This window comes from Quercus robur, chromosome 2, assembly GCF_932294415.1.
Source record: "Quercus robur chromosome 2, dhQueRobu3.1, whole genome shotgun sequence".
Taxonomy (NCBI): Eukaryota; Viridiplantae; Streptophyta; class Magnoliopsida; order Fagales; family Fagaceae; genus Quercus; species Quercus robur.
This window is the reverse complement of record NC_065535.1, coordinates 11,247,696-11,319,784: the sequence shown is the minus strand read 5'-3', so window position 1 is coordinate 11,319,784 and position 72,089 is coordinate 11,247,696. Positions and strand designations below refer to the sequence as shown.

Here is a 72,089-nt window from a genome sequence, read left to right as displayed (position 1 = left end):
TAACCCGACCACGCTATTAAGGAGGTGTTTGGTATATATACTTAAAAATTGTAAATATGTATTTGAAAACATGTATGGAAATATCTGTGGCTGTAGGTGAAAAAGTGTATAAAAATACGTATAATGTTATTTAAAAATTGTAAACATGCATTTGAGTGGGTGTACCAAATAAGGCCTAAATGTTTAAAAGAAAAAATAGATCAAGAATCGATAAAAAGTGGGAATCGGGTGTTTTTTCGGTTCTTTGACCATACCAGTTTTTTAAAACCATGCAATTGAGTAAATAATGATAATTTATATTGAATAATGACTTTAAATGGTTGAATGAAAACTTAATTAATTTTTTTATTAGGATTGATTAAATAAGCACAACCTGACTACCCAACCAAACCCAATACCCCTACAAGCTAGCTAAGTCGAGTTGGTTTGGAGATTTCTCCTCACAAAGATCTTGTTAGTTTGGAATTACCTCAACTCTGATTTAACTTGATCCATGCACACTTCTAAATATGATTGTTTTATATAAATGGATAAGATGCTATTAAAAAGACTTATTTATTTATTTATTTAAATATACCATAATCAGTTGACTACCAAAAATATTTTTTTTAAAATCTACTCTCTCATCCCATGAAACACAGGTAACATGTTATATTAAATTTAAATTATTTAGAATTGTAATATATTTTTTATTTCCAAATAATAGTATAATGTCTATATTATTGAAACTGGAATTTTAATAAGGTATTCTTTTGAATATTTATCATTTTTATTACTTTTTTAAGGTTCATATCTCTAAATTATAATGCCTATTTTGTTTGTATTTTTAAGCCTAAAACTAAAGATTTTGGCCCAAATAGAATAAAATTTCATACCTTTCAACCCAAAAATTTGAGTTCAAAAAAATAAAATTTTGAACTCAAAATTGAAAAGAAAACCTACAAAAAGAATAAATTAATTTAAGGCCCAATTAGTCTGAAATAGACCAAATGGACCAAATTGTATTGAATGGACCGAATGGACTTAAGTAGACCAAACAGATAGAATTGAGATGCATTGGACTGAACAGACTGAACTGGACCAAATGAGCCTAAGTGGACTGTATGGACCGAACGGACCAAATTGGACAGAAGTGGACCAAATGGAACATATTGAACCGAATTATATTTAATGGACCGAAATACTATGCTGATCTGGCTCAAAAGGAGTGTAATAACAATAAATGTTACTTTTTAGTTTTTAGATATTATATCACTACAAAATAATTAGGAATTTGTTTATTATGTTGTTGATGTGTAACTAACTAATCATGTCTGTGGGGCCGGGGAATTTATGATCCGGCCCACGCTTTATTAGGGCCCGGGGCCCGTGCCGAGGAGGGTATTTGCCGAGGACGAATGGGGAAAGGCCGAATTGTTGAGTGGAATAGCCGAGGGTGACCCTGTCCTCGGCACTCCAGGACTTCAAGGGGAAGAGCAACGTCTCAATGATGGCTGCCCCCAAAAAGCCCCCTGAAGGAGATGCGAGTAGAATGGGACCCACGTGGGGGTACGGTGCGAAACTGGTTCAGGGTAAATACGTCCCCTCCGCATTAAATGCACCCGCCAGCATCTTGACCATGTTAATGAGAAAAGACGTCTGGACAGGGTGACTTCGATCATCGCAACTAACAGAAAGTAAGGAGTGACAGCTGATGGGACGGGCACAGAAGTAGGCACCTGCCTGATCAACAAGTGGAGGGCTAAGATCAACCAGGAAGGGCTATATAATGTGAAGGTTAATGCACCAAAAAAGAGGCTGGGAAAAATGGCCAAAAACCAGAGCCTCTCAGCCCGTCTCCAAGAGAAAGACTCCTAGAGCGAACACGATTTAATTATGTATGAACACCACGACAAACCACCGTCTAGTGACCAAGACCTAGCCTTTCAAACCCACGCTCTATAAATGATATTGTTTGGGCCTTTTTACGTGCGAACCCAACATTATTATGGGTCGTTACAAATCGAGTCCTTACAATTGGTGCCGTTTGTGGGAAGGGCTTGTGTCTTGGCTCAGGTGGTGGGTTGAGACAATCACTCACATCATTTCCAACAACCGGGTGTAGTGTTTTAGCATAAAGTCCCACTAGGGGCTACGTTTCTTCACTAGGGGCTGCGCTTCGTAGCGTCAGCAGCACGGATGGTTCTAGGTGCTTGGCCGAGGAGCTAATCCCCTTAAACCAAGGTCCCACGCCACAGTTGAGGGGTTAATTCCCCCCAACTACTTAAATATCAAGTTTTGGACAGAACCAAGGTATTGCATGGTCTTCGGACTCAAACCTATGGGGAAACCAACTACTTAAATATCAAGTTTTGGACAGAACTAAGATATTGCATGGTCCTCGGACTCAAACTTATGGGGAAACCAACTACTTAGAAATCAAGTTTTGGACAGAACCAAGGTATTGCATAGTCCTCGGACTCAAACCTATGGGGAAACCAACTACTTAAAAATCAAGTTTTGGACAGAACCAAGGTATTGCATGGTCCTCGGACTCCAACCTATGGGGAAACCAACTACTTAAAAATCAAGTTTTGGACAGAACCAAGGTATTGCATGGTCCTTGGACTCAAACCTATGGGGAAACCAACTACTTAAAAATCAAGTTTTGGACAGAACCAAGATATTGCATGGTCCTCGGACTCAAACCTATAGGGAAATCAATTACTTAAATATCAAGTTTTTGACAGAACCAAGGTATTGCATGGTCCTCGGACTCAAACCTATGGGGAAACCAACCACTTAAATATCAAGTTTTGGACAGAATCAAGGTATTGCATGGTCCTCGGACTCAAACCTATGGGGAAACCAACTACTTGAAAACTGAGTTTTGGACAGAACCAAGGCATTGCATGGTCCTCGGACCCAAACCTATGGGGAAGCCAACTACTTTAAAGAAACCTGGATACTAAGCAGGACCTAACACTACACGTGACATCTCAGATGATGCCTATATCTCCATTGAATGAGGGTCTGACATGAGTTCAAGGCTCTACAGGTACAGGTGAACTAACGTTCTGAAACATGATTCTAAATATATCGCATACACAACTATTCATACGTGTTAAGATAATTAGTTCAAAAATCATAAACAACAGTAAGTATCGACAAGGGCAACTAACAAGTAACCAAAAGGAAAGAGGAAGAAAAGAATTTCATATACGCGTTCAACAGGTTCAAACTACCAGCAGATTACAAAGTTTTTGAAATAAAAAAGAAACTAGTTAATCATTAAACTAAAAACAAATTCGAAGCCTGGCCAGGGTTTCTACTTCTTTAATTTTGCATTGGCCACGTCCTGGGAAGGCGGAACGGGATCAGCTTCGACACCCTGGAGGATAGTCCCTTCTGGGGAAGACTGAGCAGGATCAGTGTCGGTACTCTTAGGGATCACAGCAAAGGGAATTGCCTGTAGGGGCTGGGCAAGTATGGTTGGCTCTTCGGCATCTGGCATCTGAGTGCCGACCACAGGCTCAGCAACCTCTTTAGGTACCTCGGGATCCGTACGCTGAGATGCTTCTATCACATCCTGAAGCTCTCCCTCTTTAAGTGGCTGGCCAGGAGAGGCGTCGACCTGTACAGTATCTGACTGAGTGACCCCTCCCTCATGTTGGTCGCTCACGGCCTTGGAGCTGGTGGAGGTGTCCTCACGGATGGCTGTAGGGTAGAATATGTTCTTCGCTTTCCACAAATTGGACGAAGCATCCACCCCAGCTCGCTTCAAGGCCTTTTCCCAAACCTGAGAGCAGTAAAGCCTACATACTCCGGGAATTTGGGCTTTAAGGATGGCTTGGGTTTCAGCTATCCCTGCGTTATAACCCTCATCCTCAGCCGTTTCCTTGGCAGCCTCAACCTCGTATCTGGCAAACTCAGCCTCCTGCTTGGCCCTCATGGCTTCGCCCCGAGCGTACTCCGCCACACCTTTGTCATTCTCTGCCAGGATCAGTCTTTTATTTAAATCACTAATCTGCTCCTTGGCTATTCGCAACTGATCCTCGGCTTCTAGCAGACGTTTTGTTTGGTCCTCGGCTTGTTTTTGGGCGCTAGATAAACCCGCCGAGGCGCTATCCCTATCTCGGATAGCTTCTGTTAAGGCAGCCTTGGCGAGGTCGTCCTCGGAAGCTTTGAGAGTCCGCGTGGCCTCTATGCGCTTGGAGCGTTCATTTTCGGCCGCCTTACTCTGCTTGTTCACTTCCTCCTCCATCCTATAGGTGGCCTGGAGAGCCTGTCAAGGGAGATAAATATATCGTGAATGATGGACTGGGAGTAAGAGTTAATAAAGTTTTAGGGTTCAAGAGCCTTACCATGCCCAAGTGCCTCTTTATGCTGAGGAAAACCTCCTGCATCCTCATTTTCTGCAACCCATCCATGTCGGTGGGAAGCAACATGGTTCTCCTTAGTGCGTCTGCCACATAACCACCCTCGCCATCTCCAAGGTCCCTCATGGACGCGGTTTCCAGCAGTGGACCCCCGTGGAGCATTAGGGCGGGAAGCCAGGCGCTTGGCGAGGATTGGGCCTCGATCCCCTTTCCCTTGCCTTGAGAAGATTAGGCTTCGGTCTCCTTACCCTTGCTTTGGTGCCCAATCTTCAATTGTTTCGCACGCGGGGCTTCCTCCCTCTCCTTAGAAGGTTGGGATTCTCTCCCATCCATGGTTTCCTTGCCCTTGGGACTCCTCTTTCTCTTTGAATCAGTGCTCTCCGGTCGAGGAGGCAGAGCTGGTTGGGGAGGAGTAGGAAGTTTGAGACGGGGGGATTATGGCTGTGACTTTGTGGAGGATGACCTAGTCTGGATAGCCTGGGGCGGAGGTGGTGGGGAAGGAGCATTGGGTTGTGGCGTTCCCTGCGCACCCTTCCCTGGTTGACCATCGAGGAGTTCGAATAAGCTGGTCGGGGGCTTTCTCTTGAGTCCCATCTTGGCTTGAGAAGATGTGCCTACTGATGACAATTTTGCCTCGGACAAGGCTGGATCACCTATATCACCAGAAGGATCCTCGGATTGGTTGGCTATGTCAAATACCCCAAACCCTTCCTCCGGCTGATCTAACTCGCCTTCGTCCTCTGCTACTTGATGAGATGAGGAGAGGTCCACCAGTGGGATGCTCTCTGGGACAGATGATACTTCGGAGATTAAAAATCCTGTCTCGACCATGGTAATTTTTGGAACTCGAGGACGGCTGGTGCTGATCACGTGCCTAGGGTCGGCAAATGATTTCTGAACAGAAGCGTACCCTAATATTTTTTGAGCGGCTCGGACTTGACCATCTTCGTCATTTACGAAAACTGCCGCTTGTAGAACAGTCTCCAAGTCCACCCGGTTAACTAAGTGAAAATGTCGTTGATAAGCGTGTGGATCTACAAAAGAAAAACACATATGCATGGTTAGTTACCGAACCACATCAGATTAGAATGGCGCAAAGTGTCAGCGCCCTTCCATTCCCTATACCCCACCTGGTTCTCCTTCTACTATGGGGCACGGATTGCCATCATGCCATTCACCGGAGACGATAAGGAAATCCTTGTTTAATCCCTTGTTGGAATCAATGAGGCATTGAATTAGTCGAACCCTTTCGTCTCTTGTCTTCATGTAGTAGGATTTCTCCTTCAAATTTTGGAGATTATAGCACCAATTCACGTCATGGTGGGTCAGTCTTAGCCCCATCTTTTCGTTTAAAGCATCCACGCAACCTAGAATCCTAAACATGTTGCCGGTGCACTGGGTGGGGGCTAATCGGAAGTGCCTGAGGTAACCCCTCGTTACCGGCCCCATAGGGATTCTTATACCCCCCTCTACGAAGGCGAGGACGGGAATTACTACCTCGCCCGTTTCCCTCTTATAGTGTCACTCCCCCATCTTACAATGCCTCAGACTTACGTTGGGAGGAATCCTGTAATCGACGATGAACTTTTTCATCGCCTCTTCAATATCGACTAATTTCCTCAGTCTCAATTTAGCCATCTCTATGATTTACTAAACAAACTCAACCAGCGACAGGAGAAGAAAGGGAACCAAAGAAAAATAAACCCAGAAAAGAAAAAGCACGAGTTAATGGAGGCAGGGAACTTACATAAAAGAGGAAAGACGCTTCGGACAGGCTTTTTGTGCTGGAGATAGACTTGAGTTTGGACGAAAGTTTAGATGAACCCAGGGCATACGCGCTAGAACTCTTAAGTGCAAAATTGAAGAGACAGATCCGTTCCAAAAAAATCATTTATACTTCCTAGGGTAACTGCACAAATTTTCCCGCCCATAAAGACCAAGGAATCACCACCGTTTGATCTTCATCATGCCGTAGAACGTGGGAAACACAGAGCCGCCCGTATTTAATGAGGCCACGTTTCACCTTCCAAGGGCTCCAGGAACGTGTCTCGGGCAGACGGAAAGTCTCGGGAACCAATAGGTGACAAGGATTGACATGCATTGACAGGTATCTGATGTCATCAAAACCCTCATATCCGTCCGAGGAGTCGGATAGTAGGATTTTGAAGGGTTATTGTGGGGCTGGGGAATTTATGATCCGGCCCACGCTTTATTAGGGCCCGGGGCCCGTGCCGAGGAGGGTATTTACCGAGGACGAATGGGGAAAGGCCGAAGTGTCGAGTGGAACAGCCGAGGGTGACCCTGTCCTTGGCACTCCAGGACTTCAAGGGGAAGAGCACCGTCTCGATGATGGCTGCCCCCAAAAAGCCCCCTGAAGGAGATGCGAGTAGAATGGGACCCACGTGGGGGTACGGTGCAAAACTGGTTCAGGGTAAATACGTCCCCTCCGCATTAAATACACCCGCCAGCGTCCTGACCATGTTAATGAGAAAAGACATCTGGACAGGGTGACTTCGATCATCGCAACTAACAGAAAGTAAGGAGTGACAGCTAATGGGACGGGCACAGAAGTAGGCACCTGCCTGATCAACAAGTGGAGGGTTAAGATCAACCAGGAAGGGCTATATAATGTGAAGGTTAGTGCACCAAAAAAGAGGCTGGGAAAAATGGCCAAAAACCAGAGTCTCCCAACCCGTCTCCAGGAGAAAGACTCCTAGAGCGAACACGATTTAATTATGTATGAACACCACGACAAACCACCGTTTGGTGACCAAGGCCTAGCCTTTCAAACCCACGCTCTATAAATGATATTGTTTGGGCCTTTTTACGTGCGAACCCAACATTATTATGGGTCGTTACAAATCGAGTCCTTACAATGTCAGTTTGTAAATTTTTTAGTTAGTAAACGTTATCGTTTAAATGTTCTTTTTACTATTTAAAATTTAAAACCAAACATTCATAAGATGCATTATTTAAAAGAACTTACTGTTAGATTAATATTAATTTAAAAAAAAAGCTTTAAGTAACTTCATGTTCTAATAGATTTGGACAAAATAATTAAATTAATTCATTTAATTATTTACTAATAGATTTTACAAATAAAATGCACTAAAGTGGACTGAATGGACCGAAATGTTACACTGATGTGGCTCAACAATAGAATGGTAATAATAAATTCTGCACTTCAACTTTTAGATATTATTATATAGATAAAGATTTGAAATAATGTTATGTTAAGAGAACCCCTGTTGTTAAATGTGTCTTTATTTTTTAATTGAAAAAAGGGTAATAAATGGAAAATAAATTAAAAAATTTACCAAAAACTATTACTCACTCTAGTTATTTTTTTTATTTTTTTTGGGGGGGGGGGGGGGAGTTTAGAAAACCCATGTGGTTTCCATGTAAAACACCTAGGTTTTGAATATAACACTTGACCTTTGTCTCATATTGCTTTTATGTATAAACTGTTAAATATTTGTGAAAATAAACAGTGAGTTGCTTGTGTAATGACATGTCCATATTTAGAGTTGTATATTCACATAAAACAATACATGTGGAGAGGGAGAAATTATAAGGTCCTCATGATGAACAAGTAACGTGGTCTACCATTCCACTAAAAGACTCTCACCTGTTTAAAATTGTCAAGTTAGAAAATTTTTTAAACAGAAACTAATTACTGACTCAGCAATTTTAAACAAGTGAGAATTTTTTAGTAGAATGGTAAACAAGTAACGTAGTCCATCAGAGGACTGTATTACACATTTATTGCTTGCTTATAAAACAATACTATAAATGGATTGAGTGTTACCAAAAAACCTTAAGTAGATTCTTTGTTTTAAGGAAGAGACACAGGAGGTTTTGTATATCTTCCCTTAACTTTTTTTTTTTGCCCAAATTTAATTATTAAAAATGGAACAACAATAACAACTAAATTCTTTTTTTTTTCAAATAAATAATAATAATAATTAATTGATGGCACAAATACACTTTTGGTCCCTACATTTTAGACCATTTCTCGATTTGGTCATTAAATTGATTTTGCTCCTAAGTTAGTCCCTAATTTTTTAAAATCGTTTTTAAAACGGTCCCTACTGTCATCCAAGTAACAGAACCCTATTACGTGGCAGACAGAGTGTCCTGGTTGTTGACATGATTCTGACGTGGCACTGACATGACATTAAAATATTATTAAAAGAAATTATTTGGCATTTTTCAATGCCAGGTTAGCATTTTAAATTTTTACTTTCATATTATTATTATTATTATTATTTTTGGCCTTAAATCTATTATTATTATTATTTTTTTTACTTTCATTATTTTTTCCTATAAGAACATACCAACTTGTTCTTCCCAAAAATTCAAGAAATAAACCCAACAACCAATCCAATCTCTGGCAAACCCAAATCCAAATCCAACAACCAAATCTAATCTCCATCAAATCCAGAAAAACAAGAAATAAAACCCAGAATCAAGAGCAAACCTAGACAAGAGCAAACCCAGAACAAATGCAAACCCAGAACAATACAGGTGAACCCAGAACTTTTCTTCATGTTCTACAGAAAAGAAGATGAAAACTTGCCCAGAAAATTAAAATAATCAATATTTTCTTTTCTTTTATTGATTTTCTTAGCAAATAATCAAACCCATGAACCCAGAAAAATCAAACCCACAAACCCATGAATCAAACTCATGAAAAATCAAACCCATGAACCCATGAATCAAAACCCATGAATCAAAAGAGAGAGGAAGAGGGATTCGGGTTTAGAGAGAGAAAAAAAGTCAGAGATTGACAAAGAAAGAAGCAAAAGAATGATACAAACACAAACAAGCAAAAGTCTGCTCCTCTGCCTCTTCTTCTTCTTTTTTCTCAGGCCGATCTCCACTTCTAATTCTTATGGGCCGATCTTCTTCCCTTTTCTTTTTCTTAGTCGTGGTTTGGGATATTTTTCAGCCAACTCAATCTGAGAGCAAGTCGTCTCATATCAAGAGAGATAGACTAAGAGAGACAAATGCCACACAAACACACAAACTAATTTGTGTTTTTTAGCACGATAAATACGCATCTGGTTGATGTTGTTTGGGATATTTATTAATTTATTTTTGTTTTGATTTTACTTTTTTTGGTTTATCTTAAGAGAAAGAAGAAAATGAAATAGATATAAACACAAACACAAACACAAAAACGCCAACATAGAGCGTGAATAGTGTTAATTGCTCTAAAAAAAATTTCCTCAGTCTTTAAAACTATAAAGTTTTTTTTTTTTGAATTTTTTCAATTTAAATTGAAATTTTTTATCAGAAATTAAAAAAAAATTAAAATGCTGACCTGGCATTGAAAAATGCCAAATAATTTTTTTAATAATATTTTAATGTCATGTCAGTGCCACATCAGCATTATGTCAGCAATCAGGGCACTCTGTCTGCCGCGTAATAGGATTTCGTTACTTGGATGACGATAGGGACCAGTTTAAAAACGATTTTAAAAAATCAGGAATTGACCTAAGAGCAAAATCAATTTAGGGACCTATGCGCACCTGAAATGAGACTGTTGGGCTCAACCTCACTTAGGCTCACAACTTATTTATAAAGTGGGCTTTAGGATTTCCTACTTTGGGTCATTCTTGGCACAAAAACTCAAAGCAATATCCCTCCTCCCTTCCTAAATGACTGTTGTTTCTCCCTTTTTTCTGAACCCTTTCTTCTTCCCCAACTTCTCTTATTTATAGCTTTAAGTTAGTGGGGAGATCATGATTATTGCCATTGTTAGTGCAATTGAAGGTTCAATATTATTTGTTATAAGTGGATGTTTAGGTGAGAGTGGAATGCAGCGATTATGGCTTTGGAACTTGGTTCCAACTCAGGTGAATATGCTCGGTAGTGATGTTCCCCGAACTGCCGAGAATCCTATGGTACGTCCGGACAAGGTTTCATTGATTGTTCGGGAAATTTATGCCAAGCATAGTTTAGGGGCCAAGGTTCAAAACTCGTATTTCTTGAAGGTAGTTTCAAGCAGAGCTTAGAGTGATGGGGCCGTGCCATTGGGCCTGAGCCCAGGGCCCATCTGGGCCTTGGGACCTCGGTGCCGTACAAGACCAAATCAAAAAATGACCCAAAATGTAGGGATCAAAAGTGTATTTACGCCTTAATTAATTGCATGACTGACTTGTACAACGAACAGGGATGGAGCCAAAACTTTGGGTTAGAGGGGTTGACTTTATTGTTAGTTGTGTGCTATAGTTTCAATCTCTTACTTTGCTACTACTTAGCTGTTGAATATATATATTTTTTGTGGATAAGAACAAAATTATTTTTGCTTAGAATTTTTTAAAGGGCAGGGTTGTTTTTGTTGTTGAGCCATTTTTCTTATATATTTTGTTTTAGATTTTAAATCTATATATATATATATATATATATTTTTTTTTTTTTTTTTTTACGGTCACTAAAATGAGGAAAATGCTAGAGACACAAGCTTTTTTATTATTATTATAAATTACTAATATAATAAGTGTTTACTAGTAAATAAAAAAATGATGTGAGTGATAGACCAATTATGCGAACCAATAAAAATTTGTTACCAAAACAGTTTGTAAATTTTTTTTTTAAAGTTTGTGAATATAGCATTACGCTTAAAAAGAATAAATGATATTGTTTAAAAGAAACAAAATGTAATTTTATAGAACAAAAAACAGACAGGGGGTGGATTGCCCCCCTAATCCAATGATAGCTCCATCCTTGACAATGGTCGTCTGCAAAAAAAAAAAGACGATTATAGAGATATCGGTGTGGTGATAGCAGGAGTCATGTAACTCAGTTGCATTATTATATTCTCTTGATGAAACAGACAGGTTCAAATTTCTGTGTCATATATTGTAAGGGGAAAAAAACTATCTTTTGAGTAGAAATATGTAATATGCCTAATCCTCTTTGCACAAATCCCACGGACCTAAGAAAAAGAAGGGGAGTGCCAGGTGGTAACCTTATTAGGAATGTAGGACTATGATGTATGAGCTGTGAGGACATATCAGTATATTTTTCCAAAAAGTCAAGTTTCACAGCTTATTTCATGACTACAACTTGTTGAACTGCAAATTGGGATTGGTGATAGATATAATTGTGTGAGTAGTAAGTTTAAATAAAAGAGATTGTCTATCATTCTCTTAAGTTCTTAACGACTTTAAAAAATAATTGTGGAATGAATTACAGTATATCCCTAACAAAATAGTGTTTTTTACAAGCAATAAAAGCTACTAGTTGGACCCATAATACTATACAATAAAAGCCAACAGAGTTTCCATTTTGGAATCGAAAAGGAAAAGGTAAACGATGGTGCACTAGTCCCCAGTCCCCACGAAAGAAATATTATGCATTAAGACAAAAGGAGACCATCCCTTTTGGCCCAACTGGATCTCTCTCTATCTTACAGTCTCTTCCCTTATCTGATACAGTCATACGGTAAGTTTTAACTACCACCACCACCATTGTCATCATATTCTTCCAACCTTTCACACTTTCACCATGTTTGAGAGTCTCAAATCTTTTTTTTTTCTTTGACCAAATAATCTCAAATCTGAAACACGTGCAATACATCATCCAAGAAAAGGTGCAAATAAGTGGTGCATAAGGATGTACTTTCGTAAAAATATTATTCAATCAAATCAAAAACGATTGAAATAATTTTGCCAAAAATTCAACGTGATGCTCAAAGTATCTGCCTTTGAATTCCACCAAATTGAATGAAAAGCAAATAGCTCCTTAATTTCCAGAGAGAGAAACAAAACGACGAAAACTGAACCTGGGTTGGGTTATAGGCTTATAGCCTGTAGGACATTCAGAAAGTGGAAAATATATATGAGCATGAGCTCATGGAATCTTTACCACTGCTGTTGATAGAGATGACATTAGAAGCATCCTTTCGGAGAGGCCCAAAAAGATTTTCTGTTGGTTTGGTTGTGAGCTGCAATCATTAAACAACAATATTACCAACACAATCATTTGACCACTTAATTTCATGATTTGCTGTCTTGTGTTATTATGATTTGTGAGTGATTGACAAAATTTAGTAGGTAGTGGGCAAAAAGTGTCCACCACTTATAATCGTTAAATTTAATAAGTTGTGAAATTTGGTATACGATTAGACGTCTTTAGATTTATCTATCACTAAAGCTTGGATGCCTTGTTTTTGTTAGGTGGAATTCAAAGGCAACTTTTTTTACTGTTATCTTGGCTCTTCTTTAGCCTGAGGTTGTTTTTGATTGGGAACTTGTAAATATTGTATTTGATAGTAAGTCTTTTCTAGCTATGGCATCTTTTGTAAATTGGGTAGCCTCCCATTCCCTAAATCTTCTTATTTTCTTTGATTATAATCTTGTCGGTTTGGGCGGCCTCGAACTTGGTCTTTACCCATCTCCTTTATCCTCTTTTGGGTCTTCTTCCCCTTTGGATGGAGACTTTTCTTTTTAATGAATCTTATTTAAAGAAAATCTTTATGGTAGAATTTTAATTTATGATGTCCCAGTTTTATGATAGTTACTTTTTATCATTAAATTAAAACACCAATTGGTTTTGAGAGTAGATAAGGTTTGAATCCAAATTTCTTATTCAACAACAAATGACTTACTAGTTGAGCCAAATAAAACCCACCTCTAAACAAAAAAACTGATAAAATGATATTGTTAAATATATTAAACTACTATTTGTAAATCTATAAATAGTATACATTCAGTAAACTAGAATTCTATATTACTGCATGAATCAAAATTGAGTAAAATTGAATGAGTTAATTAAAGTCAATCGGATTCTGAACATAGAAAAAGAAATTCATCAAGGCTAGTGTTTAATTGACATTATGTCCTTACTTCTTAAGAAAAATTTCGTCCCTCACAATAACTTGGACGCTTGCCTTCCTGGATATAATGATCTATTATACCTAAGAAATACTGTAACCTTTGTGCCTGAAAAATTAACCAGAGTTTACGTTTAACTCTTTCTAATAGACTTTATTTAGAAATATGATGCAAAAAAGTACTAGACTGAAACGCATGAGGGATAGATATCTATTGAAAGAATTATGATTATTTAAAATAGTTGCGAAAGCAAAAGACATAATCAATGAATAGACACAAAAAAAAAAGTGATAGTAGCTAGTGAGCCTGAAATGTTTGTTAACAAAATTTAAAATTTAAATAAATTTTTACTAAAAAGATATATATAGGTAGAGACCAAGCCCGACCCATGACCATGCCCACGTCTGGTCCCAACCCAATTCACTTTGGTGCGGTGGACTAGGGTGAGACTGAACCATTCGAATTCCTAGACAATGAACACGAGGCTAGGGTGAATCCAATTAAGCACGGCTTTTATTCTTAGTTTCTCTTTCTCATACTCGACCCTACAAGAAGTACCATCTCTACAATACCCTTTTTAGAATTTGGGCGTCACTCTCTCAATCACGTTCACTGCGATGTTACTAGACCAGTCAAGAGAAACAAATAATTATGTGAATCTGACACAAAACTTACCAATAATTCTTTGCTCCCGATTTCAATTTCGTCCGCAATAAATAATGTTTGAAAATCAACGGTGGTTACTCATTATGAGATAGTTGTGAACAAATCAATACATTAATGTGAGATTGTGACACCAAAATTTTCAATTCTACCCATATTAATTTCGGTGTCTTTATTTCTCAAAAAAGAAAAAAAAAAATCAGGTGTCTTAAGTATAACTCAAAACATGACCCTTGTTTATAAAGCAATTAGTCAAGAGTCAAGACGCCAAGTAATCGGTTTAAGATCTACATTAAGGGTACGTTTGGTAGAGTGTAATAGAAATTGTAATGTAATAACTATTCCTATGATTTAGCTTTACAGTTGTTTGGTTATGTTTTTATTACCTGTAATAATCATTCCATATGAATCTCTATTCCTTAAAATGAGGAATAGACATTCCTTATTAAAAGTGCTGAATCCCTATTCCCTTGCTAAACGTAATACGCTCTGCTTAAGCATAATTCCCCAAATTCCCAAAATCCCCCTCTACCCGCCTTCTCCAAAAATTTCTTTCTTCTTGCTCTGAACAAAAATCCCAAAATCCCTCACTACCTGTATTTTCTCCAAAACTTCTCCTTGCTCTGTTAACAAAATTTCCAAAATCCCTCACTACCTGCATCTTCTCCAAAATTTCATCTCCTTCCTAAATTTTTCATCTCCCTCCTCTCTAAAATTTTATTTTCCCGTTGCTAGAGATCTATTTATATCGGTACTGTCTTTCTTTCACCCTCAGTTGTTGCTCCCTCTTCTCAAGATTAGAAACAAAGATATTTGTATAGCTGTGAGGTTCTGTGAAGCAAAGATTAGAAACACTGATCGTGATCAGCCAGCAAGTCTAAAGTGAATCAATATAATATAAATATATATATATATATATATCACGGTCAGCCAGCCAATCTAAAGCAAATCAATATAATATATATCTATATATATATATATATTTTATCAAAAGATTTTTATTTTAGCTGTGTAGTTTGGCATGATTTTTATTTCAGCTGTGTAGTTTGGCATCATATATACTCCTAATATATATATATATATATATATATATATTTTTTTTTAACAAAAGATTTTTATTTCAGCTATGTAGTTTGGCATGATTTTTATTTCAACTGTGTAGTTTGGCATCATATTTAGGAGTATATAAAGTAATCCTTATAAAAAATGTATTTATTATAATAAGGGCATTTTAGGTAATTTGATTTAAAAAGCTTTCATTACATCGTTTTAAGATGTTGTACCAAACATGTGGAATACATATTCAGGGTTCTATTACTATAGGGTTACCAAACAACTGAATAGGAATAATTATTACATTACAGCATCTTCCATTCCTTGTAATAGCTATTCCTATTCCTATGTAATTATCATTACAGTCTACCAAACGTGCCCTAAGTTATGACATAGAATTTGCAGCTTGCAAGTGTAGTTATAATTGTTCCCAACCCACTTAAACCCTATTCATGAATAAGGTGAAATAACTCATGTAATAGTAAAGCTTGTTACTATTTGAATCCATATCCTCATACTTGCGAGAAAATACAAGATGTTTTGGATGCATATATCCTCCTACTCATATGAAGGTGGGTTCCACACTTGTAGAGTCCACCCTCATGTGAGTGTGAAGATGCATGTATCCGAAACACCTAATACCATCTCCATACTTGCAAGGTCATATATGACTTTCTGGTTTTGAGCTTAGCGGTTGAAAGCGTTAGCTGGACCATAGCAAACTAACGAGACCCAACAAAAATCTCAATTTTGGAACCGAAAACGATGCTGCACTAGTCCCCAGCCCCCACAGAAGAGAAGAACAAAAAAATCTGCATTAAGACAAAAGGAGACCATGCCTTTTTGCTCAGCTGAATCCCTTTCTTCCTGTCTTCCTCATCAGATAAGTTCTCACCACCACCGTTCGTCGTCATCTTCTTCCATCCCATGTTACAATTTCAAATCTCAAAGACATATATGCAGTACTTCAACCGACCAAAAGTGCAAATGAGTGTTACCTCTAATCTAATGTCACTTCCCCCAAAGTTATTTGTCACTGTATTTTAGATTTTTCAATCAAATTTAAACAAAGTACATAACTTTTGTGTTATAAACTTTTTCTTATACTAAATTCTAATTGGAAATGGATAAATTTATATAGACCCAATTCCATAGGTGTTGTATCTAATGTATAATATCTAAGAAAACACGTATAAATTCTGCCCTTTAGTAATTATCAAAAGAATGAATAAGTTTATGAAACAAAAAAAATTCCATAATAATTTTAGTAATTAAAATGATTAGTACATAATAGATAAGAGTGAAGTAGGTTATGAAACTATAGTAATATTAGTATGTTACTCTGATCAAAATTACCACCTTAATAATTTGTTAAAAAAGATTGTGAAAAAACAAAAAGCGTGTCTAGCGTTGGTCTATCTCAAAGACAAATTGTCCTTTATCTGAAATTCTGTAATAGGTTGTACTTTGTAGAGATATTCAATCATAATTTTGCCACAAATTCAACATGAGAATCAAAAATATCTGCCACTCTTTACATGCCAACAAATTGAAAGACAAACAAAGAGCTAAGTGATCTCTATGGTAATTTACAATGAAGCTTGCATTCACAAGCACAAGGCGGAAGCTAGAGAGACAAAAACTATGAAAGCTGAACCTGGGTTGGGTTACAGGACATACTCAAAGTGGAGAAGAAACTAAAACTAGTGATGAAAACAAAAACAAAAACAACATTCAAACCAAATCAGGAAAATTAATTGGATGTTGTTGAAAAGATAAGATTTGGAGGTTTTTGATTGATTCTAACAGAAGGTCCTCCTAGATCTGTTATTAGAGCCAGTGAATGAAGGACTAATTTGTGGAACTGTGAATCCATCATCCAACCACCTTTTGCTGGCTTTAATGTTTGTACCATCCTTCATGATCTCTTTGAATCCAGCTTGTCCTGCAGCCATTTGTGGAGCACACACGGCAGGAACTGGTGCTTGTGGGACCCAAACTCCAAAGCTCATATCAGCTGATGAGAAAGATTCCATATTGCTCTCAAGATCAGCATCCAGAAACGGCATTACACCATCACCAGTCTAGAGATCCAGTACAAAATCATCAGTGAATATTTGGGTAATTCATATTTTTTTTTCAAGAAGCTGAAACCAAAGATAAAGGGAATCAATGCAAACCTTACAGAAACCTGGGGGTGCACAATTTGAATCAAGAAAGTCCTCAACATGCCAGCCAGGAAGGGTCTCTATTAAGTACTCTGATATGCTACTCGTTTGGTCTGCTACAAAATTTTCACCAGCACTCTTGTTGTTAGTAGTGATAGTTGGTGGTGTAGTTTTGGTCAGAATAGGTGGTTGTGGAATTGCTAGAGGAGCAGCAGCAGCAGCAGCAACAGAGTTCTTGATCGAGGGCTGAGATCTATGATGATCAGGAACAGAATCACAAGCTTTGGTTAAAGCAGCTGTAGAGGGTGTATACTGAGCTGAGGTAGTAGAGAGCTTAACCCCAGTAAGAAGAAACCTATTGTGCTTCTGGGTGTGCTCGTTGGCTGTGTGGATAGGAAAGTCGCACTCTCTGCATAGAATAGCTCTGTCTTGCTGACAGAACAAGAAAGCTCGCCTCTCCTATGTTAATACAAACAAACAAACAAACCCATTACTCAAATGTATTCATGAATAAAAACCCAACTAATACTCAAGAAGCTCAACTGGCATCTCTTCCTGTTTCCAACAAAGACATTCAAGATTCAAATTCACGTCTCCCGCGGTAACTATTCGAAGGGTTTTGTGGGTATTACCTGGCAAATATCGCAGATAGGGAATTCTTTGGAAGATGGGTGGAGAAGCGAGAAGCGTTGGTGCTTGGAGGCGAGCTTGTTGGCGTGGTGGACGCCGTGGTCGCAAGCATCACAGAGGGCTGCCTCATCAGCGGTGCAGAACACAGAGGCCTCATCTTTGTTACAGACATCACACTGGATCTTCATCTGTTTGTCAGTGAGTTTGAGGTAGCTAAAGCAAGAGGAAAGGTAATGGTGAGAAAGACAGAGAGAGTGGAACGAAAGCTTGTAGAGAAGGAAGAGAAGGAAGTTAAAGAAGAGAATAATATAGCGTATATAGTTTAATAGAATTATAAACTATTGAAAAGGATATTTGCGAAATTAAGGGATCAAATCTCAAGCTCTTGTCTCTTTCCCCATCTACAAGTTAATTTTTAGAGAATTGAATGCAATTGCAGTAAATGTATTGAGGTGAATTGGTTGTTTTTTAAGTGATTTGGTGAATATTTTGCAGTCCTAGTATCCTAAATAGGTTTTACGGTGAAGTTTATGTCTTAGTTTCAAATTTTACGTCTTATGAGTGCCTAACTTTCATCAAGTTTAGCACTATTTTCTCTGTTTGGGTAAATTTCATCCCATTGAAAAAATTGAGAAGGTATCTTATATATCCCTCGTCTAAATGGTCTCTCATAATAACACATTGAGCTTGTTGGCCCTTGCCCTCTTTCTCTTGAATCAAACAAAACTTGTTTATTTACCAAAAGTTTTTTCAAATCTCGACTATCTTTCAACCTCAAAAATCTATTTAATTACTTTTTGAATATACTCACTTCATATTGAGGAGAATAATTGTCCTCCACATCAAAGAAAAACCGTCTTTGACGTTAAAAAATATCCCAGACCTATTTAAGAATTTGAAACAATATCAAAACTTAGGTCTTATTATACCACACACATGCCCCTGCCCTCTTTCTCTTGATTCGAACAAAACTTGTTTATTCACCAAAAATTTTTTTAATTCTCGACTATCTTTCGACCTCAAAAATCTATTTAATTACTTTTTGAAGAAACTCATTTCATATTGAGGAGAATAATTGTCCTCCACAACAAAGAAAAACCGTCTTTGACGTTAAGAAATATCCCAGACTTGATTAAGAATTTGAAACAATATCAAATCTATTATGTTATTAAAAGCTGAATAATATAAAATGGCATGGCCCATTTACCCTACCGAGTGAATCACTTTTTGTTGATGACTCATTTTTGTTCGTACGTTCTTTCCATTACCCATGTTTAAAATTCTAAAATAGCTACCTTCCAAGACGTTTCAATTGGTCCACATTTAGTTAATCCATGAAAAATTATTGATTTGTAATGTTAAAATAATAATAACAACAATGAGTGGAGAAAACTGGAGTGTAGTATATGGAGACTGAAAGTTCAGTGCTACTGCACTATCCTGTTCTTTGTTAAGAATTTCTAGCTGTAATTGCTGCTTTATTTATTTATTTATTTTTCCCTACTACATTACACTTGGATATATAAAGAGGTGACAACTCAAGCAAAAGGATAATTTCGGCGGCTACTTTTCATTTAGTTTATTCATGAAATACAATTTATTTTCCTATGAATAATAATAATAATAAAATCTAAAATCCCTTTCTGCTTTTGGTGAGCTAAAATGGAAAAAGAGAGGGCTCCAATGTGATTTTTTTTTATTATTTAAATTTCTTCATTGTGACCTTCCTATAAAAAGCGTAAAGTAATTTTTAATGTACTTTTGTGAAGCAGTTTTTCAAAAAAAGAGTTAATGGATGTCATAATGATATTTGTTAGTGGATCATTTTTAGAAACTTTTTATAGGGAAAAAAAAAAAAAAAAAACTAACTTTTTTTGATAATTTTTTATACTTATTATAAAAGTGGTATTAAATTAATTGAACCCATTTTATAATGCCAATAAATTACAGAACAATTGATTTTATGATGACACGTGTAAAGTTATAATTATATATCATCAAAAAAATTTGCGGTTTGTTCTATTATTATCAAAAGTATCGCCTAAGCTTACTCTATAAAACAGGCACAACACAAACATGTGATACTATATAAAATAATTTCCGTTACCACTAATTATTGGATGTTGGACCTTAGAAAAAATAAAATAAAAATCTCTCGCTCTTTGAAATAAATTAACACAAGTTGGAATCTAAAATTATTAAACTATTGCTTTGGTTAAGGGTATTTTAGATATGGGAAAGAAATTGAACCATTGCCTTCATCTCTATTGCAAGAATGAAAATTGGGAGGAAGGTAAACAGGGATGAATGGTATTTTTCCTTTTCCATCCGGGCCCACAATTTAATCCCCCCAAATAGGACAAAAAAGATAAGGGAAAACGGGGAGATGTGGACAACTACGATTTTGCCCCTCTCATGTCATCCAAATATTTATGTCTTAACACAACATTTTAATATAACATATATTGTAATAAAATTTTAATTACTACAAGAAATTTATATATATTTTTTATAATAGTGATAGAATAGAAATTAATACAAAATTGTTATTTCTTTCCTTCATTTTTTCCTTGCAACTAAAAATAAGAAAGTTACAATTTTTTTTTTTTTTTTGAAAAACAAACTAACTGCTAAACACACATATAAAGATGACAATGGGGATGGGACGGGTTTGAAGGATGGGGTCTTCACCCCCGCCCCACATGGTTTTGTCTTACCCCATTCTAACCCCATCTCACATTACGGGAAAAATTTTCTTACCCCATCCCCGCCCCTTGGAGCCTCGTGAAGCCTTGCCCCATTCCATAAAACTCCACTTCTTGTTAATTTGCCCACAATTATTACAATTATTTTTAATATACTTGAAATTATAAATAAATTTATCCCATCAAATTAGACTAATTTTTAGCAAAAAATGGATAATATTATTAAAGTGTTTAACAAGACAATATCACAACAAAAACAAAAATCTCATAATACAAAATCAATGATTCAATAGTATATAAATTTGTTTATAATAAAGACAAAAGAAAATGTTAAAATTGGTACCTTATTTCCAACCTTGCTAGAGCCAAAAAAAAAAAAAAAAAAAAAAAAAACCTTATTGTGTAAAATAAAATAAGCTGATAATATGTTTGTTTAAATAGTAGGGTTTTAGGGTATGAAAATTTTATAATTTAGCTCTTATCAATGCGGGGCAGGTTGGGTTGGGTCTAAAAAGTATAAACCCATCTCTGATCTATCCCGTGGTGCAGGGCTAAAATCTCACCCCATCCCTGCCCCATCACCTTTACGAGATGAGGAAAACTCGTATGGGACGAAGTAGGGAGGGGCGGGTCAAGCGAAGCGAGGAAAAATTACCATTCACACACATTCACTTAGTTACACTCTCTCACCAAGTCTAACACATTACTTAACCTAAAGATCCACTAAAAAGGGAGTTACATACATTTCCTATCTTCTAACATTTCTATCTCTTCTACAAAACACTCCTGAAAAAAATAACAATTTTCACTTTTTCTAGTTTTCTATTTTTTATGTATTTTCCATCATACCAACCAACAATAGCCTAAGATAAAAGAGGTTATGCATCATAATTTGAAGGACAATATTAGCTCCAAAGTAGAAAGCTTGCAACTATCACAAATAATTTAATCGTCTATTAGAGTTATGATCACGAAGACTATAAAGTGAGTGATGGTATAGGTATACTGCAAACTTTACTACATAATCTTCATAAATTGATGTGTCATTACACACACATAAATTTCTAAAATTAATTTATTATTCTTTTGAAATCCACCAATAATCTTCATTGTCATATCTATTAGGTTTTAAATCTGTATAGTTTTATTGGCAAACACATGAACACAAACTTATCTAGTTATATCTCATACACTCTATTGGAATGGTTAGACAATGCTCAAGGTACTGCTTTAGTGTGCAAGAACAAGAAATCATTTGATTCAAGGAACAAAAGTTTTAACAATTTCGACCTAGCGAAACTTAAGTTCAATCGATCAAACTGCCTATTTTCATAATCCATTTTGCAGCTCATTAGCCCATCAGATGATTAGGCTTTCAAATTTACTTCACTAAGTATTTAAAGAAAACTCTAAGGCATGTTTTTCAAGACTTTGGAGCAACTCAGTTTGAGATCTAAAAAATTTGTGCCTACTACTCTTTCAAGTCTCTATCGATCATCACTCACATAATCTTTAAACCGGTGGAGTCAAGTTGCTAATCTCTATTCAAATCTTCAAGGAGACATTGAAGTCATGGGCTGGAGATTCACGTTGCAGCAGATTACTATCAGAAACATATGTGGGATTCATAACTTAGGTCAACTATACTTAGATTTATAACAAATATGGTTGTTCTAATTGTAAATCTCTATCTTATAGTAAATCTGTTTACCTTGGGATTGATAAGGTCAAGTCCTCTTAGGTTTTTCTTATGAAACGATTTGTTTCATTGGTTTCCTAGGTCATCATATCTTATCTCATTTATATTTCCGCAGTTTCATGATATTGATGATTATATATTTGACCTAATGCTTCCATAGGTAACCAAAGTATCAAGTTGACCTTAAAATTAATTAAATACAGTGTGAGTCTAAACCCAACAATATCAATTTGTAAAAGTTATATAATCAAATTTGTAATATATCTTTAGTATTTTCCTGTAAAGATAAAGATGCAAATGTTGTTAATCTGTTTTTGACCTCTTTCGGATGGGGTGGTGTGATGATCAGTTTCTCTCTCATTCTCTCCGCAATTGGGGATTATGGGACCTCTCTTTATGTGCGAATGGGGAGCATGGGACGCTTTTAAAAGAGCAAATTTATGAATCCAAGCAATTCTTTTTGATAGAATAAGGAATAGGAGCAAAAAGCCGAAGAGTCTTGGCTGTCTAGATGGCTGGGGCATCATGGAAAGTTGTCAGGTAATGGGCAATATTGCTATCTCGTCCCTTTTACGAGGAGTAACTAAGTACTGTCGGTAAATTTTGCACCTTTATACATTTATTGAGGGTTAATTGAATACTATATTTCTAGAGATGGCAAATCCATATTCTCCAAGAAGTCCCTCGTACCTTTCTTGTTGGCATAAGTTTGCTTTGAATATAGTATAATATAGAGAATTGTGTCATGGTTACCCAATGGATATTTTAGGTTGGGAAAGGGAAACTAAAGAGAATAAAACTTTCCCCAATTGGGTCTGTTTATATAACAAGATTTAAGACTCCTAATACTCTTATCAATGACTTATTGAGTCTTTGATATTCCTCTAGAAACTCTTAAGTATAGAGATTAGCCAATATTCTCAACCTTTTAACAAATATTCAATGGTTCTAAACTTGTAATCACACATTTCAGTAAAACATTTTAAAGAATACGGATCTAATTTTGTATGAAAAAGTGTAGAAATTAAAGTGAATAGCCAGCTTATAAGGGAATCATCTTCTTAGCCATATGTAATGCAGATTGATAGAACTAGTGAACAACCCAATCTTGGACAGTAATTCTCTTTATGGCTGTATTGGTTGACATCAGTCATCACTAAGAAAAAAGAATGTATTAAATATTTCTGTTACAGTTGAAATGGTGCTTTAATAATTCAAATGATCATTTTATGACCATAGCTTGTTAAAAGATAGAATACAATAATTCAAACTATTTTTTATTCAGTTGACATGATTGCAAGCAAATGATTCATTGGAGTTCAACAGTTTTAAGCTTGTGTATATAACAAGCCCGGCTTTGCGATCGTTGTGATATTACAGTTTTACCTCATAGCTATCGTTGTTATATCACTTTCAGTTTTAAGTCTCAACTCTATTACAAATTTACAATAATGTCAGTTTTTTTGTCCAAAATAATGATACTATCATTTTTGGGTGAGTTATTAATGGCAAGAGGTAATAGTTGAGGGTGTAAATGTAAATTAAAAATTTTGAAAATTGAGTGTGTAAATTACAATTTTTAAAAGTTGAGAAACCGAGGTAGAAGTAATACCACATATTAGAAGATGTGAAATGCATTTTAATGTAGAAGTGACCTTTATTTTAATTTATAACCTTTATTTTTCTCTCAAGATAAATGTTTTTTGGGTATCCAGCTACCAATCATGCCTCATTATTGTGGTGAACCTATCAATTGATTTAAAGATCATTGACATAGTTAACCAAAAAAAAAAAAAAAAAAAGATCATTGACATTATGTCAAGTCATCTCTTGGGCAGTTTGATGACGGAATTTACATTATCATGTTAGTGTGTGTGTGTATATAAGCAATTTATTACTTAATTTCACTACTTAAATGGATCTCCCTTGTCATAGAATGGATTACTATGAGGAGCTATTTTATTTTAATTAACATGAAACCAAAAGAATATATTCCCCCTTGTAAAAAGTATCTTTTGTGACAAACATACCAAGTCAACCATGTAGCAAGCCAATAAGTGTATATCATATAATTCAATTTTATTCTTTTTTCAAAGTCGGTCCTACCAACCTTCAACATTTGTATTCACTTATTGGCTTTCTACATGGTTGCCTCTTTTTTTTTCTTTTTTTTTTCTTTTTTTATTTATTTATTTTTTTTTTTTTTTAAGAATACTAAGTATTTTAACACACACATATGAGGAGAAGGGAGAAAGTTTTTTAAAGAAACTTACAGTGGTGTATATCTAAAAAGACCTTACATGATTGCCTTGAATTGCCTATTATAAGCATGGTTTTAAAAACTAGTACGGTCAAAGAACCAAAAAGGCATTCTTGACTAGTTTTGGAGATCTTTAATAGACTGAGTTGGTGTCCGGTTATGAGTTGAACCAATTAAACTGACTGATTTTGTTTGTTTTTTAAAACTATGATTATAAGAGATGCTTCTCCCCTCTGGGCTCTTCCCTTTACTTTTCTTGTCGTGTGTAGAATTTTTGTTAACTCTCTTGAGGAAAGTAGATTCGGAGAAAAGAATTGCTAGAACAGCTATAAGTAGAGGAGATCATAAAGTCACAGAAATGCTTTTTGTTTTTACATTTTGTTTGGTTTGAGAGACGATGGAGAAAAAGAAAAGAGGTGATGAGAAAGATAGAATTTTCATTGTTTGGTAGGAGATAAATGAAGTGAGGGAAAGGAGAAATGGAGGGATTGTTTTTCCATTGGCCCCTCAATTTTCTTGGAGGAAAAGGAGAGAGAAGAGTGAACTCAATTTTGAAACATACTAAACTTCTAATATATGAAACATTAGAGTTATTTTAATTATATACTAAAATTCTAAAATAGTGTTATTATTGGAACCTCAAAAGGGCTCGCCCAAAGGTCACTCCTAGTAATAGCCGATGCATGTTTTACAAGATTTGTATCAATCAAAGTGACATTTCAATTGTGTTTTTCAAAACCAACATTTTGTTGTTTATTAATGAGGCTTCTATAGTATTCTTTTTCCCTTCGTAAATTTTACTCCATAACAGAGAAATTCACAAAATTCACAACTTTTTTATTTAATTGTATCCTGGAAATAGATTCTCTTGCAATCCATTAGCAAACTCTTTGAGTGGAAGTAAATATTACCTTAAAATAACTATACATTTGTGGCTCTAAGCCTTTCAATTATTGTTTTCTTTTCATTGTTTACCTCATAATCCCGAACAAAGATAGAAGATCGGACACTTTCCTTTTACCATAGTGAAGATCTGTGTGGCATTTTCTATCATTAGGATGGTGGTAGCTCAGAAGTCTCTTTGATCTTTTGACTCACAGTTGTAAAGAACGCATTTATTAGTAAGTGTTCTCAAACCAATTGGTCTATATGGTCGATTTCATAAAATAAAATAAAAAAATTCAAAATCAAAAGAATTAGCACTCCTTTCTAGTCAATCTCATTGCTCCCTTGAATCTTAAATCTTCCTTAATGGTGACTAGATGAAGAATTAATTATGATTATTAATTTATTATATAATTGAAACCCAATTATATATATTGCTGTTGGTTTACAAGGAATGATGGGAGAGGAAGAGAAATTCTGCTTACCACTAGAAAACAAATTACACTTTCTATTTTTTCTCGCTCAGAGGCATAATCATATGACTGATGTTATAATATTCTTTCCCTACAGGAATCTTGAAGAAACAACAATTCTTAACTGGAACTAGGAGTTGTCGGCATCACACTGTAAGTGTGAGCTGACAGTGATAATAAACGAATATTTTTGTTGATTGTCGATTTAAATAGTAGAGTTTGGCTCCAAAGCTTTTGGCTCTAACTATTTATAAGAATATGATATTTGTGCTTGTTGTATGCAATGCATATAACTAGCTTAATTTGAATAACCAAGTGAATTAATGCACAAAATAAGGCATGTGTCATTTTCTATTAGTAGTACTTAGAGCCTAACATTCTAAACATTTTTTAGAATTCCACTCATTCGCTTGGAGGAAAATAGTCGTGAGTGATTCATGAAATAACAACAAAAGAACACACACTAAGCAAAAAATAAAATAAAAATGAAGAACAATCACATGACTTGTGCTTATATTAACAATCATCCAGTAGAACAAGTTATGTAGGATTTCATTCATATTTGAAGTCATATTTTTATTCACTTCGTCACAGTAAGAAATTTTCCATGTACCTCTTACTTACATTACATCAAGGTTTTTTAAGATTTAATTTGCGTCACACCTGTTTATAGCGTTAGAGGTCACGGATTGAACATTGTCTATAATTGTTTTTTCTTTAATCAGATACTTTGCTTTGCAATTTTCAAACTTTCAATAATAGTCTAAGTTTGATTGTAATAGTTTTTTTTTTTTTTTTGGAAACGCAATTGATACCGACATGATAAGATATAGATATATTACTATATTAAAGCATATCCCTAAATTCTAGCTTCATACATAACTAGAGCATAGGCATGCAGACTCCACATACAGTTAAAAAGGTTAGGTATTATTCTCAAACAAAAAAAAGAAAAGAAAAAAGGGGTTAGGTATTTACTATTTAGAACCTATTAGATGAGCTGGCTGAAACTATTTCTCCCTTGTAATTTCCTTTGCTTCTTTTAATGATAAGTTTTATTCAGGAAAAAAAAATGTGATTTTTTTTTTTTTAAAGTAAAGAGTAATTCTTATTTGAACACATATAAAAATAGTAATACTAATATTATAAACCCAGTTTATAATACATTACATAATTAGAGTATAATTACAAAAGAACCTAACTTTTGTAGTTGTAAATTAGAGTTATAAACAACGGACAAATCTACTTATTATGATAGGGAAATTATACATTAGATTTTTAACTATCATCATTTAGGACCTATACTTAACTATACAAAGAGCCTAACCTTTGTAAAGTAACATTGATTAATATCGTCGACAAGGAGAATCATATTCAAATCTTCCTTATTACTTCTTATGATAATAATTGATCAAAAATTACCCTTTATCCAATAAACAAAATGAGAATAAATTGATCCAAGAGTCAAGATGGTGTTTCAACTTGCATGGAGTTTAGATTTTTTTTTCGTTCGTTTGGAAATGTTGAATGAAGCACACCGAGGTACGGGAAAAATATTCTTAAAAGCTCTTCTCATTTCATTTCTTTCCTTCCGAACAGGCGATAAGGAAGGAATGATTGACTAAGTATGGAGAAAGAGAGAGAAATGTGGAGATAATAGAAATAAAAATATTGTGGGACTGACTGCCAAGGTATGTGGAAGATGCCCATGAAGGCAGGAAAGGTACTTCACCATCTTCAGTAATAACAAGAATAAACAATGGGGGATCTGCTGGATAAGGTTTTACATTTATGATAGAATGGGGTCATGTCCTCGATTCTTCTAAAGACAAAGAGGTTTCCCCCCACTTGCCACTTCCACTTGCTGCCTCTTTGTCTATCCTAGGGGTCGTTTGGATACATATTTAACAGTGTTGTCTGTCTTCATACATAATATATTAATATGTCTCCAGCCAAGTGCTGTATTTTGGTACATTTTAATATGATATTAATGAAATATTTTATCACAGGTTCCTCAAAAGTGATAATTTCAATTTACGGAGTATGCTCCTTTGTTATAATTGTTTCTTATTATCAAATCATGACATCAATTTGTTTTTAGTGTAAACGAGAATTCAACCCCAAATCTCTTATTTTTATTGAGAAATTGCCTCAAATTCTAATTGTAACTTGGAAAATCTATTAAGTTTAATTCCTAGTTGAAAAAGGAAAAATTAATTTGAGTTTCCTTGTTGTGAAAGGAAATACTATTTCTTGGTATGGAAGGAAAGTTTATTCCTTGTTAAAGAAGTAATATATTCCTAATTCAAGAAGGAATAGGAAAAAAGTCTTATAAATAGATAATGCTACAAAGAATTTGATGGCTGTGGCCCAAGAGTCCTCCCTATGGTAAAAGGAAAAATAGAGCGTGAAACTAAGAGAGAAAAAAAGAATTTTTGCTTGGGAGAAATGCAAGAGGAAAGTGAGAACAACAACAAGGAGGATTGTTGCATATTGAAGAAAACAGAGAAAGAAAAGAAAGAGAAAGCCGCACAACGAAAAAAGAGAGAGCAGCCAAGAGGGAGCCGCTTAAAGAAAAAAAAAAGACAACCAAGAGAGAGAGAGTTGTGCGTGGAGAAGAAAATAGAAAGGAGAATGCAAAGTGTTGCCGTCTTTGAGAGAGATAATTTGTGTGTGTGAGAGCAAAGAAAAATAAGAGTTTTTTTTTTTTTTTTCGTGAGACATACATTAGAATTGTAGTAATTAATTTGATAATAATGAATTGATTTGAAGTTTGTTATGTGGTTTTCCCTTAAAAAAAAAATGTTTTCCACGTAAATATTTGCGTTTTATGTGTGATTTCTATTTTAAATTGCTAATATTGTGATAATATAGTTTGGAACCCAATAATTTAATTATAAAATATTTTACTAGTTGACCTAATTGGAATCTCTTTATCATGATTATAATTTAATTAATGAAACAAGAAAAAATTAGTGGTTTTTCCAATATGTTAATGTGGTCTCAATATGGAGCTTATATTTTACCAAAACCTCTTACCTTACTAATATATTTTTAGTAAGACAGAAATTATGCTAATTTATATAATGTTATTCGAGTTTAATGTTCAGCTCCGAAATACCACTGCACACCCCTGGTGCAATGGTCACTCCACAAGTATAAATGTTTGTGGGGTGTGGGGAGGCAAAGACTGGAGTTCAAGTTTTCAGAAAGAAGTTTCACATACATATACACTTATATTATAGTAAAGTAGAAATTATAACTTGTAAAAAAAAAAAAAAAAAAAAAAAAGTTCAGCTCCGAAATGGATTCCAGCTCACGTATATAGAAAAGATGATTTGATTTAATTCTAACTTTATTGTACTTTTGCCCTTTTTTGTCATGTGGGATCCGTCAAAATAAGCTCCAAAAGCCCAAAAAACTGACTTGTTTTTGCACAATACACATGTTTTGAACTCAAGTACAATAATGCAAGTGCAACCATTTCAAAACTTAGTGAACTTGTCTAGCTTGCTGGTATGTTGGGTTCTGGTTCAAACTCAAATAGAACTGAATTTTTATCTTTAGAAGGCCAAAGAACGAACATTTTTATATAAAAAAAATTCTAATATAAGAAATATACTAAAATTCAATGGTGAATTAATATAGGATAGATTGTATTTTTGGTCCCTCAATTTTGGTCCTTCGAATTTTCAAAATGTATCAATTTATTCATTTCATCATTTTCTATCCCTATTTTTTTTTTTTTTTTCAATCCATAGATAGTGAATGCATTATGCCTAAGAATCTTAAATGGCTTATTAAAGATAATGCATAGAAAATAAAAATTTGCATCTTTTATCAGGCGAATATCAAACCCATGAAGGAAATAACATAAACCATTATAGGAAGAAAGTAATTTTTTAAAATCTTATTCTATGACCAATAATATTCTTCTAACTATAATAAAATCCAATTAATGCTTTCGGGTTTTTTTTTTAAAAGAAAATTTTAACCTATGATATTCACTTCTGATGATAACTTTTTATCATCAAATCAAGACACTAATTGGTTTTTGGTGTAGGCGGGGATTAGATCTCTTATTCAACCATCAGAGACTTTACCAATTGAGCTAACTATAACTCACAAGTTCTTTTTTTGAAATGTTTGTGGAGCCAAAAAAACTATCGTGCTAAATACAAATATAGCTTAGCCATATTAATTTTTGAATTCTTTAAGCCAACTTTCAATTTATGAGACTAACTATCATTTTTTATTTATTTTTGAGTGGAGGTAGATGTGAACTTTTTTGGGTCAAAGCTTTCAACTCATATATATATATATATATATATACTAAAAATAAAATTTAAAAGTTCATAGAATAGTTTCACTCCTAGGTTTAAGCCAAAATAGGAAGTTATGCTCTCAGGATATCCCTGGTAAAGTTTTTTGACATGTTAATGGAAGCGCAAAAACCTAAGAAATGATCTCATTTGATGTGATTAACTGTTAGGAATGCTATAAGCATATGGATAATAATTGTTATATTGAGATTTAGTTATTTAGTTAGTTAGTTACAATTCCAAGCATGTTAATTACATTTAACACATGTTAGAATTATTAATGCACATAAGGAATAATAGAACCAATAGGATAAGGCCATGTAGGCCAATGAGATTAGAACTAGTTTCCTATAAATACATGATTGTAATTTAACATTGGATTATTGAAGAATAAACCAACTCATTGCTTAGTGCATTTCTCTCTCTATTTATTTATTTATTTATTTATTTATTCTCTATAGAGTGTAACTACCTCGAATTAAGTTAATTCCCCAACAATTCATATTCATCCCCATTAGGGACCAATAGGTTCCTAACATTAACTCAAGATGGCAACCATCAATTTCCCATTCTCCTGCTTGCATAGTTATGTGGATTTTAATTTTAGGTGAGTGATTTGATTGAGGATTTTTTACATCAAGCTTACTCCGATTTAACAATTGAAATAAAAGCATGAAACTAAGTTGACTAAATTACAAATTTCACCCTCTATCTTTACTCAAAATTCAATTTAGTCATGTAACTTTTAGTTTATTCATTTCAGTCTTATAACTTTTACTTTTATTTAATGTAGCCCTTCTATCAAATTACGATCCATTATGCCATTAGTTGCCCTCTAACAAAAGTTACAAAAGGGCTATATTGAAAATGGCCGGAAGTGTAAGAATGAAATGAATAAATCAGAAGTTACAAGACTATTGAATTTTAAACAAAGTGTAAGTGTGCAATTTGTAATTTAGTCAACTAAGTTCATATGATTTGTTGATACTATCGAATTCGGGTGCTCCTGAGATTGAGCTGAGGTGTGGGATCAAGCTCGAACATGTCACGCCATTCCTCTATTCATTAGGAATTATTGGTAAAATGTGTGATACAAAAATAATAGCATCAAGAAGACCATTTTAATAACTTTAACAACCGTTATTTTCTGTATCGAATAGAAATAGAATCGTGATAATAAAGAAGCCTTAATCCGCAATTCATGTTTGGTGAACTTTAGACTTTTAGTGCATCTAGCTAGCAAGCTGGATTCGGGTGGACAAATCCAATTCTTGGACCACTGCCTCAAATTTTTAAGTAGAACTAAAGAAAGAGAGTACATGAAAATTGAAAGATACTGCTCTCTGTGTAAGCAACTGGGCTTGAGGGAGAGAGAGAGAGAGAGAGACGTACCAGTATTGATTACTGAACATGATGGTCACATTTGTGGGGACTAAATGGTAGCTAATTAGCTTCTGTGAGTCTGTGACAGTATGAAAATGACGGTCACATTTGTCGGGATTAAACGGTAGCTAGTTTGGCTTCTTGCACATAAGATGCCACTAGGAAGTAGGAACATCAAAGAAAAAGAACCCAAAACATTATTTTGAGCTTGCTTGAGTAGTTGAAAATTGAAATTGTCCTCTTACTGGTACTAGTTCTTATAAATGAGCCAGCCTGCATTGTCAATGAAAGTTGTTGTGAGTAATGATTGAACGATGAGTGGAAGTATGAAAGAGAGAGTACACACAAAAATTTATATGTTTCGACCTAACATCTTATATCCACAGTTTAGATGACTACATATCATATTAAGCACTTGTGTTACAATGAATCCAATTTAAAGTTTGTGTACCAGAGAATACTTGACTAATTCTAGACTAACCATAGACTAACATAATGTTAATGTGTTTGTTCTACAAATACATGTGCTTAAAATTGGTTTGAACTATTTGGACCATAATATATTTGACACCAGTTTGGGCTACTTGGACCATAATATAATTAAAGTTCAATCTAGGAATTGGTTATGCAGGGTCTTTTTTTTTTCTTATTTATAGTATTTTTATGACATACTGTATATAATAACATAAGAGTTTAATTCTTGTGTATCCGTATTATACTCGTTCTCCCCAGTTATTTAATTGGGTCAAAGAAATCCCCCAAAAATTATAAAAGAATTGGCCATTTGGCTCATATCTGTGACCCCTCTCTTAAAATATAAAAATAAAATAAAACTTTTAAGTTAACAAATCTCTAAAATCAAGCAGTGTTATTGTATCGAAAATATGTACCATCTCTAGAACTAGAAGTGCTGGCACCTTGTTTAGGGTAACACCTCAAACCATTGGGTTGGAAAATGCTTAGACTTTGGGATTGGAAAAGTGTATTATTTTTTCTTTATTTAACCTCAATTGATTTACTAATTTTAGTTATAAAAAAAAAAAAAAAAAAAAAAAAATGAAGTTTAACTATGTATGTGTGCTTTGGTTCTGATATAACTAAGAGAATAGAGAACAAATTATGTTTTTGGAAATCATCATTTATCTATTTATTTTGTATTGTTTAATGAGGAGAACATAATTCTTAGTAGTTTTGATAAAGTGTTGAGATAACAAAATTTATTTTTTGTTTGTGTATTTGGTTTTTTTTATAAATTTTGATAGCATTGAATTACTCGTTGTGAGTAGTAGTACAAAGGAACTACACTCACTCGAAGAATTAGTGTGTGCAAAAAGACTTGGGACACTCATGTTAATAAAAAATAAAAGTTCTATTTTGATTGATGATTGAGTTGAAATGCATTAAAACATAATTATTTGTTATTTTATTAATATTTCATATATGTTAGTTTTGTTTTTTAATTTATTAATATAATTTTAAATCTTCATATATTTTTATTACCCAAATTGGTGAATTTATTTTTTCATGCTATGACTGAAAAACAAATCTTGGTTTGTGCATGACAATATTCCCGGGGCTTGTTGCTCATAATATCATTAATATGCAAGTGGAGCATATACTAATCGATTTCCCAAAAAATTTGTGAGATTTATTTTTCAACTGGAGGTGAGAGGCAAGCCCAGGCTCAAGGTCAGAATTATGGCCCAGATCTGTCATAATTCTTATGGGCCCAAGTGAAAAGTAGTGGGCATTTTGTCATTCTAAATCCACAACTTTTCTTTTGGGTCAGAATAATGCCCTTGGCCCATGAATCCGGCCTTTTTCTTTATTCAGCTTTAAAAAAGAATCTGGCATTTTTTTTTTTCCTCTGAAGATTCGTAAATTTTTGTGCTTACCTTACCTGCAATTGACAAAGATGGAAAATAATTTTTTTTTTAAATGAAAAAAGAAAATATTTTAGTTACACCTAAACTTATTTTGTGTCTTAACCTTTTTTTTTTATTTTTTTTTTATTTGAGAGTGATTTTGTGTTTAATCTGATAATAAAAGGTAATTATCATGAAATAAACATATATTTTGTTTTAAATATATATCATATCTATAAAATAAAAAAATTAAAATTAATTGAAGCATCTCACACTCATTAGAGGTCATTCCAATTAAATCCTAAGGAGGCTGTCATTGAAAATTGTCCCCAAATTAATTGTATATTTTTAGGGATCAAGTTGGTACTTACACGCCATGAACCTTATAAGTTATAACTTAATCCCCCTCTACTGTTATAAGTAAGGTGGTCTGTTGTATTGCCTAGCAAGCTAGTAGCTTTGCAAGGACTATTGTAAATTTCCTAGCTTACTCCCCCATGCATTAATATACAAATGTAAATTTCCTTCATGATGAATAAAAGTACCTAATCTTTCTATATAAAAGTAGAAAAAGGAATCCATATAAAAACAAGTTAATATTATTTTCTAAATGAACATTGAAAGAGTTTCAGTATGTTCGTGTTATAAGCAGACAAAATAGAAACGACATCTAATAATGTAATAGACATGAGATCAACAGAAGCCCCTCTAGACTCTATAGGAAACGATCTTGTCTTTGTACCGTTGGAACTTAGATTTATATAATGCCAAGGCCATGAGGTTTTTAAATGAACTGCACGTGGAGGCACGAAAACAGGGCAGCCTCTTCAATTTTAAATACTAAACTACGTAATATTTTAACCATCTATTAGAATTAGTTAAACATATTTGAATTTTTTTTACCTTACATATATGATATATTACATGTTGAAACTATATAATATGCCAATATGTTTAAGTTGTTAACATATAAAATGAAGGATACGTATCACAAAAATGACAAGCTTGAAAACATTGCAGTTAATAAATGGCAATACAGTTTACTATATAAGTCGAAGATCTAGACTTGATAAAAATAGGTTTCGATACATAGGATCTTGTACGGAGACTGACATACAGAACATATAACAGTTACACTTGCAACTAAGAAGTCTAGACTCTAGAGTTGCAAATTATGCTCTAATCGGTCATCTAAGGATACAAATGGTATAATTTAAGAGTTCATTTGTCTTTAATTTATTCTAACATATTATATAGGAGATGGATTAAACTCGCACATATGACATATGTCAACTTGTAATTAGATTACATTACTTATACATGGTTCACCATCGATACTTGATAAAAAGTAATCTAATCATCACTTGAAATGTGTATAATTTTGCCTTTTTGTATTGAGCAAAAGCTCAAAAAAGAAAAAAGAGTTTCAATTTTCTTTCGCATCAACTAAGGGGAAAAATTAATAGGAAGAAAATCACCTAAGAAGTTCTTAACCAATCCCATGAAATTAAAATATCACTTGGACAGCTTATTTGGCTTTTTCTTGAATTGCTTTTTTGTTGTTGAAATTGGATTACCTTGCAAATGTGAGATTTTTTAAAAGTGTATCTAAGCAAAATAAACTAAAATAAAAAAGTGTGTGGCAATCAAAAACTTAGTTGGAAAATAGTATGTTAACATAGTTGGGTTCGTTGAAACATTTTGTAAAAATATTGCTCTTTTGGAGCTTTTATATAAAAGATTCAACTTTCAAGTGGAATCCCATTCTAAAGATGCAAAGTTTGTGCGGAGTTAGCAATAATACAAATGGATGAAATTGTCCATATCTGTAAAGAGAAATTGCATCTTGATTTTGTGAGTTCTAGTAAAGATATCAACTATTGTTAGTCTACCTACATGCCGGCTTAAGAAGATGCTTGCTGGGTATGCTTGACTCATTCCACAGATCTCGATATCGATCACTCTATAGCTACTTGAATGTCACTATATTCAAACCCATATTTCAAATATTGAAAGAAGAAAAGTAATACATCCACCTATTGCTGCCTTTACAACCCTTAAAACTTGAGTGATGTCAAAAGTCACAAAAAAAAAATTTCATAATATGTTTTACACTTTGTTATACTAAATTAAAATTGTTGCATTATCACATTTAGTAGTGATAATATTTTTGTGCAACAATCATAACATATCATACAAAATATATATATTGTGACAAAGAAAGTGTACAATGTTAAACAATTGAAGATACATTATACATGTCAATATCAAGGAATCACAGGCCCAAAATTCTTACAATCCACTAAAGACTTCTGATCCCCACCTTGACAGAAGAAAAACTTTTCAGGGCACATGTACAAACAGTTATCCACAAGGCTCACATTAACCGAACCCGGTTTCAAACCCATCAAAGCATCTGGTATCAATCCGAACAAGTAATTCCCACCAAGCAACAGTCTCTGAAACGACGCCGTTGTTCCAGCTCCTGCAGGAACAGCTGCTTTCATAGCATACGCCATTGGTATCATCCCTGTAAACTTGTTGTGCTCCAAAGACAAGGCCGACAGCTTTGGCATTAATCCAATAAACACTGGCAACAATCCTCTAAGCTCGTTATAGCTCAGATCAATGGCTATCAATCCGCTATTAACATAGTTACTAGGCACTTCCATAGATGTGAAATTGTTGTGAGAGAGTGTGAGTTGTTGAAGTGAAAGATGGTCCAAAAGAACTGAAATCACAGGCCCACTGAGCTCGTTATGGCTCAAATCGAGTACTTGTAAATAACCCAAATTGGCTAAACTTTCTGGGAGGTTTCCTTGTAAGTTATTGTTTCGAACAGAGACCTCGACGAGGGACTTTGGCAATGTTAATGGGACTTCACCAGAGAGCTCATTATCGCTGGCATCGAAGAAATAGAGGTTTCTGAGAGAACCCAGATTGGGAATCTTGCCACTGAGGTTGTTTCTTTGGACTTCGAGTCTTTTCAGATGAACCAGTTTGTTTAAGGTTAAAGGGATGGGACCGTTTAGTTCGTTGTTGTCGAGGTAGAGCTCTTGGAGCTGAGAGAGTGAGCCGAGCGAGTCGGGGATTGGACCAGAGAGCGAGTTTCTGGAGAGGCTGAGTCGGCGGAGGCGAGTTAAGTTGGAGAGCTCTGGGATTGAGCTCGAGAACGAATTGTCTGAAATTTCGAGGGTTTGTAAGTAAGGGAGTGACCAAGTAGTGGAAGTGAGTGAACCTGAGTAACCCGCCGGGTCGAGAGTGATCTCGGTGACTCGGAATGAGCCGGAGACAACTCGGTCGCATCTGAAACCGCACGTGAAGTGGTTGCTGAAGACGTGGTCACATGGGTCCAACGAAAAGTCCCATGAACTTAGACAAGAACCAGGTACGATGGACTTTGGGTTGAGACCATTTTTCAGATCTTTGAGAACCTTAATATCTGCTGTGTCTGTTGTTGAATCTACAAGGAAGAAACGTTGGGAAAATGCTAACATTAGAAGCAATAATGAGAGATCAAAGAAAGCACCATTGTACATGGCCATAGCTTTTCTGAGCTTTGAAGGTGATGGTAGATCTTTTTTCTTTTTTTGAGAAGAGAGAAAGAGGTTTACAAAGGAAAAGAGATTGAGATTGGTTGTATTTGTACGGTGAGGTTGATAGATTTTTCAGGATATAATCGAAGTTATGAGAGAAGGGACCCACATGAACATGATGTGACATGAGATCATTGAGAATCTGAGATGCCATGAGATTTGATTTTTTTTTTTTTTTTGCTAATCCCATGAGATTTGATATAAGATGTTGGGTTGCTTAAATGTATGACTGAACGTCACGTGCGCTTGGGACTTGATCCAAGTGTAGTGACGAAGGGTGAGTGATTTTGGCAGAAGTTTTTTATGTTAAATTTTTTTTTTTTTTTTGGTAAAGACAATATTGTATTTTGAAATAATATAAAAAGGGTAACATTTTTAAAGACACTGCTTCGATTCATATTTTCAAGATTTAAAAATTGTGAGCTTGAATTTGAACTTATGATTTTAGGATGACATATGAAAGGAAAATTTGAAATCACTTATGATTTCAATGTAAAATATAGAATTCACGACTTTAAGTTAACATATATGGTTGATTTGAATTTGTAATAATACTTGATTTTAGCATTTCTATTTTTCACATCATAATAATTGTTTCGTTCATAAGAGTAGGAATTTTAACACAAATTTAAATGGAAACCATTTAAAATATAAAACCAAAGTTGAAGACCAAATTTATAATTAAAACTATAACTTTATTACGGTTCAAACTCGCAAGAAGTACTAAAATTGAAATCAAAATTTACAATTTAGCAAAAAAAAAAAAAAAAAAACAATATTTACAAAAAAATTGTTTGGTTTCTATATCTTCATTTCCTTTCACATCCAATGACTATGTAGGTGCATTTAGGTTGATGATTTTTTCTTATATTATCAAAGTCAATGGATGTTCTTATTTCTTTTGATTAACGTAAAAATTCCAAGTGTCCCCACACACACACATATATATTGTGGGGTCCGAAATTTGAGGTCCCAGTCCACTTTACATTCAGGGCCCAAAGCCCAGGCCGAGGAGCCCTATTGCCGAGGACGTATGATGAAAGCCCCACAAAGGCCCAAGGATGTGGCCGAGGACAATCTCACGCTCAACACCTCACAAAACATCTGAAGAAAAGGACAAACTCAGTACAGGGGCAGGACAAGGGAGAAAGCTGCCAACACCGCAGTATGGAGCCCTGCACCTGACAGGCCCATACTCCAGACCATGCTATTTAACATTTCCCAACCACCCCTTACCACTCGAATGTATGGATTGATAAGACGAGTCTAAACCTCAAAAAGCAAAACTTACACGTGGACACTAAATGGGAAATAAACATTAGTATAAAAGGGAAAAAAAGCCAAGAGAGAGGAGGAGGATAAAAAATCCTACAAAAAGGAGAATGGGAAGGATATGATGCTCCTCGGACGAAGTCCGAGGACTCTAACCCTCCAAGTTGCATCGATGTAAGGCTTAGCTATTCAGGCCAAACCTACCTTTGTATGAGCTTCCATAAAAATCATGACCAGACCGCCGTCCAGCGACTAAGGTCCAGCCTTTCAAGCCCACTCTCTATAAATAGGGATGGCAATTTAGATCCGACCCGCGGATATCCGGCCCGGTCCGACCCTAATGGGCCGGATTTTACCCGGTCCAATAAAGAATAGGGTCGGGTATGGGTTTTAAAAAAAAACCCGAAGCGGGTCCGGGTTGGGTCTGGGTTTTATCAAAAAAACCCGAAACCCGACTCGGATAAGACCCGGTTATATATATATATATATATATATAATTACTAAATTACCCTCACATATATATATATATATATAGTTGAAAACCCTAGATTTTTCTATTGTTCTCCTCATTTCAGCTCCGCCTCTCCCTCTTCATCTCTCAGCTCTCTCACACACACGCCTCCATCACTTTCCTCTCCCACTCTCACTCACTCACTCTCCTCTCCTCTAACCACCACAGCCACAACCAAGCCTCACTCACTCTCCTTTCTTCTCACCACGACAGCCCCAACCAAGCCCAGAAAACCCGTACACTAGCGATGGACATTTCGTACTCAACATTTCCTTCACCCTCTGATCGAAACCCCCACTGTTTTTTAGCGAATTCGAAGCCACCAAACCCCCAAACAACTTGTCGTTGAAGAATATGTGTCGAACTGCTGTACTGTCTCTGCAATTCGACCGAGAAAAGAAGCTGAGAAAATGGGTTGGTTTGTTAGATCTTGGATCCGTTTGGGTGGCAAGAAAATAGCCGAGAAAATGTTGTAATTATTTTTATTTAAACATGTATATTCAATGATTTCTGTGTTTGTGATTTTGGGATTTTTGTGTTTGTGATTTTGGGTTTGTTAATCGTGATTTTCTGGCTCTGTTTGGTTACCGATTAAGTGTGAGAAAAAAGAGGAATAGTTAGTTTTGATAGATTGCATTTTCAGGAGGAAAAAAGAGGAAAGTGTGATTAGATTTTCGTTAGACTCTGTTTAGGCTTCAATTCTCTTCTTTTTTTTTTTTTTTTTTTTTTTTGGGTTGGGCCCAAATCTGGTTGGCCTAAACGGGGCCCGACGGCGGCAGGTCCGGGCCCCGAAAAAAATCCGTTTAGTAAACGGGCCGGGTCTGGGCCGCGGGCTAAGACCCGTGGGTCGGGTCCGGGTATGGAAAAACCCGGCCCGAACCCGACCCGTTGCCATCCCTATCTATAAATTATATTGTTCGGACCCTTTACATACGAGTCCAATGTCATTCTTGGGTCGTTAAAAATCGTGTCCCTACATATATATATATATACACATATTTTGAGAAATTGTTCACACATATGTTAGTTCATTTTTATAGATCATGGGTGATCAATTTCAAATCAATGACGGAACTAACAAGAGACTAATGGGACCATCCCCAAATTTTAAAATTTGTTATAATATTTTAAAGATCTAAAGCTAAAATAACTAAATTTGGTTCCCTCAAAAGTTAAATATTGGTCTTAAAATCCCAACAAAACAATTCACCATCTAACTCAGTCTTGAGTCTGCAATTTTGCATTGCAAGATCGGGTGGGAGAATTGCAATTGCTCTCCAATACCTTCACTTCCAGTTCCATCATGAGAGGAATGGCATATAAGACCAGAATTTAACAATTTGAATTTTCTTAGGGCTGTGAACACATCAAATTTGGTCCAGATTATACAAAATCTGAATTGAGAGTTGACCTTGGTCCTTGGTATAACATAATATGAGAACCTTTATCCATCGGATTCTTATAGAATTTATTCTTAATGTTATAAGAATATACCAAAATATCTGCATTTAATTCTAACTCATTAATCAAATAGCTTGTGTACAGAACTTCATATTCGGCCATTTAGAACTTTGGAGAACAGCCTCCTAATGTTATCTTTTTAGTTGATGTGGTCAAGAGTCTTATAGTTCAGCTGACATTTCCTAATATTTTTTTTACTGAGAGATCTAGAATATAAATCTCTGCTCCCAATTGTTGTAACCATTAAATTACTTTTTTTGAAAAAAATACAACCGAAAATACACTTTTGATTCCTACATTTTGAGTCAATTCCCATTTTGGTCCCTAAATTGATTTTGCTACTAATGTAACGCCTAAAAAAAGAAAATCAATTCTATTTTGGTTCTTGCCGTCAACCCACTAATGGAAAACTCTTGTGGCAGACGGAGTGCCATGTTTGCTGATATGGTGCTGACGTGGCCATTAAAATATTATTAAAAAAATATTTGGCTTTTTTAAAATTCCACGTCATATTTAAATTAATAAAAAATTAATTTTAAAAAAACTATGTCAGAAAAAAAAAATTAAATAAACATTAATCTAATTATTATTTTTTTTTTACTTTCCATTTTTTTTTTACCGTAAGAACATACATCCACAAGCCCAAAAAAGTTCAAAACCAGAAAAATTCACATATGGGTGGACCTTGGAATCCTTTGATCTTAATTAATTATTTCTTAATCTAAATCAAGAACACATAAGTAAGAAGAGAAAAAAAAAAAATCAAAAACACTAGTACTAAAACATTCATAGATTCAAACACACACAGCCAACTGCAATCTCAAACTCAAACACACACGCACACTGGTATTAAAATCTGAGCCTGAGATGATAGCAAAAACCCAGATTGAGTAGGGGAAAAAAAAATGACAACAAACTTTGCAATCGAAATCACAATGTTATTAAAACTCTCCATCTCTCTATTAACATAAACCCAAAAAGTGAACACATAGCAAAAATCTAGATAATGAACACAAATTTGGTTCCTTTAACAAGTTATACATCACCAAACCCACATAATACAACCCGCAGTTCTTCAATCACCAAACTCACTTTGAAACCTAGAGCCCAGCCACTGACAACCATGCCGTGACAACAACCGAATCAATACAAGCCGTCATTCACCAACACCTCCCTATCTAATTCTCTCACTTCCATGACTCACCCAGTTACCAACAATTGATCTGTGTTCCACAACACCCTCCAACAACCGATCGCAGCCCACAAATCCAAACCAATCCACAACCACAACTGATCTGGGGTTTCACAACAACACACAACACCCACCAACAATTGATACATAACCCACAAATCCAACCAACCCACCATCCAAACCGATCCCGCTACCTTCACTCAACCATAAAAGCTCCATGGTCAAGCTTGAGAACCCGATTTAGACCAAGCCCCATTCCAGAGCACTCAATCAACTGGGAGAGAGAAAGATCAAAGAGAGGGAGAGCGAGAATCAGCAAATACCTAGAGATTAAAGTGGTTGTTCATGGAGGGCTCTGGGTGGAAGGAAGAGAGAGTTTGTGTGAAGAGAAAGGAAGAAGAAGAACATGTTTGGGGAAGAACTTGATATTCTGAAAATTCTCAAATGGAAAAAATGTTTTAAACATTTAATAAATGAAACTCTTACTGCATCAAGAAAACTAATTTAATTAGAATGAAAAGTTATAAAAAAAAATTAATTAGATTAATGTTTATTTAAATTTTTTTTAATTTTCTGACTTGTCTTTTTAAAAAATTAATTTTTATTAATTTAAATCTGACGTGGCATTTAAAAATGCCAAATAATTTTTATAATAATATTTTAATGGCCACATCAATGCCACGTCAGCAAGCAGGGCGTTCCATCTACCACGTAAGAATTTTCTGTTAGTGGATTGATGGCAGAGACCAAAATAAAATTGATTTCCTGTTTTTAGGGACTATAATAGTAGCAAAATCAAAATAAGGACCAAAATGAGAATCGGTCCAAAATGTAAAGACCAAAAGTGTATTTTCGCCAAAAATATATTGTGGATGAAGCAATAATTACCAATATACCCTATGATTTTTTGTTTTTGTTTGTTTTTGGGGGGTGCTACATACAGATTAAAAATATTTTGAAAATGCTTTGTAACCTAAAAATAAAAACAAGACAGTTCACTTCACAGTAATTAGTTACATACAACAGACTTGATATAGCTTCCCCAAAGAACCCAGAAAGCGCGGCAAAAATGAGCACCTTCTGATGCGATTTTTGGTCACAGCACCTCAGCTACAATTCACATTAGGTGCTTCTACAATTGGTTGTTCTTGGTGATGTTATCCAAATACTGCTTCACACAAGTTTGGTTCGTCTCAAATACGAATGGCATTCCTCGTATCTGCATATTTAATTTTCATGACAAATCGTCTCAAATTTCAATATATAGTTCATTAATTTATTATCCAATGGCATTCCCCTTGTGGCCATATGAAAATGTAATGAAATCTTATAGGTAAGGCATAATTTGTACTAGGATACCTCTACAATAATAGATCCAGTGATTTAAACACAACAGCACTATAAAAATAGAAGATTAGCCACAGGCTGCTAGAGAACATTGTCTGCTGTTATGGGTCTAAATTTTGTACCCAAAATATAGGCATTGCGAAAATTTCTTCATGATATCATACGAACCTAATGGGCCAGATGATGAGAACAGAGTATATGTGGAAATAAGTGCAAGAAACTAAGAATATTAGAGTCACAATCCCAAATGTACCTACTACCCAATTAGGTGCAGGATTCTGAACAGAGAATTTTGATCATGTACAAGAAAGAATGTAGAGAGATGAATTGATAAACAAGATAAAGGAGAGAGAGAGAAATACTAATGACGCCTAATAAAGGGTCAGGTTTTACAGAAGACTCAAGATCCTAAGCAGTAATTAAATAAAAATAGCAATTTTAGAATGTTACCCTAGGTAACAGATCAGAATTCTCCTAATTAAATGATGAAACAGAATCACCACCAAGACTGGGCGGTGCTAAACATGAAAGATACTAAACCCCGTTTGGGAGGAGAGAAAGGAGGAAGGGAAAGAAATGAAATGAAAAGAATTATGGACAAAGTTTAACTACAAAATTAGTTGTAGTCAAATGCTACAACCTTAAACAATAAAATAAAAATTACTACATATTTTGAAATTTAACCGTTGAATTACATATTCTTTACATTCTGAATACAAATATCAAATTTTGTGTCAATCGGATATTTTTTACTGAATAATCTATAAGCTTATATTTTATACATAATTTTAAACTACAAAAATTTGTAATTTAAACAATTTATTGATAACATAGCTATTGATTTTTAATTTTTTAGAAATTTTACAAGTATGGAAGATATAAGAAAAAGATAAATCCAATGGTGTGGATTTGTCAAAATTCATCTCCAATAAAAAAAATTAAGGTTGTAGCTTAAAGCAACAACTAATTTTGTAGCAAAACTTTGTCCAAGAATTATTTTGGTATATTTCTTCCATCCTCTTGTTTGGGAGGAATTGGAGGGAAGGAAAGAAAGTAAATTAATGAAATTTTCACTAAAACTCCCAAAATACCTCTAAACATTTAACCTTTTAAAAAAAGGGTATTAAAATGATTCATTTTCATTCCTTCTAATGTTACTTCTAAATAGGGTACTTGCATTCCAATCATTTCCATTCCTTTATTTTAAAATATCCAAATAAGATTAATTAATTCCATTTCATTACTTAAATACAATCCATTTTTTTCCCTTTTTTTATGATTTATTCATTTCATTCCATTCCTTTATAAACTTCCAAATGAAGGTAAGGCAAGCATTGCAAAGTTGGAGAGGCAAGGTTTTCCAAGAAATCCACAATAGAACTTATAATACCATTTTATTATATTCATGTTTAAGAAGCTATAGGAACATACCTCAATCAAACAGCCAGAAATAAGGCTTAAACTCTGACCAGGGCCTACTTCCTTGTTGTTCACTGAAATTGAACACTTGCCAAGATTTTTCAGACAGAACGATCCACCTTTGTCCATCTCTATAATAGCCTAACATACAAGGAAAAGAGGAAAGTTCTCACTTCAAAAGTTTAAGTCAAAGAAGAATAACTACCCTCTGGTGGGTTAGCAAAGAGGGTGTCAAGAGAATCTAAATATGTCCTGGCTGAGATCAGTGGCATCCCTGATAAAGATAAAATGTTCATGTTTCTTAACTAAAACACACATACAGACACAAAAACACACAAATCAAATTAAACAAACAAGTAGACTTTAGTAAATAAAAAAGAAACCTGCTTTTATATATAAGAAAGATCATGCAAATAACATAGACAAATCACAAATCATCAATATTTTACTTGGCAGAAGAAAATCTCTACCCTCAACGACAGGTGCTGTGGCCATTATGTGAACCATGGTACTTAATTTTACTGCTATTTTCTTTGGTCAAATGGCAATACTAGGCTACGAAAAGTAGTGCACTTCATATTATTCATATGACTAGAAATAGTTTATTCCTAAAAGTTTTAACATAATCCTATCCTCCTAATCCTCGAGAATCATGTCTTCTCCTGCTTTTTCTACCCCCATACTTTTTGACCTACTATTTTACTTTCTTCACCATCAGCTTAAAGAAAATTTACTCGTTTGGAGTAGCATATTCATTGGCCCTTGTTACACATCTTACCCCCAAATGTTGCCACTTGTACCTTCTTAAGAATGCATTCAGTTCCTGTTTAGACTTTACAAAAGGATGGTGTTAAAACAATATAAAAGAAAAAGTGATGCAGTAAGAGTGAAGACAATTTTATTTCAATTTAGTATTATTTAATTTTGGAGGTCAATTGTATTTTATTTTAGGTCTTTTTTTTTTTTTTTTTGATAAATTTATTTTAGGTCTTATTAGTTAATTAGATTATTAGTTTTTTATTTAATTTCCTATGGTTTATGGTATTTTTGTAATTCAAGAATTAGGCTTTCTTAAGTCAATTAGAATTTTTAGTTTAGCCCCAGTCGTCTAGCTAAGCACTCTATTGTACTCCAATGAAGATAGTTAGACAGTTTGCTTGAATAATAAAAATTATTGTTGGAGTTTTTTAATTCCTAGGTTTTGTTTCTTTTTGTTTGGTGCTAATTCTGAGCAAGCCTAGTGACGCAGGACAACCAGAACAAAATTGAAATAACGGAAAAGTAAAAGATATGACCTAAGAATCAGCACCTAGGCCTTACTTGGAGTCAGCACCAAGCGGGGAAATCACTAGGAGTCAGCACCTAGAGTAGACCTGGAGTCAGCACCAGACCAAAGAAAGACCAAACGGCCATTGTTTTCATTCCTCAAAATATCAACTATCTCCTTAAGGAGTACAATAGCCTAATAGGTTGCTTATAAAGGATTGCTAAACCCTAGTTCTAATTGGCTAGGAAACCCTAATTGCCTTATTACAAAAATAACCTTACTTCTAAATTAAAATACTAAAAGCCCAATAAATTACTAGAACCTAAAACATAAAAATACAATTGACTTGCGAATATAAATAATATTAAATAATAATTTTCTTGCATCTCCCGCATCACCTAGGTTCTGATTTTTGGGTTATTTATATTTTATGTACTTTAATTTCCATGTTGCATAAGTTTTGTCTTTGTCATGCATCACTAGCATTGCTAATAAAATGGTATTATCAGCAAATAGAAGATGAGAAATTATCATACTGGAGTTAGATCCATCCCCAACCTTGAAGCCTGAAATGAAACTTCCTCCTCAGTTTTCAACATTCTACTCAACGCCTCCATAACTAAGATAATTAGCAATGATAAAAGTGGATCTCCTTGCGGTAAATCCCCAGAGGTATTAAAGAAACCTAAGGGTGGGCTATTCACTAGCCCCTAGAAGTGTACAATTAATACGCAAGAGTATATCCATAGTCTCCAATTATCAACAAGCCCATTCTACCTAGCAAATAAACTAAAACTTCCCAATTAAAATGATCATAAGCCTTTTCACTATCAAACTTGCTGATCATTCTTGGGACACAGGACATTGACTATCCAAACATTCATTTGCAATTAGTACAAAATCTAGAATCTACCTCCAGCCCACAAATGTGTTTAGGGACCCAGATACTAATTTATTCAGCAACAACTTTGCTAATATCTTACAAATGCTTCCAACCAAACTAATAGGCCTTAAATCTCTTATATTTATAGCATTAGCTTTCTTAGGGATTAATACAATAAAAGAGGCATCAAGAGATTTTTCAAACTTTCATAAAACTCCTTAAGGAAAGCCATCACATTCACATGGCATTCCACCACTTGCCAACAATGTTGAAAAAAGGTCACAGTAAAACCATTTGGTCCAGGGGCTTTATCTTTCCTCAATTCCTTTAGAGCTTGTACTACCTTATACTTTTCAAATTCCGTTTTCATCAAACTGTTATCTTCCTCATCTATGGATGAAAACACCAGCCCATCCACACATGGTCTCTTCTTTGTTTCTTTGTAAAGGGAGCCATAGAAATTGATAATATTGCTAACCTCTTAAGTCCTCTTCATACACCATTCCATCCAACTCCAATGCCCAATATGATTAGATCACCTATGAGAATTCACCAAACTGTGAAAAAATCTGGTTTTGCTATCTCCTTCCTTTAGCCAAGAAATTTCTTCCAAGGTTGCCAATTTCTCCACTTCAGATTTCAACTCCTCCCTTCAATTTCTCTCTTCCGAAGTCAGTCCATTTTGTCCCTCTTTCTCATCCATGCACAATATTTCATTAAACAATCTCCTTTTATTCACACCCACGTCCCTAGACCTGCACTTCTTCCAAGTTTTCAAATCTTCTGGCCAGCCAGTGACTAGGAAGCCCATGAAAGTCACATCGATTCCACTAAAACATTGTCAACAAATCATTCTACTTCTTCAACCATATATTTCAGATTTAAATACACGTTCTCCCCGCAGTATACCTCCCACCACTACAAAATGGGACTATGATCAAAACTAGTTGTGGCATCAATCTTTGAGTAACATCCATTAAATGTTCTTCCACTCTGCAGATACTAAAGCATGATCTATTTGTGACACGGATGGTTAGCCACTGTTATTTGGCCACAAACCCCATTGAGAGGTAAATCTATAAGATTTAAATTCGTAATGAAATCTGAACTCTCCAGTATTATGAACTAAGGGTTTGTTTGGTAGCAGAATTTAAATACATATTTCTGTTTTCAAACACAGAAAATTGGGACTAGTTTTGGGGTGAAAAATCATGCCAAACAAGATGGAGTTGTGTTTTAGTTTGAGAACACACATTTTGGAATATGGTACCAGCGTGTCTTATGTGGTTAGTATGGAAGGAACGCAATGCCCGAACTTTTGAGTAAATTGAGAGACCTATTGATCTGTTGATGATTCGCTAGCTAGGAAATTATTTGATAGGTCTCGTATTTGGGGTCTCACACATTGTATTTCCTTGTCTGATTTCATTATTTCTGTTAGATTTTCCCTTTGATTTGAATATATTTTTTCATTGCTGTGAGTTTACAATTGTAAAGATATTGCACTTTTGCTATCAATAAAACTTTTATTACCTATCAAAAAAACATACACACATTTTGAAAACAATTTTACAAAACACCTAGCAAACAAAAACTAAAATACAAAACATTTTTCACTTATCAAACAGGCCCTAAATCTATCACACCCTAACCTTTTGCTAGGGAATCTAATACATTAAAATCCACAGCTATGCACCAGGCAACCTCCCATCTCTACCTCACATCTCTCTGCTCCTCCCATAACATGTTGGGATCACTATCATTTGGGACAAAAGCCCCACTGCAAGTCCATAAGAAGCCAGCTTCACTATTTTTTAGCAAACATAATGAAGAAAATACATGTAACAGAGAGTACGGCTTTGGATAGAATAGAATGAAGGAAAAGAATACAAGTGGCCAACCCCAAAAAGTTGGGACTAAGGCTTTATTGTTGTTGTAATAAAGAAAATCTATCTGATTTTGAATCAACTTTCTCCACAATCCTTCAATTCCACACCAGAATGGTACCACTAGCTGTATGAACTGCATTGATGAGTGATGAGCACCCAATCTACATACGGATTCCACCACAGGTTCCTAACTAATGATGCTGTTATTCATATCATCAATTTAGGTCTCCTGCAAGCATGCCACATCACACTTCCATTCCTTCAACATGTTCCTCACCATTGTCCATTTCTGTGGGTTGTTCAAACCCCTAACTTTCCAGGTAAGTAGGCATAATCTCATTATTGATGATATGCCAGTAGCCCTATCACTGACTCCCCCTCACCTACTATTTACTGATCTTCCATCATAATTCACTGCACATATCAAAATCTTAAGCTCCCTAGTACTCTGTGAGATGCAGGACAAATTACGGATTTGCCTACGTTTAGTTGTGGTGGGTTTAGCCATTTAGGGTAAGGTAAAAGAAGAATTAGAGAGAAGTTAGGGCTGTTTAGGGGCTGTGTGAACAGTAACCTTAGAAAGAAAGGAGGAGAAAGAAACAACTAAGGCCAACATGCCAATTGCTCAAAACACCCAATTTTATTAATCAACTCATTTTATTTACTTTGAATACATTGAGTACAATATACATAAAGACTCTTATTTGCACTAGTAGCAATAGGATTCCTATTGGTATTAGGACTACTAATAAAACCTAATAAAAACTAACTTGGACACAAAGTAAATAAACCTAAGATACTTAGAATACCATAGAAGCAGACAGCGCAATATAGACTTGTGGAGGGCTGTCCCACATTGTGTGTTATGGTGTCTTTGGCGGGAAAGGAACACTAGATGCTTTGAGGGAACGGAACGGTCAATTCTTGAGATTAAATCTCTCTTCCTCCACTCTTTGTTTGCTTGGTGTTCTGTTTTTTCTTGTTCTAATCTTTTTATTATGCTTGATCATTGTAATTTTCAATCTTGATGTAATCCTTTCCATGTACACTCCCGGTGTACCTGGGACTTTTGATTAATGATATTTCGTTATTTATAAAATATTATAAAAAAAAAAAAGAATACCTTAAAAGATTCTAGACTCAACTAAATTACCAAAATGCCCTCAATTTGCAGGAATTGCGGAAATTACAGATTTGCCCCTCAATATAAAACTGACTATAACTAATAAAATAAAAACCCAACTTAAAAATTGTTTTAACCCTAAAAGACTCATAATTAGACCATTAAAAGGGCACGACTTTCACTTCAATTGGACTTCACACGAGGACCCAATAAAATAATTATTGAATAGACGAATTTGCAAAGTAATAGCATATTAATCTTCCATGACTCCATCACTGTGAGACTAAGTTTGCTGCATGTTTGTTACCAACCCCTGCTGATTTCCTCCTTGTCTTTCCTAATGGCAATCAGCAAGGGAACAGATGCCGTGACTGTAATGGGAAGACCCAGGTACTTACTAAAGCTCCTTACTTTTTTCTCAAAACCCACTCCGAAGCATCAATCTCCCCAACAACTAGGTTGATTTCCTCACTTGTATCTGGATCAATTCAATCAAGCGATTCACAAACTATTGGGCTTAAATTATCCCTAATATCACTCTCACAGGAAGTCACCTCGTATCTCACTGGCAAAGGCTAAGTTGTATCCAATACTTTTATATCAATATCCAGTACATAGGTTGAACCACTCACAAACAAAATTTCCATCCTGAAAAGAAATCTAAGTTTGATGACAGACCCAACAATTCTATGGAACTCCAAGGAAGTGCAAACCCCCCTGGCAAGCTGTGTCTCAGCTCAGTCCTGTACCAAATCCAGTTATACAACAGGTGACCCAAGCCTCATGTCTCCAATGAGATAGCATGGTTACCCTGCCAAAACTCCTTTGCTAAAGTCGCATCAATGTCCTTTACTACAGTTGGCACTACCAAATGTCACGATGTCGCCTCCTTAACTCCAACCACCTCCAACTGCTTTGTTCCCAATGAACACTTCCTTGACATTCAAGATTCCATCTGATCCATTCAAACCATCTTCTTATTCAACTCTACCATTTGTTTCGATCCGATTGCCCCTTAAAGGGTTAAGTCAGATTCTGCCTCAACTGTATCAATAGAGTTTTTGCCTTTTGGCTTGGAGCCTATTGGATTCTCTCCCGCCCCATTCAATTGCATTTGAGTTGCCATATCAATATTAGAAGCATTACAAAATGGTAATGTAATTTGACCCAACAGGCCACAAGCTTTTTATTCTGGTTGGCCACAAAAGCCATGCAAGTACCCTCCTTATCTATCACTACCTGCAATGGTTTAGGCTTTGAAATAAGCCAGCCTAGGACACCTCACTGTCCTCAGATAAGGTGAGAAAGGTGGGATTTGAATCAGTTTATGCCAGCTTGCTGCATTTAACCTGGTCTAATATTTAGTGACATGTATGCTTTTGGCATTTATTTCCCTTTTATAAGTCTTACCTAGACAACTCTAGGAATAAACACAATATATAACCACAGAAACAGATCAAGAGCAGAAAATATGAGTAAAATCAGCACTTTGACAGTTAAGGAGAGAAAGATCAAAGCAAAAATGTCATTACTATAACTGAACAAAGTAACCACAGAAAAGCTCACCTGCCGTCGAGATATTTTATTAGCACGCCCTTCCCTTCCCAAGTCAATGTCAACAATGATGTCTTCAGTTGCTCTACCAAGTAAAACCTACAGAAACAAATGATGTAACATTGATAGCATTGTCACATGTATGCTTACCTAACAATGATTTGCACGATTTGCACCATGCATTTCCATTGGTTAGCCTGATTTATAACACATCAAGACCTACATCACTTTAGGAATTAAGTCCAAAAAACTCCTTACTTATTTATTTATATTGTAAGTTCACATTTAAGACAAACAAGAAAAATTTATCAGCTTGATTCTTTTCAAGATATATTTCATGTTTATCATCAGAAAATCCACACAGATTACTTAGGCAATATAGATGAGAGTTAAATCCCAACTCATAGTTCTTGCCACAAAATTCATTTGTCTGGACATGGTTTCTGGGTGCAGAACCCACTGCAGCAATAAAGCATATCATGCAGAATTATACCATTTTTTAACTGATAATGTTTTTAGATTTTCAAGGTAAAATTTTGATCAAAAAATTACTGTAATAGTATTTACAAAATTATGTGGTAAACTTTAGAAGATTTATTCAGAAATTGCTTCTTAAAAAGGAAACACCAGAAAGAGAGGTCTGCCAAAACAGAATATAAAGCCAACCCAGTATAGGTTGGGGAAGGATTTGTAGCATTGAAATACCTCAGGTTTTTTAATATAATGCTTTGAATGGCGGCCATACAAAACGGCAAATGCTCCATGAGATGCAATGGCTCTTTGCATATAAGAATGAGCACCCTGCTCCAGCCGTATGATTGCCCTCTTAGTTTCCTCATTCTGATATCTTAAAACTACATATAGAGAACAAAATATAATCAAATGCTATATCATATTATATCATATCATGCCTACGTATGATATAAGCACAAAAAATAAAGATGTCAATTCTCTCAGCATTAAAATAAAATAAAAAGTTTATTTTTTGGGATTGGGGGAGGGTGGGGAAGAAAGGGGGGGGGGGGGGGGGGAGAGAGAGGGAGGGAGGGAGCATTGCATTACAGATGTAATGCATAGCTCCAGTAATCAAAGTTTGATCTCAAAGATATAGTCTTACAGATGAAAAATCAAATATATTATTAAAGAAAACAAGAATACCTCCTAGACAGGCAAATTTACACATACAATGAGAGAGAAGTACTGTAAACATAGAAGTTGTAATCATGTAGTCAGCAAATTTTGATGACATTGAAGACAGATCTCAAAATAGCAATTCATAAGTAAACCAAAAAAATGTGAATGTATACTGAAATACAGAGCACACATTGTCTGTCTATGGAAAATTAATTAAAAATCAAATTCTGAAATAACCCAATTCATGAACAGGAATCCACATTATCTATGTTATATATACGTGAATTCCCCATAACATCAATCAACTTGGGAAGCAAGCGTAGTATACATCTAAGTAAAAGGTAGATTACAATAAAATTCCCAGCCATTAAATTTCTTTAAAAAAAGAAGAAGAAACACAATGTAAGAAGAAGAAACACAATGTAAAGGAATAGGCAGACAAGTAATGAATCATTATATAAATTCTTGCTAGACTGAAAAATACCTTCCTCATTAGAAAATAGATCCTGGTCCTCCGGATCCAAGTCCATATCAAGTATCTGCAAGGGGAAAAAGATCAATGAAAACTGTAACAATCTAGTTAAATATGAGAAACAAAATATCCACCAATGAACTCTAAGGCTAGTAATTAGCATTTACCATTGCCTCAATATCTGAATAATGAGGTACATCATCATCACTCTCAACAGGTGCCTCTTCCTGATCTGATGTCGTAGGTTTTACTACAGGTTCTGACATAACAATATCTACAGATGCTACTTCTGCATGTGTTGATTGATAATCTTGAATCATAGCTGGTACATCTAGTTCCTGTTTAATGCCACTAGCATTTGTCTGGGTACAGCCTTTAAAGCTATCACAAACAAGAGCTGGCTTCTTTATAAATGAATCCATTTGGTTATGACTGAGATGTTTTACTGGTGAAACTCCTTTAGTTTCTTCCTTCAAAGCATCAGTGCTCAGACTAGCTGAATTAAGTTGATCTGTACCACCATAAGCAATACCTACACCCTTAGACGCCACAAGTGGGGAATCACTATTCGGTAACCCAAACTTAACCCCAGAGCCACCAATTGGATGGTTCACACTGGGTTCAGGCAACACATGTGGGCCTATGTTCTTAGAAGACACATGACACTCTCCAAGGTTTTTTCCTTCTCTCTTCATCAGAACGCCTCTTTCTCGAGCTCTTTGATTAACTAAGATATCATTAATAGTTGAAGAATTTGGATTATTAGCTTCTTGAAATTTATGTTGTGATACAAAGGAAACAGACGATGGGGAAAATTGTTTTGGTGGGATAAAATCATCATTGCATGGAATATCTGGATCCTCAGTGTTCAATGTACAGCAAATAACTTCTTTGTCACACAGATCAGGAAACTGAGGATTTGAATGTGATAAAGATGATAGCATTTGGGTCCCTGAAACATGAGCTATACAGCCATCATCGTAGTGAGGCCCCCTGTTCTCCTCTAACTCTCCAGAACATGCAATAGGTGGTTTCTTGATATCTGTATCTAGAGCTACTGATGTCTCTGGTTCAGTTATACTGGGTATGTGATTTTGACATACATCATTCTGGGAATTCGACAAAAGTGAACTAAGGCCATCATAGTAAGATTTATCAATAGCTTCTTTTCCATCACCCATGGCCAAGAGTTCTTCCTCATTTGTAAAATTCAAGAGAGAATTAGACAGTTCTGCCAAATATCCTTCTGCACTAGCAGTTGGACTTCTCAAACCATCACAAGGCATTTCACTTCCCAACTTGAAATCTGAGTGAACATCATACCCTGATGTTGTTGCATTCTTACCAAAATCATCATCAAGAAGTTCAAACCTATCTCCAGTGTGCAGATCTTTTTCTCCAAGGCCAACATCAGGTATAGATGATGCTGCAAGGCCCTCAACTGGTCCCCATATAGACATTTCATGAAGTGGAGATGAAAATTCCAAGTTGTGAAATGATGCACCACACTCTGACATAGGTGAACTGAACACCTGATTACCTTCAAATTCCGAGCAGATATGTCCTGGATCATTATTAATTTGATCAAATGTAGATGAGGGTTCCAAACCTAAATCATCAGCTTCCAACATGCTGTGTGCCAGCAATTGTTTTGGTTGAACGTATTCCTCAAACACAGAGCCATTCACAGTAAAAGGTAGATTTTCTTCAAAAGGATGAGGAATTTCGTTGTGTATGTTATCTTGCTCAATATAAAAATCTTCTTCACCTGGTAGCTGGAGTCCTGGATGAAAGTCATGGCCATTAGCAGCAGTATCAGCAGTAGCAGCGCCACCATCCATCAGATTTTGTGGAAAAACATGATGCATAATATCCATATTCGACCCTTCAAGTCCGCAATGATTTGGCATGGTATCACCAGGCATGCAATCTCCAGGTAAAGGCTCATTTCCATTTGCAATGTAATTGCAATCACCAGGTGCAACAAAAAAATTTAGATCCATGGAATTAAGTGGATCATTGCATAATCTTTTGAGCAGAGCATAGTAATAACTACGGACACTGTCAGCCTTTCTCTTCCCACAAACCGATTTGTTTTCTTTTGAGTTGCCAAATCTATTCAATTTTGATGGAAGAGTTGAACCAGAACGCTCAATCGCAATCATGTGAGGGGAAGCTTCTGCAGAAATAACTGGATCATAAAGGAGAGAATGCCACCGATCTTGCAGTTCTCGAACAGTAAATCTTCGAGAAAATTGCACTGCACCCTTAGCAAGTGATTCCAAAGAAGCACCAGCCTACAAACAGGAGGAAAAAAAATAAATAAATAAAAAATAATCATACTATGCCAAAAACCTATATGCTTTAGTCAATACACAGGTTCACAGCTGCTATCCCCCTTAGAAAAAGATTTACTAATGTGTACAAATATTGGAATGCTCCGATTAATAAACAACTGGAGCATTTGCTAACACCCATCTTTATGTGACCATTTTTACCATATCACAGTAGATACAAATTAAAAGGTAGTAAGCAATCAAAACCTGCAATGGCAATGCCACATGAAAGATAACATTTGAATCGTTGCTAGTTAAGCTATCTGCTTTTTCCTATTAGGTGCAATAATTCCAAATAATGGGATGCTCATGCATAAACTTCCCGGCAGGCATCAACTGCCATTTGAACTACAACATTGTAGTCAACAATTTCATGTTCGTTTTATGCATATGTATGTACATATGTATTATTTACAAACATATATATGAATATACTTGATGTGGTGTACTAGGAAGGAACACAATATTCATACTTTTGAAGGTGGAGAAATTGAAGGATCAGCTTCTAGCCTACTTTGTTGGCACTTTGTTTGATTGGTCTTGGGTTTGGGGACTCACATCTACTTAATCACTCCTGATGTTTGTAGATTATCTTCTTTCTTGTGCATAGCTTTTGTTTCTTTTCTTTTCTTTTTCTTTTTTTATTTGTTGTATTTTTTGGCTGCTTTATGTTTTTCTTACATAAAGTAGACCTTTTTTAATAAAAACTTTTTCTTACCTATCAATATATATATATATATATATATATAGGGAAATGTTAACAAGCACTAACTAGTGCTTGTTAAGGTGCAAAAAAGACCCAAAAAAAAAAAATGTCAGAAAAAAGTAAAAATAGACACCAAGCGGTACATATAAAGCTGAAAAAATGAGAAAAAGCTGTAAAAAGACAAAAAAATTGTCAAAAATTTCAAAAAAGTTGTTAACGAGCACCGCATATATATATATATATATATACAACCTAGTTTTTTACATTTCCCCTAAGCGCATCCATGATCACTCTCTACATGGTTCTTTTCTAATGATGATGATAACAATATTTAGTAATAAAACAAAAGGAAAACTATTTGCTCAATGAGCATTTCACAAGTGATTTCCTTGTCATTCACACTTTCTTAATATTTTATAAGAAACTAAATGAAGACAATCCTAGATAGTATACGGTTGATAATTTCAATCCATCCCAACAAGCTATTTTGGTTGGCACGTAAGTAGTAAGTCATAAGCGTGATGCAATCTGTACTCTCCAAACAAGCCCAGGCATCCCAGTTAGCTTAGCTGGTAGAGTCACTTCACTTGTGTCGAATAAGAGATTTGAGATTTGGCCTGCCTACACCAAAAACCAATTGGTATCTTGACTTGATGATAAAGAGCAATTGTCATGGAACAAATGCCATATGTTGAAATTCTATGGTATCTATAAAAGCCTTAAGCCATCCCAAGCTAAAGCTGAAACCCCATCAATTTGATGGGATCGTACAAATACTAGACTGTTTCCATCAACTTTGAAGAAGATGGAAGTGAGACCATGAGAGACATAGAAGTCTAGGAGGATATTCATTATATATAAGTGCTGTGTTTCTCAGTGACAGGTTCGTAAGGTGGAAGCTAATTGCTTGCTTTTTTATGGACATTAACTGCACTATAATTATAGATGAAATAGAATCCAATGAACTAAAGGGGTTTAATTGGAAACTTATTGCACAGACACCCGTAAAATCTATCTTGCTTGAAACCCAAACAAAGACCAAGGACAGGTTTGACTTGGAAGAGTTAGTTTAAACAGATTTTAGTTTCAATTTTACTTTTCTAATAGCCTACCCATGTCCCAGCCCCCTCCCTCTTTCCTCATCCCAAAACTAAAATTTTTTTGATTGGTAAATAGAAAAACATGACACAATTGCTTAGGATCGAATACAGATCACCCACATGAAAAGCAGAAACACTCGACATCATATTACAACTTGGATATTTATCTCCCCCCCCACCCCCCACCTTTTATTTCCAGGGAGATCCTATAAAAAGCTTGTATTACCACATTTGAAAGTGCAAAACATTGTGCTCCCCTCCACGGAGATTGTATCAGACATTTGGGAACCTGATTAAAAAAAAAAATTGCAACACAACTAATTGCTTAGTTGAAAAGCACTATTTATCCTCCACTGTTTTGAAATGAAGAATTTCATGTCTCAATTAATAAAACAGAAATATCAGCTTCATTCAAGTGATGTTCTGTGAATTATTCATCAATACCAGAGTAACTAAGCAATGATTCAATTACAAAGAGAGCAGCACCATCTATTAGCATAAGCACGTGCTTTCATGACTGTCTGCCAATTAATCCAGAACCAATAAAATTATTTCATCCACTCTCATCTTTTCCTTTTCTCCTTGATCAACAACTGTATAAATTTGAAGAATCGAGATGCTTCACGAATATTCCTCCAGGCTCACACACTTAACATATTTAGAGGTCATAATGAACCACATCACAAATTTTCCATTTTAAACACAGTACAATAAAGATTTTCAAGTTGTCAAATCTTTTAGTGAAGCCCAAAAAACAAACCTATGACATGTGATGTGTGATGCAAATATCTAGAGCATTTTGTGACAGGCAGTTAACATTAGATAATTTTACTCATTAAAATGCCAACAGAGGGTCCCAGAGATACTAAAAAATTGGACAGCCTCTTGTATCAAATATGCTTGTGAATCTCAAGCAAATATATACACAAAATTTTAACATGGATGATTCACAAGCACATGACACCATCTCAAAGAACTAGATTTCAGGGATTTGATATTTTCAACACCCTATGACTACAGGAACTTCCAAAGGTAACAGCTGGGTCCATTTTCGCAGATCATCAGCAAATGTCTAAGGTTTATGGTTTGGTTAAACATAATACTCAATATGTTTCTCAGGCTTCAAAAACATAATCATCACACACGGAAACTTAAATTGATGGAGACATTCAATATTGACACTTCAAATATAATACTGATTAATTTCTAAATATGCACCCTGACAATTCGAATTCTTAGTTTTTAAACCAAAAGTGTCTGAAATCTTCCAATGGCAAGTGTTAAAACTTAAAAGTATCCAATGTGGTATACAAGCAAGCCCAAAATTCCTCAGTTTCAAACAATTCAATTCATGCTTCAACACAATAAACCCAATATTTCAAATCCCATAATACACACAATGCCTATTATAAAAAATAAAATAAAAAATTACCAAAAAAAAAAAAAAAAATTAGACTGCTACACTCTACCTAATAACTCCAAAAAAAAAATTAAATAAAATAGAACCAGAAAAATTATGTAAATAAAAAAGAGACAGAAACTTCAACTGTTATCCAATAACAAAAAAGAAATTCAAACACAAGTACATAGTTCATTCCACAACTAGGAGCACAACGCAAAAAGCCAATCTTTATAAAAGCTTGAAAAATAAAAGAACGTGAATGGTGGGTTATATAAACTTTTACCTCAACAGCGTTCTTGAGCAAAAGGTCATCTTCAGGGTTCCATGTAGACACCGGAGCAAGAGCTCCCATCTTTAAAACCTCTCTCTCTTTCTCTCTCTAGAAGCAAGCGAGCTTGTTTATTTGAGAGAGTAGTTGGCTATGGAGGTAAAAGCTTTGTAGAGAGGGAATGGAAAAAAATAAAAATTAAAAATTAAAAAAAGTGGAAGGGTTTAAGAGAAAGTGAAAAAACCTAAAGAGAAAGGTGGGTGGGGTTTTGAAACGTGGACAAATTTGTTATTCGGTGGTCTCAGGTTACCGACTAGTTCATGGAATTTCTGTGAAATTGAGGTTCGGCGGTGACACGTGTAACAGTCCTTTGTTTGCGTATCTCAGTATATCCTTTTATAGTTGTTTATGCGACTTCGGTCGCCGCGGCCCTTCCTGCCTACTCGGGTTGACTGTATCTGAATGATTTATTGCATAATTTTTGCCATAATAATTTGTCACAATTATTTTATTATTGGTCGCTTTTATATGAATTTATTATTTTTTATTTTGCCACTCATAATTTTTCATATAGATAATTGTGGCTTAGTTTGTGATAATATTATATGTGTTTATTTGTGGGTTTCAGTTAGTTTAACTAGTAAAATCTATGATGATTGTATAAGAGATCTGGAGTTCAATTTTCACCTACACCAAAAACTGATTGGTGTCTTGATCTAATAATAAAGAGTTATCATCATGAGTAAACGCCATAAGTTAAAACACTCTCTCAAAAAAATAATTATATGTGTTCATTTTTTTTATTAAGTGTCATCATTTTAATGGATCTAATACTATACACACAAACAAATCTAATATTCAGGAAAATTTTACAATAACAATTTTCTCTTTTTGGTTGTTTAAATATAAAATTTGACAATTATAGTAGTTGTTAATAAATAGTATTTATTATAAGTGTGTAAATATTGAAACAAAAATATATATTTTAACATTTGGCATTTATACAATGAGTTATAATTTGGTAAGAATGGGGTGTAAAATTTATGTTTTATATTATCCAATAAAATATTGTTATATCAGCTTTTTACTTAAAACTCAATACATCCGATCACACATAATAACATCTCAATAAACTTACAGTTAAAGTTGAATTTTCAAATGGATGTTATAATTGATTGAGTGTAATTGTGCCAATTCTTTAATATGTTTTAACAAAAAAAATGTAATTTGATGATATAGCTTGTTGGGATTGGAGGGATAAACTTGGGTTTCACACAACATCCTTATTGAATTTAATCTCTTATACAATTTGCCACAACAAAAACATTAAAGTCTCGACAAATTAGTGGTCATATGTATTATTTTATTCCATTCTATTACAAATACTAGACATTTATTATAAGAGATTAAATTCTATAAGGATGGGGTGTAAAACTCATGTTTTACACCATCCAATAAGTGATTGCCATATCAGCATTTTACTTAAAATTCAATACATTCTACCACACCTAATAACATCTCAATAAATTCTCAATTTGGTTGGATTTATATATGGATATTAGAATTGATTGAGTATGATTGTATTTATTCTTAAATATGTGATAAGATGATGTGACATGTTGGGATTAGAAGAGTAAAACATGAGTTTTACATCACGTCCTTATAGAATTTAATTTCTTATTGTAATTGTATTTATATATGGAACTATAAATTCTTCCATCACATTTATGGAACCATATATAAATATACATATATATATATATTATATAAAATAATGACGTATAAAATTGTAAAACCTCAAAAACTCATGTCATGTGTCACAATATTATACTAAATTATAGATATATAAGTAAAGAAAATACAAATTTATTATGTTTAATTAGTAAAAGGAAAGGTTATAAACACAAACTACTTTACAAATCGTTCTTATTAAGGAAAACAATTATTGGTGTGTTGGCCAATAAGCATTCATTATGAAACCGTCCACCAAAAATTCAAAACCTATTCGATAAAAAAAAGTCTTATCCCACTTGAAAAGGATGACAATGATCGGTTTTAGCGGGTTTTTTTTTTTTTTTTTTACTTGACCCAATTCTTTTTTTTAAGCGGACTTGACAGTTGACGCAACTCTAGTAGTAAGAATGTAAACGTTTGAGATTGTTTTATATTATTATTATTGAATTATTTGGGGATGGATGGATTCGGGTTAAAAGTTTTAAACATGTAAGAATATGGGAATGACTTGGGCGTTACATTTTGATTATTTGAATCCAACTGATTATACATTCAGCTTGTTATAGTACCCATATTATTAATTTTAGGGTAAACTGCGTATTTGGTCCTTATCTTATACATCATATTTCAATTGGGTCCCTAACCTTTTAATTGTGTCAATTTGGTCCTTAACATTTCAGTATCGTGTCAATTTAATTATTACTGATAATTTTTAGATGAAAATTGATGACACATCTAATGGCCAAAATAAAAAATTAGCTTTCATTGATGTGACAATACAATAAAATTTTATTTTGGCCATTTGACATATCATCAATTTTTATCTAAGATATAATAATAGGGACTAAATTGACACGACACTGAAAGATTAGGAACCAAATTGACACAATTAAAAGATTAAGGATCAAATTGAAATATGTTATAAAGAATAGGGACCAAATATGTAGTTTACCCTTAATTTTATTTTTTAAAATAATAGGGTTTCTATACAAATATAAAAAAAGGGTTAAGTATGCATCTCTTTCTCTCTTAAAAATATACTCCCAAAAAAAAAAAAAAAAAAACTTATCGACAGACTAGAGAAAATTGGCGTCAGATTATCAAAACCATGGATTGCCAAACCATGGATTCAATTATTTTCCTCAATCTTCATGTTGTTTCTGTCTCACATGATATTAAAACCTTTCTTTGTTTTCGGTAGCTTTGTTTTTTTCCCTTTTGGTAAGTCACCCCTCAGCATAAATTTCCAACAGTCCGAGTCATCTCTTTCGCTCTTTAGTGACATCCAAGTAAGCAGTTCATGACCTTTTAGAATAATATCATTTTAAATATAACTACCTAGAAAAAAATAATCTAAGTTCACTTTATAATATGTTTATTTAGTCTGTTTTCCTAAGCATCTTATGTAAAACAATTGAATCAAACAACATACTTACAGGTTATCATTTACAAGTGAAAAACATGGAAGCATGTCTGCCGGATTAACCAATCCTAGGATTATGGTTCTTTGTAAATCGCATTAGTTTAAACTTAGTTGTTTTCTGTTAGAAATAATACATGCCGTACGTATGAAAATTGTTGATTATGACATTAGACAAAAAAAAATCATTATTACATGAAAAGAATGAGAGAAAGAGAAGGTGATGGGGAAGATCAACATGACACTTATTGCAGCTGACTAGAGAGAATCTGATGGGGACAACCAAAAAAAATTGTATTAATCAAACAAAGGGGCCTACTTTTGGCTTTAATTAAGAATCCAATGAGAGGGACATTTAGCTTTATTTACACGAGCATTGGAGTGAGAATTTTCTTTTTAATGCTCGGGGATATTTTATTTTTATTTTTTTAGTTTTATGGAGTTTTAATTTATGGCATCTGTTTTTAATGATTGTGTTCTTTATCACCAGACTAAGACACCAATCGGTTTTTAGTATAGGCAGAGATTTAACCTTAAATTTCTTATTCAACTATTAGAAACTTTACCAATTAAACTAATTGAAACCCACAATACTCCGAGAGATTCAACTAAGATCTCAGCTATCCGTGAAGAAAGATAAGTAAGAAATTTTAATTTACATGCTACAAGAGCAATAAATTCCTGTTGTCTCACAAAATGGAACAAGGCAACATTGTAAAAATCTCAAAACACCTTTTTAAGTTTTAAAGGGTTTGAAAATGGGTGATGGGGCCAAGCCTAAAACATTCAACACAAATCTCATAAAGAAACATGAAGTAATAAAGTTGCAATTGAATCTCAGAGAAAAGGGAAAAGCACAAATTGGTAATTTATGGGACCATTGCAATATTGGAGTCCATTGTGTTTTCAAGCTGTATACAATTGAGTTTATTATAATTATTGCTCAACCCAAAAATATGGATACCTTAAGAACTCCTGAAAAAACAATACATTTCCTGTCTGACAATGTTTTCTTTAATGGTTCCATACTAATCACATAAAGTTTGTGCCTTCAAGGCTTCAACCATTAGGGAAAGACCAAAAGAACAAAATTTTGAATTCTCTTTTTATTCAAGGTGGAGAGAAAGAAAAGATTAAAGAGGAAAATGGGCTTCAAGCCCAATTCGCACGAGAACCTAACACCTCCATAGTATCTGTATATGAAGTGTATTTAATATCTATAAGGATTGTTGTGGGAACAGCCCAACAACCCAAAGAGGCCCAATTGCAAAAGATCCATAGTAAAAGGAAAGCCCAAGCCCAACCAAGGCAAGATCAATGACTCCTCGGATAGGCATGGCCCGATCAATATGTGTGGAATACAGTTGGGTTGAATGGTCAAACCACGTGGGGCTCCTAATGCCACCACGGGCCGAATTCATTTTCATCTATTTCACAGTTGATGCACATGAGAAGCAAGCACCATCTCCAATATTGCCATTCTGCAAAAGAGTTGAAAGAATACGTTGGGAAAGGCCTCATGAGGGTTGGATAAAGCTCAACATGGATGGGTTGTCTATTGGCAATCCGGGAGCTGCTGTTGTGGGGGTGTAGTTAGAGATGATGGTGGCAGATGGGTAGAGGATTTACCAAGAGCATCGGGCTAACAAGCAGTTTTGTGGTGGAGTTATGGGGGCTTAGGGATGGATTAATGATATGTTGCAATTTAAATATTTCATCTCTAGTAGTTGAGCTTGATGCCAAAGTTATTGTGGATGTTTTAGGTAATTTTGACTATGTGAATAATGTAATTTCTCATATTTTGGATGATTGTAGGTTTCTGGCTTTCTGTTTTCAACGGATTCGGTTTAAATACTATTATAGGCAAGCAAATTAGTGTGCAGATAGCCTTACTAGGATGAGCTCTAGTAAGAATTTTGAGTTCACTTATTTTGAAAGTCTGCCTATGTACATTGCTAATATTTCTGAGAATGACCTTAATGACATGTACTCCAACAGGCTTTGTTATATAATATCTTACTTTTTTAATAAATCTTTTTTTACCAAAATAATAATAATAATAATAAAAAAAAAAGCAAGCACCATCTCAGCATTAAATATCATTTACAGTCTAAAGTACCAACAACTTCTCAGTATTAAATGTTGAATGACCATCTATACAATATGGAGCGGCAAATCATGCCCTAACCCATCCTCTCACCTTGACAAAAAGGGGAGGAATGGGACAAAAAAAATCTCCGCTCAGTCTCTCTTTCATGGGGAGTAGAGATCTGAATTCTCTATAAATACCCCTTCCCCAAGCCTAGAGAAGGGAGAGAGACTAGCTTCTGAGCACTGAGCAACCATGTACCGAGCAAGCTAGTAGAGCAATCTAAAGAGTTCCATTTTTTATGCTACTCTGAGTCGGGATTGTAATTCATGAGTTTCAAGTATGGTACATCCCAAGTCCTATAAAAATTGTATCGAATGACTTTTAATCCACTACAGGGATAATTTAGAATTGCCACATAATCTTCTTTAATTAGATTCCTCTAGATATACCAAGCATAACGCATTGGCAGAACTAGTATGTAAACAAAATAAAGATATAATAAATGAGAGTCTAACTTCATCATACCATTATTCAGAAAAGCTAATAAGTCAACTGCATATTCTAGTAGAAAAACGATAAATGTTTGTAGTCACATATAGTTGAGTGCATAGTTTAGATGCTGTTAATACTCATAATTCGCATTCTTGGAATACATTGGTAGCTGAAGCCTTTGATCTCAGGTGCTACTCAAGCAAGGTGTAAGTTGTGAGATCTGACCCTGCTCCACTATGAAAGTTAGGCTGCCTAGGTCTCAGACGCAAAGCAAATATGTGAGGATCTCCATTTGAGCGTCCAATAACAGCACCATAATCTCCTCCATTATCAACTAATCCATATTGTGGGTCTTCATTTCCAGCATCCTTAATAAAAGTAAAAAAAATCCTTCTATTAGTTCCAATTTGTTTCTCAAATTTTAAATTCCATAAATATGTATGTGTGTGTGTAGCATGATGCTTACAATTCCATGTAGAAGATTTCTGTGTATGTCTTTAGCATTCCTTAACTGCAATAAAGTGAAATAGGGGAAAGAAGAAATCCTTTATCAAGCAAAACTAAAAAATACAATTAAGGTTCAATGAAATAGACAAGTAACCATATTGTTTTACCTTTTTCTTGAAAGTTTCAGTTTGGCCACTAATCACCCGGTACTGTGGAAAACATAAAAACCAAGTTCATTAATAAGCTTACAAGATAATTTAAAAAGCCTTAGAAAAACCCTAGCTTATCTGTTAAGCACAACAAACACACACACACACACAAACCCACAAACATCCCTTATGCTGCTGGCGGCAAAGTATTTCCAAGTAGATTATAGATACAAGATGGGGTATAAAATTAAGAAATTCCACAACATGAATGACTAGGGCCTATTTGGAACTTTGGATGAGTTTATTATGTTCAATGGTTTATTGCGTTTAAAAGATAAGTTATGTTAAAGTAGGGTTTAAAAAGTTTAACCTAACCAAATAAATAAAATAAGCTAAAAAAATTTGACTCTAATAAAGAAAAAGAAGTTTATAAAAAATATGTTGAATACTGAATTCACAACTCTATTAAATGGGTTTATAGCTAAGAACGAAAACCATTGATAAAATAGAAAGATCTTACAATAAATCAAAACATGTGTAGCTTATTCTTCCATTTTTTTTAAAGTGAGTTTCCACCCCCAAGGAGAGGGAGAAAAGATATTTGAACAAAAAGTATGCATATTCATCAAATAAAACAGCAAAGGGAGTGCATTTCTTCTTCTTTTCTTTATTTATTTATTTATTTTTGAATAAGTAGCAAAAGGTATGCATATTCATCACATTTTGGGCTCAAGTCCTTTCAAGTACAAGTACAAGGTTTACAAATATCCATGGTAATTAGTACCCCACAAGGTCTATAGCAAAAAGCTTAAAGTTTCACAAATTTAAATTTCATCACAGCCAAAACATGCACCTAATGAAATCAAATGAATATGTAAAATAATAAAAATCATAACCATAACAATAAAGATGGTAGAAATTTAGCAAATTTTTTAATTATTGGTGGTCATAGATCCAACCTTGCGTTCACGAATAACCTTGACAGCATTCTCCATGTCTTGCTCAAGAATATGCATTTTTTCCAAGCTCAGATCATTCGCAGATTCACCTATCCTCTGCCTATCAATCAGCATTTCAAAAATAAAAATCCTCCAATTAAATTCAAAATTTTACTAACACATTATCCCTATGAAAACATTTTCATTTATTTGGTAAGTACTTCTATAAAAGTCCAATGCAATTGTCACATGCAGCTCACAATATATAACTCCTCACTCATAATCTATTACATATATACCTTATCTCCGTTCGAAGACTCCTATTCACCTCCTTCAGCTTCTTCAACTCTCTTTGCATTCTCTGCATCCATTACCATACTTCAACAAACCATTAACTAACACACACATATATATAATATATATAAAAATGCTTGGGCAATCCAAAAATTTAGTTGGCCTAAAGACCAAATAGAACGTTGACTTGTATTGTGATCCTCCTCCCAGAACCAAGGATCTAAACATGTGCAAGAACTAGGTTATTGAACAAGATCCAATATCTTATTGATGGTTGAGAGCAAAAGTTAAAAAGTTCATTTTTCTTCACAGCCTTAGGCTGTAAAAAAAGTTTAAAAAGTTACTATTTTTTTCCTGATCTAATGGCTACAGAGCAAAGTTAACTTTTTAACATTTTGTTTGAGTTGTGCATAGTTATTGCAGCACATTTAAACCATTGCGTAAGATCTCAATCCCAAAACCAAGTTAAGCCCCACCCCCCCCCCCCCCCCCCCCACCACCACCCCCAAAAAAAAAAAAAAACTTTTGAAGATAAAACATCGTCACGATTTGTTTTCTATGTTTTCAATGTTTTATACAACTAAAAACCTTTAACAACCAAAAAATATTTTCCTATTATGTAGAAAACCAAGTCAAACTGAGAAATGAGAGGGTAAGTGTATTCAAGCAAAGTAGTCAAAACTAGGCATAACTATATATATATATACATATATGGTTTTCTTTGTCTTAATTGCTTCTCTTTTTGGTTTAGTCGCGTAAGGGGTGAAAGATCCACCTAAAACTCTACAGTTACTGTTTTTATTTCGGTTTTAAGGTATTCTAATATAGTTCCTGGCTCTTGAATATGCATGTGTATTTTTTTTTTAATCAATATATATATCATATTAATTTTTTCTTTCAAAATTTTGATAGAAATTGTGGTAGATTTCGAGCACACAATATGTTTTTATTCTTTTCATCATCATTTTTGCCTCAAAAAATTGTCAAATACTTCATGTGCCAATGGTTAGTAAGGACCAAAGGATCTATTCATTAAAATAAATAAAAAAGGGACAAAAGCATCGACAACTAAGTTGTCAACTTGTTCATGGAGGGATTGCATTTCTGCTTACTCTTCTAACTTCTACTATAATTGTAGAAAATGGGTGGCTGGCCTAGGGCCAAGGCACCCAATTAAAAAGGTCATATCCTAGTAAAAATAAAGGCCCATCTTGTGAGTGAATAATCATTTTTTTAAAAGAAAAGGTTAAATACCAAAAAAAAGGCCCTATCCCAATAATTGTCTTGACATAAACAATTTTTCAAAAAAAATCAAAAGTGATAAAATTCTATTTTAGATTGACCAAATTAGTAATCGAAAATGACATATTAACAAAATTTAAATACAAAAAATTAGTTAATAATTTTGTATCTCAAAAAAATGAGATGCATTCACTATTTTTTTCGGAAAAGTGAGATGCATTTAAATACTATGATGCAAAATTTATAATTTAATTTAATATTACCCCATTTGAAATTATCGGTATATATTAAACCGGCCTTGTTGCATATAATAGGCATTTTCATATTAAAATTCAGCTATGTAACAAAGTAGGAGATTATTTTTTATATTGAAAATGAAAATGCTAAGTAATTTAACAGAAAATATACACACGATTTAGTTGAAACATATTAAGAAAAAATATATTATATATTTTCTTTTATTTATGTTCTGTTAAAACTGCATATAGCTGTTAGTTTTATTTTTTTTATTTATATCAATTTAATCTTTAATCTTAATTAATCTTAGTTTATTTATGTTTTGTTACTGTATGTATAAGTATATTAATATACATAGTTTCTCAAAAAAAAAAAAAAAAAAAAGGTTTGAGAGAGAACCTCATAGTGCGAGCTCCAAATGTCTGTCTCCTTGGCCTTCTGGTACTCATCAATCAATTGCTTCGTTCTAAACCCCAAATTTTTGCAACCATAAAAGAAAAAAAGAAAGAAAAATAATTCAGGATCTAAAACTTGTTTGGAGAAATCCAGGTTTAATTTAACAAGTAGAAAAAAAAAATTAAAAGACAAATAATAGCAGTATTATAGAGAAAAGAGACAACGTACGTGGTGGAAGGGCTAACATATTCTTGGACCTTGCCAGTGCTAGAGACCATAATAATCGAAACCTTAGCATCACACAGAACAGTGAGCTCGTTGGCCTTCTTGAACAAACCGTTCCTTCTTTTTGAGTACGTGACCTGCCTGTTCGTTGTGTTCTCTATCCTCTTGATCTGAATCTTTCCCCTTGCCATCTCTCTCTCTTTGTGTTGCTTCTTTTCCTTTCTCTTAACTTTCAAGATGTGAAGAAATACTGAACAAGAAGAAAGGAAAAGAAAGTGTGTGAATGAAGGGCATTGGTGAAAATGAAAAGAAGAAGATAAACTTTATTGCCAAATTTGTGAAAAGCTTTAGAAGGAGTTGATAAAACTAGGTAATGTCTTTCCAGTTTGGTTTGGACTTAGGAACCCGCATTCCGATGTGGGACCATCATTAATTTCGATCCGTCACGGAACCATGGTTCCCCGTATTGAGACTTCGTACTTTGGTTTGGTTTTTGATTGATTCAGTTGTGTTTTGAATGTGACCACTGACAAGACCAGCGGGGATATGTACATGGAGGAACATGTTCTTGTTCAGTTGTTCCATTCATTTAACCTGCCTTTTTGTTTGGAGTTTTAATATTCCCATATTTACAAGTCACATGCAACTATGACCCAACCTTGTGGTGAGAAAAATAAAAAGCAGGGAAATTAACAACCTTTTCTCTTTCTCCTCTTCCTTTCAAAAATAGATTAAACAAATTTAAAACATGATTCGGTTAATTAATGTATACCTTGATGTGGGCATATATTAATTATTCATTTTAAGAGACAATTTATGAAAATTTGAAAAAAATTAGCCACTTTTTCATATTTTATAAAAAAATTTCTAAAGATAAACTTGTACCTAAATATGTAATATATATATTGTGGTTAATTTTCCAAAATTTTTAGATAGAAAAATTCAATTAATGATTGAAAAATATTTTCTAGTTTTTTTTTTTTTTTTCAAAAAATTTTAACAAAAGTTTATGTAAAGGACGTAACTAAATAAATCTGAAATTTAGAGTATTGAAGATAAAAAAAAAAAAGAAAAAGAAAAAAAGAGCAAAATTAAAGGACTGAAATGAATTTTGAAGAAACTTAAAATGTGAGTTTTGCACTTTAGCCTTTCTCTTTTGCTTTGGATGAGTAGGTTCTTTATACATCACATTTGCTTATTTCTTCCTTTACCACTATTTATTTTTCTTTCTAAGCAAATTTAGATCAAGTATCACAACCCTAACCCTTTAGGTTTCAGTACATGATATATATGATGCCATTGGACAACAAAGTGTTTCAGGTTCTAGGATATTCATAATTTGGAAGTACTGCATCATAATCCATTAATTAATATCAAGTTTGATTTAATTGAATCATTGATATAGCCATAATATTTTTTAAGCTACTATAAATTTTATTATGATTTGTGCCATTTCAATATATAATAAATATGATTTTTATAAGACTTATATAATAATATTTTTAATACCACTAATTAGTACTATATATTTCTAACACAAATTAAGTGAGAAAAATAAATGTTTTTTTCACATCAATAATTATTAGAAGTTTCATCCTTTTGATAATTCACATGATTACTCCAGACTCATAATAAGTCTGTAATAAAAATCATAGCTCGAGGCACGGGAATAGGGCACCGTAGGTAGGGGTTGATTGCCCTATATATGTCACATATTTCTATTCTATTCAAGACATGATTTGTGAAGGCCCCTAGCTCACGGTTGTCAGCCGTAATATCCTCTGGTTTTTTCATTGCATGCAGAGGGCTCGTTTCTTGACTTGAGGCATAAATGGGGGTCCTAATGCTTCGGCTACAACGCTTACTCGTACGAATATTTTGAAGATATTAACGTTGTTCAGCATCGAAAGTAATGTCATCAACTTTTTTTTTTTTTTTTGAAACTTGTCTATTCACAACTTTGAAAAGCTAGCTGTGTGGATTCTCAAAAAAAAAAAAAAAAAAAAAAAAAGCTAGCTGTGTGCAGCTTAATTACTTCTCTTAATGGATGTCTAAGGGTTTTTTTTTTTTTGGGTGTCATGTCTAAGGGTTTAGGGATTAGGAATTCTTTTAGGAATTTTTTTTATAGTAAAAGTTAAAAAAAAAAAAATTAACCGTTTTGAGAGTTATTTATATCCAAACGTGTTAACGAATGTTTTAGGGTAACTGTTAATAAATTACAATAGAAAAGTTTTGACTCACTTTTATAAGAAATATAAAAAACTATCAGTAGCATCTATTGTTTTATCACATTTCCAATAAAATATTTCTAAAAATAGTTTCTAAACTAATGCCCTTAGGCATTAGTTAACATTTCCCATTTATATTTCCTATAAAAGTAAAATGGTCTATTATCATAACAATAAAGTAATCCAAACACCCATGACATTTCATCAGTGTTTTAAATAGCAGTTTGAAAAGCTGAAGGAAAAGAAAAACTGAAGAATAGATAACTTCGAGGGTAAGGGTTAGCTTCAGTACTCTAGTGCATTGAAGCCTACATGTGGACAAGTGGCAAAAATTCAATAATAATCACACTATATAGAAATTGTGTTTTAAAGACACTATATCAACTCTACATATTAGACATCCAAACCTTTAAAGTTTGGATATCTTTAAGACAAAAATTTTGATAGTATTCATTTGTATCGAAATCATGTCTCTAAGAAACACAATTTCAATTCATATATAAGTTTGGATATCAAACACACCTTCAAGGCACAAATTCAATATTATTCATGTTATTTAGAAATTGCATCTTAAAGTTCTACTTATTGGTTTGGATATCTCTAAGGCAAAAATTCAATAAAACTCATACTATATATAAATCATGTCTTAAAAATCCAATTTTAGTTCTACATATCAGTTCAAATATCAAACATCGAAACCTTTAAGGTTTAGATAATTCAATACAATTCATGCTATATAGAAATCTCTACGGCAAAAATTCAATAGAATTCATGCTATATAGAAATTGTGTCTTAAAAATACTATTTATGTTCTACATATCAATTAATTGGATATCAGGGTTTGGATATCAGACATCCTAACCTCTAAGTCAAAAATTCAATGGAATTCATGTTATATAGAAAATCGTGTCTTAGAAAAACTATTTTAGTTTTAGATATCATACATCCAAACCTTTAAGCTAGGTTTGAATATATCTAATTCAAAAATTCAATAATAATCATGCTATACAAAATTTGTGCATTAAAAAGACTATATCAATTCTACATATCAATTTGAATATCAGGCATCCAAACCTTTAAGATTTGGATATTTCTAAGAAAAAAATTCAATATAATTCATGTTATAAATAAATCACGTCTTAGAAATACTATTTTAGTTTTACATATCAGTTTGGATATCAATGGACATCTTTAAGGAAAAAATCAAATAGTATTCATTTTATACAGAAATTGGGTCTTTGAAGCACAATTTTAGTTCACATATGAATTTAGATATCAAACATAGGAAAAAATTCAAACTTATTCATGTTATTTAAAAATTGTATCTTAAACACATGTACTAAACAGGTCCTTAGATTTTAAAATTTATAACATCAGCAATATTCATTATCAATATATATATATATATATATATATATATAAGAAAGCTAATACAACATAAAATTTTTAAATTGATGTGACAATGAATATGATTAATAAATGTCATAATTTTTTTTTTTTTTAATTAGTGACATCTTAGTTTATAAAATTTAGTTAGTAAAATTTGTAATATTCATAGCATTACTTAAAAAAATATATATATATATATATAGACACACACACACTAGCCTTATCTTCGCGCGTACGATAAGGCTTTTTATTTTTATTTTTAGGCTTTACACGTTTTACTCATGGCAGTTTTATTTTATTTTTTATTTTAAGAAGAAGTTGTATTAGTACTTGACTATTAACATAAGAGAGAAATGTAAAGGTGGGAAAAAAAAAATTTAGTGATAAAAAAATGGTACATTTGTGGAAAAAAAAAGGTAGTTTTATTTATTTATTTTCAAAAAGAAGAAGTTGTATTAGCACTTGACAACTGACATGAGAGAGAAATGTGGATGTGAGAGAAAAAATAGTTTATTTATTTATTTAAAATTTAGCTAAAAATTGGGAGTTTTTAAATTACTAATTTTA

General features: G+C 34.1%; 4 protein-coding genes across 5 annotated transcripts; all 4 read right to left on the bottom strand.

Annotated features, from left to right (window-relative positions):
• Nucleotides 1-16,425: 16,425 nt before the first annotated feature.
• On the bottom strand, nt 16,426-18,016 carry LOC126712345 (B-box zinc finger protein 21-like). The gene is made up of 3 exons (XM_050411643.1): nt 17,718-18,016; nt 17,098-17,544; nt 16,426-17,001 (listed from the first exon to the last, which is right to left on the bottom strand). The coding sequence occupies exons 1-3, from the start codon at nt 17,901-17,903 to the stop codon at nt 16,720-16,722; spliced, it is 915 nt and encodes a 304-aa protein (XP_050267600.1). The 5' UTR covers nt 17,904-18,016; the 3' UTR covers nt 16,426-16,719.
• A 17,480-nt stretch (nt 18,017-35,496) lies between these two features.
• Nucleotides 35,497-36,936, bottom strand: LOC126712344 (MDIS1-interacting receptor like kinase 2-like). The gene has a single exon (XM_050411642.1). The coding sequence runs from the start codon at nt 36,850-36,852 to the stop codon at nt 35,575-35,577; it is 1,278 nt and encodes a 425-aa protein (XP_050267599.1). The 5' UTR covers nt 36,853-36,936; the 3' UTR covers nt 35,497-35,574.
• Nucleotides 36,937-42,171: 5,235 nt separating this feature from the next.
• Nucleotides 42,172-58,486, bottom strand: LOC126712343 (uncharacterized). Of its 2 annotated transcripts, XM_050411640.1 has the most exons (7): nt 58,255-58,478; nt 52,595-54,724; nt 52,440-52,494; nt 51,527-51,675; nt 50,834-50,920; nt 44,118-44,246; nt 42,172-42,558 (listed from the first exon to the last, which is right to left on the bottom strand). In XM_050411640.1, exons 1-7 carry the CDS (start codon nt 58,321-58,323, stop codon nt 42,472-42,474), a joined length of 2,706 nt encoding a protein of 901 aa, XP_050267597.1. In that variant the 5' UTR covers nt 58,324-58,478; the 3' UTR covers nt 42,172-42,471. The 2 variants fall into 2 exon arrangements, with proteins under 2 accessions (XP_050267597.1, XP_050267598.1); XM_050411641.1 differs by lacking the exons at nt 42,172-42,558; nt 44,118-44,246 and having other exon boundaries at nt 50,881-51,018; nt 58,255-58,486.
• Nucleotides 58,487-63,973: 5,487 nt separating this feature from the next.
• On the bottom strand, nt 63,974-68,371 carry LOC126712342 (agamous-like MADS-box protein AP3). The gene is made up of 7 exons (XM_050411639.1): nt 67,909-68,371; nt 67,684-67,750; nt 65,811-65,872; nt 65,533-65,632; nt 64,592-64,633; nt 64,444-64,488; nt 63,974-64,345 (listed from the first exon to the last, which is right to left on the bottom strand). Exons 1-7 carry the CDS (start codon nt 68,094-68,096, stop codon nt 64,169-64,171), a joined length of 681 nt encoding a protein of 226 aa, XP_050267596.1. The 5' UTR covers nt 68,097-68,371; the 3' UTR covers nt 63,974-64,168.
• Between the last annotated feature and the right edge of the window lie 3,718 nt (nt 68,372-72,089).

Excerpts from the sequence above, each read along its gene's own strand:
- LOC126712344 (XM_050411642.1), bottom strand. The coding sequence starts at position 36,852 with ATGGCCATGTACAATGGTGCTTTCTTTGATCTCTCATTATTGCTTCTA.
- LOC126712342 (XM_050411639.1), bottom strand. The coding sequence starts at position 68,096 with ATGGCAAGGGGAAAGATTCAGATCAAGAGGATAGAGAACACAACGAAC. Across the intron at positions 64,634-65,532 it reads AGGTTATTCGTGAACGCAAG|TACCGGGTGATTAGTGGCCA; the intron begins GTTGGATCTATG and ends TGTTTTCCACAG. Across the intron at positions 64,489-64,591 it reads CTGAAACTTTCAAGAAAAAG|TTAAGGAATGCTAAAGACAT; the intron begins GTAAAACAATAT and ends ACTTTATTGCAG.
- LOC126712343 (XM_050411640.1), bottom strand. The coding sequence starts at position 58,323 with ATGGGAGCTCTTGCTCCGGTGTCTACATGGAACCCTGAAGATGACCTT. Across the intron at positions 52,495-52,594 it reads ATTCAGATATTGAGGCAATG|ATACTTGATATGGACTTGGA; the intron begins GTAAATGCTAAT and ends TTCCCCTTGCAG. Across the intron at positions 44,247-50,833 it reads ATAAAATATCTCGACGGCAG|GCTATTATAGAGATGGACAA; the intron begins GTGAGCTTTTCT and ends CTTGTATGTTAG.
- LOC126712345 (XM_050411643.1), bottom strand. The coding sequence starts at position 17,903 with ATGAAGATCCAGTGTGATGTCTGTAACAAAGATGAGGCCTCTGTGTTC. Across the intron at positions 17,545-17,717 it reads CTATCTGCGATATTTGCCAG|GAGAGGCGAGCTTTCTTGTT; the intron begins GTAATACCCACA and ends GTATTAACATAG. Across the intron at positions 17,002-17,097 it reads CACCCCCAGGTTTCTGTAAG|ACTGGTGATGGTGTAATGCC; the intron begins GTTTGCATTGAT and ends CTGGATCTCTAG.